The sequence below is a fragment of the Salvia splendens genome, chromosome 9, assembly GCF_004379255.2.
Source record: "Salvia splendens isolate huo1 chromosome 9, SspV2, whole genome shotgun sequence".
In the NCBI taxonomy this organism is placed as follows: Eukaryota; Viridiplantae; Streptophyta; class Magnoliopsida; order Lamiales; family Lamiaceae; genus Salvia; species Salvia splendens.
The window spans coordinates 27,595,584-27,662,825 of NC_056040.1; the positions used below are offsets into that span (position 1 = coordinate 27,595,584).

Sequence of the window (67,242 nt, forward strand, 5' to 3'; positions counted from 1 at the left end):
TTCTGTTAAGGTGGGTAGAATGTAACGACCCGTTAAATCGTTACCTACACGAAAGAATAAACCACGTATCAAATACACTTTCGACAACAAATCGAGACGAAAAGTTGGATAAGAATCGCGTCACATCAGGCACATTTTCCAAGTGGATAAGAACCACGTCACATCAGGCACGTTTTTCAACGCCGCATTAATTACTCGTCACATCAAAACGAAAAGACGTGAATTTTTGTCTTTTATGAAATTTTTTTCTATAAATATGACCTCCCTCCTCTTTCATTTCTTTAACTTCTAAGAACGAATCGAGAACCCGAGAGAGAGAAGAGAGAGGGAGGAGCCGATGGTGGCGGATCCGCGATGGCGGATTCGTGGCAGCGGTGAAGGGAGAGGGACGAATCGTGTCAACGTTTGTTCTACCGATTCGTTTTGTGTCAAAGAAGGTATATTGTTCACTTTCTATCATCCTACCCGTTTTGACCATGTTCTTGAGTCCTACATGCATGTAGAGGGTGTAGGTTTGATAGATCGCAAGTTTAACGGGAGGGAAAGTGTGTTTCGTAAGAACTTGTTTGATTTTGCGCTGTTGATTGAAATCATGTGTGTTGGATTGAAATATTTGGTGAATAATATGAGTTTATGTGCAAATATGTGTATGAGGAACGTGTAAGCATGATTATGTGTTATCGAGCATGAAAAATCGGTGTTTGTGTTGTGGAAGTTTTAAAAACCCTATTTTCGAACTTGAACCAGAAATCTGTGATGCACGACCAGTGACTTATGATCTGTATTTGACCCATCAAACGAACGAATTTTTCTATGAAATTTTTACTGAGTAAACTTCATGTTGTTTTCTATCTCTCGTATAAATTTCAGCCCTTTTTGTCAAAAAATGAATTTTTGAAAAATGTTTGAACTTGACTGCGCAATTCTGCCAGTAACGTGTGTTCTCGGCCAGAATGTTTCGAAATCTGTTTGACCGACCAAATGACCTACGATCGATGTGATTCTTGAACTAGATGAAAATTTGAAGTGTCTTCTGAGTCTTGTGAAAATTTCAGCCTTATTGGACATCGTATGAATTTACGGTGAATTTTTAAAATGAACTGCGCAGTGCTGCTAGAATTTTAAGTTTCGATCAGAGAGTTGCATAAATGTTTTGACTGACCAAATGATATGATTTCAGTGTGAAATTTTAACTGGGTGAACTTGAATGTGTCTAATATGTTGTGACCAAATTTTAGCATCATATAAGGAAGGATGAATATTTGGTGAATTTTTGAAGTTTACTGCGCAATACTGTCAGAAATTATATGTTCTGACCAGAGAGTTCAATATGTGAAATGACTGACTAAATGGCGTGATTTCGATATGAAAATTTTCATGGATGAACTTGAATGTGTCCTCTGTATTGTGACCAAAATTTAGCATCTTTTGAGGTTGGGTGATTTTATAGTAATTTTTACAAAACGGTCGCGCAATTCTGTCAGTTTTCTGCCTTATTAAAATGACACCTAGTTTCAAGATTTAAAAGTGTTATATGATGCATGTATGTCCAAGAAACGTGTTTAAATGTTGAAATCACTTGTGATCAGTTGAAATGTGTTACGCGTGTCTTACACCTATGTGACGTATGCTGGGTTTGGGAAATTGAGGAAAACGACGAGAGAGAAGCGATAGGACATGCATAGTAAGATGATGTTGTGTGAGGCTGACTTGTGTTGTCATTGACAAGGGTGTTGTGTACTCGTGAACTCGAGGATCGAGAGTTGCTAAGTTGGGGTGTGAATTGCTAAGAGAACGAGGTGGGCTTTCTTTTACTAAACTCTTTTACAACTTTCAAAAGTATGATTATGGTGTAATAAGGGTGGTTTAAAGTGTTATGTCATGTCATGTTTGTTTTGATGATGAGATTGTGCCTGATGCCTAGTTTGTGAGTGCGCTCCATTAGGCTATAGGGCTATGTTAAACGAATTCGGGTCTGAGTAGGGTCGCAAACCCTATCAGGCTAGTGTACACAGGTGGGATCGTGAGCCGTCCTTGCTAGTCGGCCGGTCTCGTGGGCGAATAGTGTGGCCACACTTTCGTCGCACTATGGAAAGAGAATGTGATTGAATGATTGAAGAGAAAGTGGGGAGATTGATTGTCTGGCCAGACTTTGAAATATTTTTGTGTTCTCGTGATATTTCTTAACTACATAAAACTCGAGATCACTGGTATGGATGACATAACTGTTTTTATGAAAATATTTTCGGCATGAGCCCATTGAGTACAACAAGTACTCAGCCCTGCATGTGTTTTCCCTATGTGCAGGTTGAGCGGGATGTTGCGGTGGATGTTGAGTCGGCATAGGGAATTTGGATGCGTTGTGTCTTCATACATAGGCATCATCCTTGACTCTCTTTGAAACCTTATTTCCGCTGCTATATATATATTTTTGAACTAAAATACTATTCTTTTAAGCTAATTGAGCATTTCTTATGAACTGTTATCCTTAAATGCTATACTTAAATGTTTGACCCTGGGTCACGATCGCCTCGTTTGTAACACCCCTAGTATGGGCGGTCGTGACATATATTTTTTTTAAAAATAAACTCCTATAAAAAGGAGGAAATTATTACAAATAAACTCCTATAGAAAGGAGGAAATTAGCTTATGTCAAGAGGGCTCGAACTCGGCACCTCATACAATAATGTCTAAGCTCCTTGCCGCTAGGACAAAGGCTCTGGACCCATGGTATATCATGGTGATATAATTGCTAAAGAGATTTGTCCGATGTAAATTAGGACATATTGAATGCTTGAGGATCCAGGATATGAATTTCGTGGGATCGAATATAACAAAGTATTAATAATATATATAATATTGTATTTTAAAAACTATTAAAATATTAAAATTTAACTAGTTCTATTTTTATGGTACATTTCTAGGAGTTTTCATATCTAAAAATTACTCCTATAAAATTGTTGAAGTAAAATCATGGTTTCAATAATTTAAATATTTATTTATAAATTTATATTTAAATAATAATTTCTTTGTTATTTATCAATAATATGAGTAAAATAGAATTTAAGTAAAATTATGTGTTTTAAAATATTTTTTATAAATTTATATTTAGATATTTTTAAATAATATTTTCTTGGTTATTGTCAATAATTTGAATGAAATAGAATTACAATGGATTGGCAAATAAAAAAAATGAAAATTGTATAGAATTAGAAGGGGAATGACCATTAAATAACAATAACAGTCAAACCAATTGACTTATTCAATTAAATCAGTCATTAACTTTTTAAGTGAGCCCTCGATTTGAAAAATAAGGGAAGAAACGGTTGTCTTCCTCGACTCATTTAGTGAGCCCTCGATTTGAAAAAAAGGAAGAACTCTGAACTTTTCTGCCTCCGGACTTCCCCATATTCCTCCTCTAGTCTTCACAACAAGTTTTCTTATTCCCCTCTTGTTTACCTTCAAATACTGAAGGATTCGGAGGAGGTGGACCTTCCGTGGGGTCGGAGGTCAAAGGTCGATTATTCAAGTTTTCCGGCAATGCTCGGTGGCTGGCGGTGGGGTCGGCCGACCCCACCTGGGTCCGTCAGTGATTATAGTCCGAGTAGAATGGAGAGTCAAGCCGCACCGAGAAGCCTCTCGCTAAACCTCCGCCGCCGTTCCTCTCAACAGCCACCGCGTCTTCAGGTAATCAGTTTGTATTTTCTTTTTTTTTCTTTGTATAGTTTAGATCAATTTGTTCATCATTTTGGGGTTTGTGTTTTAAAAGGATTGATTATGTTTTTGCTTAGATTACATGGTTGAGGTCAGTGTGGCTGAGGGCTGCTGAATCCATAGTAGCATCACCTAATTTAGTATTGTTACATTGTGCATTTAGAGTTGATTTTGAGAAGAAGAAAGGTTGAGTTTGACCAATGAACACAACAAGATCCCCTCTTCTACTTGAAATTACTAAAATAAGGGGAGCATCTTTATCTAGATGAGTAGGGTTGTACCTAGTAGTGTTGCCTTGAGCATTTTCTCTGTGTTGGATAAAGTCCGTCCAATTTTGAGAAGTAAATGATTTTGTGCACTAATTTGTTAATCCTTGTTCGAATGAGTGTGGCTACTGGCTAAATTTTCCTAGTTTCTTTCTCAGCTCTCAGAGTGTGATCTGTTCGATTAGAAAATGGTTAGAAAATGGTATGTGCTTCTCCTTGGTGAAATCTGATTTTTTTCACCATCTTTCTGCATCGATAGATGTTTAGGCCAATCTGATCAAATTCTGGAATGCTTAATTACATAGCTAGTGAAATAACCACACCAGCCGTTGAATATGGATTACAAGACCTATTAATACACCAGTCAGTGAAAAGGTTGGGAAAATGAATTTATGCTGCTTCTAAACAAGACCAAGTGCATTTCTTATATTTCCGTCTTTTACTCTCTCTTTGATCTGTTTCTGGAAGAAAAGTTAATTAAGGCTTTCTTGTGACTTTTGTTTCACTGGTCGGTTTCATGATTTAGTTTAAATAAATTTGGAAGCCTTTATCAAGATTAAAGAAATACATAGGCCATGCATGTTTCCGTGTCATGTAATCATTGATTTATATCATGTCTGAAAAACATACGCACTTTTAACCAACTGGATGATGAAGTTCCTTCCAGTGTATACTAAGTAGGTCCTAAATGGTAAGGCCACATGATTTACAGTGTGGAGAGTTACAATGGTCTCTTGATATTTTCTCTGTGCTAAATGTGGATTTTGTTGATGTTTTTTCGGTTGAGTGGGATTTACTTATTAGAGCAATAATACTAGCAAATAACTGATAAAAATTTGTTTAAAGTGTTGTGTTAATTTAGTCCATTGTGTATGGGTTTGGAATTCATATTGTTTGGATTTTGTCCTTGTTGCATTGTAACTTTGTTTACATGCAGTCCAAACAATTGATGGGGAAATAGATAAACAAATTTCTGTTTGGAGAAAGCACAGAGCAGTGCTGTGCCACTTTTTCTTATGCTAGCCTTTATGCGCAAGGTCAAATGAGCTCTTTGTGCTAAGCCAGGCCACTTATCACATTCACAACGAGTTTATGAGGTGATTCTTTGACAAATTCTAGGACATCTAGTTGATTCACGTGGCCAGATATATAGTCTCTAGTTCATCTTTGTGATCTTTATTTGTATCTCATTTAATTTTGTCATTTTATTTGCAATATTTTGTGTTTTCTAGGCCAGAATCGGTCCACCCACCCAGAGCTCAAATGCATTTCCACTTCTCCCCCCCCCCTCTTAGTCAGGAGGTGGATTTTCCAGGATATTTGCATCTCTACTTCTGACCAAATAAGTGGTAGCATTTACTCATCTGGCCTTGTTAGCATTGGAATTGGTGCTATGCCCCAGACACTGGAAATTGGCTCTGACGATATAGAACTTGTTGGATCCCAGATTCCCATACAAGGTTTGTTTAGTTTATGGTTTCTTTTGATTTTCGTATCATTTATTAATTATTAGTTGTTGTTTTCCTATGAGTAAACCCTGCGAGCAACAAAAACAAAAAGTAATCAAATTAGTAAAATTATGGTAATCGTTTTCAGTTCCTTCATCTCACATTTCTATTGGTGATGGTCCACAAACTCCGAAAACGACATCATTCCTTCAGTCTCTCATGCTTTGGCCAGCTACTGATGGAACCTTCCAGTTACGCAAAAGTGAGTACATTCTGTTACATATCAGCCATTATTTGCTTGTGCACTTTTTTACCTGTGCATTTTATTCATGTAGGAACCTGGAAATGCTGCACATCCGGGGACAAAAGCCACTTATAACCTTTGGTGATGCATTAGATATGTACCATACCATCTCAGAGAAGGTATATATACTATGTGCCATAACTCTTTAAATGTCAGCTTCTTAAATCTAGTGCCCAAAAAATTGCCTCGCTTATGGTTGGACGGAGGGAGTACAAAATTACAAACTATAGTTATAGGTTTATTTTACTATTATCTAAGTTGGTATCCTCCAATATGTTGATGTCAACTGATTATGTGGTATTTTTTTTCTAAAATGACATGGTGGATTGAGCCTAAAACTTTTAGAATGCTCACTTTTCCAACTCTTGATATGATTATGCGTTTTACCTAGACTTTAATTGAAGAATCCACATCAACATGGTATGAATGTTAGATAATGAGCTAATTACTTGTCTAAAGCTGCATTAGTTTGCATCATGGGCATTAGATTCCAATGTAGGTGAATTACTACTTATATAACTGGTTGCAAAGAACTGAGCTTAAGCAGATTGTTCTTGCTTTGCTCAAAGTACGCACTAATTCTCCAATGATGCATTGTATAATTTCATATGCTGGCCTTGGTTTAGATGTGGGAATGATGTCAATCCTACATTGTATGTAAAATTAATGTTCAAAATGTATTTATTATTTTGTTAAGATTTATATGTTTTTCCTTGTTATTAGAATGAGTTGTTTGGATGATAAAACCTCATTTTCATATATTTCTACATATGTGTGCATGCATTAGATAATGAAGCACTAGTATGAAAAGGTTACAAATTCTGTTGGATTCTTTATCTAGAACTTGTTGTCCAACATATTAGGTTGTATTTAGGTTGATACTTTTGAATATGCACTTACTTGTTACTTATGTTGTACTTCATTTCTTTATTTTTATTTATAAGCTGATTTATATAATTGAATTTGTTTGTTTTGTATTTGTTGTGTAGGAGTTGAGGAGGAGCTAACTTCTAAAGGGGTTATTAGTGTAGACTTCATTTTTCTCAAGGGTTGATCTGCAAACTTAGTTGTTGCTTACTAACTTCTGGAGTCCTAGGTTTCCCATGCTTCAAATAAGTGATAACAGTGTTCTTTGTTGTCCGATTTCTTGAGCTAAGGAGAGAGAACTATTCCGGTTTTGAAAAATTAATTGAAAAAGTCATAGGGCCGATCGACTGAACGAGAGCTTTATGAGTTGCAATCTTGTTGATATTGGTGCATAAAAATGATTTAGGCAATAGGAATAAAAGCCTCATATCCAAATTATCACATGCCTGACCCTGCATAAACCCCTAGTGAGCCAGTTTGAGCCCAAAAGCCTAATTTCTTTGTTGAAAATTTTGAAGTCACTATATCAGCTTACCTATTATATCCTTTTGTTGGCCTATATTTTCTTCCCTAGTCACCAAAATTAAAGTACTAGCACATCGTTGGGAGGGTATTATGGTGGCAACATAAAGATGGAAGTTTTGGACCATTCATTAGGTGGTATTCATTTGTACTGAGATACAAAGTGAGTGAAAAACTGATACTTCAAATGAAAATAGAATAAAAAGGCAGCCTTTCATGTGTAAAAAAGCCAAGGCTAGGAAAAAAAAGAAAAAGGGCAGCCTTTCATGAGTAAAAAAAAAGCCAAGGCTAGAAAAAAAATATATAAAAAGGCAGCCTTTCATGTGTAAAAAAAAGCCAAGGCTAGAAAAAAATAAATAAAAAGGCAGCCTTTCTTGAGTGAAAAAAAGCCAAGGCTAGAAAAAAAAATAGATAAAAGGCAGCCTTCTTGAGTAAAAAAAAGCCAAGGCTAGAAAAAATTAAATAAAAAGGCAGCCTTCTTGAGTAAAAAAAAAAGCCAAGGCTTGAAAAAAAATATTGAGCGAAAAATAGAAATGATAAAAGAATGCTCAAAAGAATAAGTTGACTTGGTTAGATGGTCGAAAAATCTCATGTTTGGGGTGTTGAGCTGTGAGAAATTTGTAAGCATTGACTGATATGTGAAAGATGTTGTGATGGATGTGCTAGTATTTTAAGAATGGTGGTAAGCTACTTTACCATATATTATCCCACCTTTACCAAAAGCCCCATTACAACCCAATGAATAAGACCTTTTCATTTATGCATCATATTGACTTGTGAGCGATGAATTTTGCTTGAATTTGGGAGAAAGATCTTATGTGCTTAAAATAAAGAATAGCCGGAAGAACTTCTCTTTAGGAATTAGTAACGATGGTTTGAGACTCCCAAGACACAACTCGAACTTATATTGAAGCATGGGATGCCTAGGTCTTAGGGAATTAGTTCGTGTACAATTCTTGTTCGAAAGTTTTACCCGCGAGTGAATTCACGGTCGACCTAATTTCCCTACTGATTCGTTGGCGTGACTTGAATGAGAGGATTATCTAATATCTTCTGACTGTGCTTTATTGTCTAAGCTCGAGGGCTAGCAAGACTTAAGTTATGGGGGTGTTTGATGTGAGTGGGTAATTGTGTAACTTGTTCCTTGGAGTATACAATGGAATGGAGGGTAGCGTATTACTGCTCCAAGTCAGTTGTGACCACTTCGATATTAAGCTGGTCTTGCTGTGTCCAAAATCTGAAGATCACGATACCAGGATGTGTGGTTAGTCATTCTCTTCGTTGTACATACATTTAGATATAATTTTTTGTTTAGTTGTAGGAAGTGGAATGCATACAACAATTTATTTATTTTTATTTCCTTGGATTCTTTCTACATGTTCTACTAAACCTGTAACCCTTTTCTTGTCTGTATGTAGGAAAGAATTTCAATTTGAGTCAGATTAAAGAGCTGTGTGCCAATCCTATTGTATTTGAGACGACTGAGATAATTTCTAGAGCAGTCATTTCAGCTGGTAACTAATGATAATATCCTTTGCATCAATGTCTTGATTTCCATAATAACTCTTAAAACAAAAGAAGTGAGGCGATAAAGGCTTGTTTGCATCAACGAAATTAATTGGTTTTAATTAGAAATAACATGTGACCTTGCAGGAATCACAAACAGAGTTGACACCGATGAATAGAATCCATCCACTGATACACATCTTCCTCGATTGATAACCTCTCTGGAAATGTTGTGATACACCCAAAATTTTAATTATTATTCCAGCAGTTGTGTTTGTCTACGACAGTTTGATCAACTAGCACGGGACCAAGTTTTCTATAGATTGCAAACTTGAGTTTGCTCGTACTGCTTGCTCATCTAAATTCTGCTGCTGGGCTGCGCTGCAAGCAAAACTCGTTCCTTTGTTGAGAGCTCTACTTTACTGTTGATCAAGTTCCAGAGATGTCCACTGTTCTTCAATAACCATGTTCGAGCCTTGTTTCCATTCAATATACATCCAAAACATGTTATCCCAGCTAGCCATATTCTTTCCAAGTCTCTTTTCTCAGCCCTCTTACAATCACTGCTCTTGAGGTAGCACTACAACTCCATCGTTTTGTAATCACAGTTTTCTTAGTGTGAAAAGCAATGGCTCGTTGAACACGATAATCCCTAATTTGAATAATTTTTATGTTTAGGGCAAATAAAATCAAACTCAGGGGAGAAAGCTTTGGTTCTGCTTTCGGATAGAAGTGTTAGTTCATCCTATTTTCCTCCTCTTCACATCTTTTGTTGCATTCTACAAGAACTTTGCACTTACTGTAAATTATCATTACAGGTAGTGACAGTTCCCACAGAAGACCTTCTACCAACCAATCCTCGGATACTTGACTAAGTTGATGATCTTCCACAACTAAGTTATTTGAGCGTTTAGTTCTGCACAATCTTCAATGTAGATATTTACAAGATAATTTAAATGTAATTCTCTATTTTTTAGAACCTTTACATTTTGTTTGTTTTTACTGATTGCCTCTAATCTGAAATCATTTTCTTGTATTTGCTTTGGATAGAGAATGGCAGGCTCTGGATTTTTGTCCGTCAATCCATTTAAAAATGTCTAGCTATATGGGGATGATAAAGAAAGAAGCTTTTGGACACTCCTCATGTTTATGTTGTAGCTGATGCGGCATACAATGCAATGATAGCAGGTGCTATATAATACCTTAATTACCCGGAGAAATGATTGCCTTGTTAGCATATTGGTTTAGCAAGTTGCTAATTTTCACTTTTCGTTTTGCTATTTTTGATATTTGCAGATGAAGTAAGCCTGGCTATAATTATCAGGTTAGCTGCAGTTTTTGTTATGATATTCTTCCTTACAACATGATGTAGTTTTCTTTGTAATAAATAGTGTTTGCGTGATTAACTTTATGTACCACTATTTGTTTGGTTCCTGGTTTGAAGTTTAAGCTGAAAAGGTTAAGAGAGTGGACGGAAGGGGCACAAAATGAGGAAATTGACTGATAAGAAAGGAGGGAGGTGCAAAAAAAAAGTAAAAAAAGAAAGAAAAAAAGAAAAAAAAGAAAGGAGGTGCAAAAAAGAAAAAGAAAAAAAAGTAAGATGGAGATGCATGCAAAAATATAAGATAAAGCGTTGTTGGTGGAGATGGAATCAAGAACTGTTACAAGGGAGAAAAGGAGTTGATATAGGAGAGGAATGAGGCTGACATAGGGGGGGACAAGATGAGGAAGTTGCCTGATAAGAAAGAAGGAGATGCAAAAAATAAGAAAGAAAGAAAGAAAGAAGGAGATGCACGCAAAGAAAGAAGATAAAGATCTGTTGGAGAGATGAAATCAACAACCTCATGAACTATTACAAGGGAGAAAAGGAGTTGAAGTAGGAGAGGAATAGGATGACACAGTTCTGAACATTCAAGGGAAGAAGAGAAAACTGCCCAGTCTAGGACATGCTCCAGATCCCATGACGTGCAGAAGCTGACCAACACAAGGTGACCCCCTTTCTTTTCTTTTATTCTTCTTTTTATTGGTTGGTCAGTGTTTTTAGTCTTCTTCCACACTAAGCCCAACTTGCAAGTATGTCCTTAGTGGGAGGAGGTGTTCATTATTGTCTTGCTTTTGTTTGTATTTTTGTGTATATGTTTTAGTAGCAAGTCGGACCTAGTGTACATTCAAAGATGATTATTCGTGCTTTTGTTTGATGAGTTCAGTTTTTAACTACATGACTCCAGTTGAGTGATTTAAGAATGATGGAATATTGAGTTTAAGTTGGATGAAAGCTACATTACGTGAAATTTGAGCCTTGATGTAAAACACTCTACTTTATTCTGAGTGACTTTATTTTGCATGTATTCTTCATGAGGTATGGTCAATATGCAATAGGCATCGAGGGCAACTAGGATAACCATGTTTGAGCCTTGTTTCCATTCAATGTACATCCAACACATGTTATCCCAGCTAGCCGTATTCTTGCCAAGTTTCTTTTCTCAGCCCTCTTACAATCACTGCTCTTGAGGTAGCACTACAACTCCATCGTTTCGTAATCATAGTTTTCTTAGTGTGAAAAGCAATGGCTCGTTGAACACGATAATCCCTAATTTGAATATTTTTTATGTTTAGGGCAAATAAAATCAAACTCAGGGGAGAAAGCTTTGGTTCTAGTTTCGGATAGAAGTGTTAGTTCATCTGATTTTCCACCTCTTCACATCTTTTGTTGCATTCTACAAGAACTTTGCACTTACAGCATTATCATTACAGGTAGTGACAGTTCCCACACAAGACCTTCTACCAACCAATCCTCGGATACTTTACTAAGTTGATGATCTTCCACAACTAAGTTATTTGAGCGAGCCTTTTGTTCTTCACAATCTTCAGTATAGATATTTACAAGATAATTTAAATGTAATTCTCTATTCGAGAACCTTTTCATTTTGTTTGTTTATACTGATTGCCTCTAATCTTAAACAATTTTATTGTCTTTTCCATTTAAAATATCCAGCTATATGGGGATGATATAGCAAGTAGCTTGCTGATGCAACATGCAATGCAACGATAATAGGTACTATATAATACCTTAAATACCTGGAGAAATGCTTGTCTTTTTAACATATTGGTTCGGCGACTTCCTAATTTTCTCATTCCATTTTGCTAACTTTTGATATTTACAGATGAAGTAAGCCAAGCTATAATTATCAGGTTAGCTGCAGTTTTTGTAATTATATTCTTCCTTTCTCTTTGCTGTAGCTTTGTTTATAATAAATAGTGTTTGTGTGATTAGATTTATTTGCTACCACTTGGTTTGGTACTCTGTTTAAGTTAAAGGTGAAATGGAAAGAGAGTGAATGGAGGGACAAAATGAGGATGTTGGCTGATAGAAAAGAAAGAGATGCAAGCAAAGAAAGAAGAAAAAGAGCTGTTGGAGAAGATGAAATCAGTAACCTCAAAAACCGTTACAGAGGATAAAAGGGTTGAAATAGGAGAGGAATGAGGCTGACACAGTTTTGGAGATGCAAGGGAAGAAGAGAAATCAAGACATGCAAATGAGAATGCATACTTGACAAGGGAAAACTAGTGCCTGCATTGTGGAGTACCACTAGCTGACATCACATGATCTCTCATCTACTTATGAGGGCTTGCGATAGAGAATGCAGCTGATTTTTTGTCTCTAAAAAAAGGCGATGAAGATGGGACTTTCAACAGAGTCAACAACACCCCTAGCAGATATTTTGGGATTCTCTAAATCCTTGGATGAGTGCTTTGATGAAGAACAGAAGTAGGCTTAGTTTGCCCTTAATTTGTTTGGTATGATTGCTTTCATTTCATTATTTATTTTGAATTTTGAGCTCAAATGCTAAATGCTTATTGCCCTTTTAAAATAACCACGGGGTGTGGAAAGGTGTTCAGAATTTGTTGTAAGACGACTAAGATGTATGTTACCCTAAGTTATTGACCTTGCTTCCTCAGATGCTAAAATGAGTAAATGGGTATGTTATTTGTTATCATGGTAGGTGAATACTAAAATAATAGGGAGATGCAGGCTTGTGTATGAAAAGATATACTCCCTCCATCCCACTCTAAGTGACACTTTTCTTTTGTGGGATGTTCCCACTCTAACTAATACAATTCAAAAAATAGAAATATCACTCTCTACATTTTCCCTCTCTTTTCACTTTACTCAAAAAACAACACTACATGAAATCCCATGCCGAATACGACATGCTCCACTCAGAGTGGGACGGAGGGAGTAATACAATGTCTTTCTGGACCGGTGGGCTAAATAGAAGACCAAATCAAGCATAGTTTCAATAGAACGTTCTAATTTTTTTAGTATATTTCTTATATGTGCACAATTTATTAATTCATGCATATTTTTGTCTCCTTAGGGAACCTTAGATTCTATCAGAATTTGAAAAGAAGTCTAGAAACATGCCTTCGAGAAGCTTGCTGCCGTTTTGTGACTGGGAACATATCATTTCTTGTAACTGATAATCAAAAGCACATCAAGATTGTTTCTGATGAAGGTATCTGCATGTTCTAATTCATTAATGCATTAATCAACTTAATGTTGATTGTTTTGATTTCAAATTGTGCATTAAATATTTTAGCATAACCCTTATGATATATGAATTATGTTATTGGTTCAGATGAAACATATTTACAATCAAAGGAGTATGAGTTGGATGAAATTGACTGGAAAAGGATTTTGAAGACAACCAAGATTTTGTAGGTCCTTTTGAGAAGGTAATCAGGGTTCTTATTTTTGTATAGTAGGGTTTTCCTTTATCACGCAGCATTTTGATTGACATAGTTCTATTTATGTCTATGGGTGGGATGAGGAGAAGGCCACTAAAGCCATTTTCTGTCAATCAGTAACACATTATCAACTAATTGTTATTTTATTTTTGTCTGACTTTTACTTGCATTAGTTGAATAGATATGTTTTTAGTATCGAACAAATTATGTCTCTTAACTTATGGTGTGCTTGATCAGACATGTATTGGATTCATACTTAACATTTGCTTGTAAACTTAAACATCACTTCAGTACTAACCGTTGGTTTATGGAACACTTTATCTTGGGTTATTTTTGAGCTTTAATTGTACAATGCCAATTTTGGCCCACATCTGTAGAGGAGAGACTATCTACAGAATCAGCCCTACCTCAATTCCTTGGAGAGGAAGTTTTCAATCCCCAAGTATAAAAGCAATGCTCTGCCCTAATTGAAGGGGACGAGCAACCGGTAAGGAAAACAAAAATCCTCCTTTTCCCTTTGAATCTGTGACAGTTACAATTAGTTATATTGAATTCATTTTCCACTTTTAAATACTTGCTAGCTAGTAGACAACAGAACAAAGCTTTGTCGATGTTAGCTTTTCTTTTCTCTACCAAAGAATGGTTGAGTTATTTTGTCGCCATGTTGCTAAGATTCTGTTGTGATTGCTCCAATTTGTTAGTTTAGAATTTCTGTAAGTTTGTTGAGGAGATCTATTGAATTTCCATGTTTCTGTATATTTTTATCAGCCTACCTATGATCTACTTGCATTACTCTCTATTTTAAGCACATTAGTTTAGAATTTTGCTAAGTTTCCTCTGCATTTTTTTACCCCTTTATATAATGTTTACTACATGAGTTCTTTTGGAAGATTTTAAAGAGTTTGTATGCTCTTAGATTAAGTTGACTGATCTCCATTTTCTAGCCATGTTTGTGAAGTTTCCAGCCCATTGTCTTTCATGCTTCAACTTTTGTTTAATGTCCACAGTTTCCTAAAATATGATTTCCACTCTCTTTTGAATCCAAGTTTATTTAATTTAGGTTATATTCTGTCTTTCAGTGTTCTCTTTCAAGCTTCCCAAAAGCAGGATGGAAGTCTCGATTTCCCACACTTAGTTAGATTCAGTTTACGCTCTTATTCCTAGTTCTCATATTTAAAATTCTAGTTTTCCACATTAGTGTTTCGGTCCACTTTAATCCTTAAGGAAGTGGTGGCTTACACCAAACCTCGTGTAAGCAACTTCATTGTTGTTGGGAATATGTAAGGTGCTAAAATATAGACCTGTAAGCATTCTTTTTAATGGTCAAGTTGAACCTTGAAAAGATATTATTTTTGTCTATTCTTAGTCATATTTTTCTGACATGGCTTTGCTATTTTGCGCACATCCAATGTTAAGTTCTTCAATTATAAGCAATCCTTGAAAAGATGAGTATGCATTTCAATATCAGTGAGTTTGTTCCCTAGTCTGCATATTTATGATTAACTGGAATTGACATTATTCCATATTTGACCGGTAAAGAATTGTTCAGTTGTTCCAAGGAGAGTGGCACTACCTCATTTTCCATAAGCTCTGCTCTGTTGTCCATTCTGGTCCCCAAGGTTTGTACTCAGCTTTTCCCCAATTATTTAGTTTTCGACCTGTATCCAAGGAGAGTGGTCCTATCACATTTTCTGTAAGCGAATAAATTGCATATCCAAAGTAAGAGCGATCCCCATATGTGTAGGAAGTAGAAAGTTAGGGTTGCACCTGGATACAAAAGGTATTATACTACATCAAGATTATGTTTATGCTTACCTTTTTATTTATCAATCTAAGTTAATTTCCCTATCTACTGGTGTTACAAATGCTACTTGCTTGACAGCCTTATAGTGAGCAAGACCTGATGCTTACAATGTCAGCACAGAAGGTACGAGCGGGAAATGATGAGGTCACCAAATCTCTGACACTTGAACAAGTTCATAATTTCAAAGATCAATATTACTTGCATAATGCTTATTTTCAGGATGTTTTGATTGCTAAACCGTCACACTTATGGTATGTTGATTTTCCCTCATATTTAGGTAATTGACATAAGATATGCTCTACCATTGTTTATTTGTGTGAGCTTGTCCCACTGGCTTGTGGTGCAGATCAACATGTCAATTCTACGGGGAAAGATAACACGGAGTTAAGGTATACAATGATTGATATTTTCCTCAATATATATATAGTATGGTGTGATTTATCCCATTGTAAATAGTCTTTCTTTACCAACCCACTTTAATCAATCTTACTTGTAGTCTTTGATTGCTTTTTACCACCAGAAGAACATCATTTTTTACATTTGTTACGCTGACGAGCGGCTCCAGAACCATTTCAATCAACATCTCATGAAAACTTAAGCAAGAACCAAGCATCACATATAAAAGTCTTTACAATTTATTTCCTTCTGTCTTCCTTCTCAAAATAGCGCCTGCAAGGATTACAATTTGTGAATTCATAAGTAAATTCTTCTGCCTTTATTATCTAAATGATTAATAAACTTAATGCTTACTTCTTTCCTTGCAAATTATGCATCAAATATTTTAGCATAAACATTCTAATATTGGAATTTTGCTATTGGTCCTGGTGAAACATATTTACAATCACAAGAGTATAAGTTATATAGAATAGACCGGAAAGGGTAGATTTTGAAGACAACCAGGATTGTGTGTGGGATCTGTGTTCTTATTGTGGTATAGTAGGATTGTCCTTTTCCGAGCAGCATTTTGCCTAGAATTTTGCTCTCAGCAACTCATTGTTAGTGTTGACATATGGTTTTAGAGTGGGCGCTCTAGGAATCTGAGTAAATAAAATCAAGCTCAGGGGGAGAAAGCTTTGGTTCTGTTCTTGGACAGAAGTGTTAGTTCATTTATTTTTTTCATCACTTCACTGGTTTTGTTGTATTCTACAAGAATTTTGCACTTACTGCATTAATACTATTGGTTGTGACAGTTCCCACAGAAGACCTTCTACCAGCCATTGAGAAGATACTTGACGAAGTTGATGATCATGCACAAGCTAAGTTATTTGAACAAGCCTTCAGTTCTTCACAGTCTTCAGCATAGATGTTTACAATTACTTGCATATACCTTAGTTTGTTCTCTTTGTTTGAGGGAAAGCATACTTCCAGTGTGAGGAGGTTTGGTGAGCCATATTTGTAACACTTTATCTTGGGTTATTTTGAGCTTTAATTGTACAAATACCAACATAATTCTCTGAAACTTGTGTAGCAAATGGAGGAAAATGAATTCACGGGAAAATGGAGTTTGGAAATAACAGAAAAATGCTGCAAAAATGAGCTAAAAGGGAAAAAATGGGAGTGCTAATAGAAGAATGGTTGAATTCTATCGTTGCTTGTTGCTAAGATTCTGTTGTGATTGCTCCAATTAGTTAGTTTAGAATTTCTGAAAGTTTGTTGAGAAGCTCTATTGAATTCCATGTTACTGTATATTTTTCTAGCCTACCTATGATCTACTTGCATTGCTCTCTGTTTTAACCACATTAGTTTAGAATTTGCTAAGTTTCCTGTGAATGTATTTACCCCTTCATATGATGTTTATTACATACTTCTTTTCGAAGTTAATGAAATCAATTTCTATGCTCTTAGATTAAGTTGACTGGTCTCCATTTTCTAGCAATTTCATTGCCGCTGGGAATATGTGTGGTGCTAAAATATAGACATGTAATCATTCTTTTTATGGTCAAATTGAACCTTGAAAAGATATTATTTTTGTCTATTCTTAGTTATATTTTTTTGACATGGCTTTGCCATTTTGCACACATCCACTGTCAAATTCATCAATTATGAGCAGTCCTTCAAAAGGTCAGTATGCTTATCAAAATCAGTGAGTTTGTTCCCTAGTCTTTATGATTGACTGGAATTGATATTATTTCATATTTGACCTGTAAAGAATTGTACAGGTTCCATGAAGTGTGGTCCTATCACATTTTCTATAAGCTCTACTTTGTGTCCCTTTTGGTCTCCAAGGTTTGTACTAAGCTTTTCCCCAATTATTTAGTTTTCGACATGTAAATGTACCTTTTTCTCCTACATAAATGAAGATTATGGGAATAGTTCAAATACTTTTGGACGTGGATTACTCTGATATACTTTTTTCTATTACTATATCTGTGGCATACAAAAATCTTTTTTATCAGCTTGTATCATTTTTACTTAATAGTTGTTGGTGTTTCATTGTTAAGAACCTATTTTCTTTAAAACATACCAAAGCATGAATGTAACATATATTGTTGATGATGCATAAGTCATTGCACTTTTATCTTAATAAAAAAATCATTTATTGCCTAAAACACATGTATAGCTTTTCTGGAAAAGATTATAACCGAAAGCCCATGATTATATTTTTCAGGTAGGCTGAGGTTAAGAAGTGCTTCTGAACGCAACTATCTCAATCCGAGTGAATATTTTCAGATCCCAAACATTGATAATGAACAAAAGCTTCACAATCTTATGGTCAATGACAGGCCTTGAATATGCACTGTATGGTTAGCTACACTCATTTGTGTTTGTCGTACTCAGTCATTATTCAAGCACCCAACCACTTTTGTGTCTGGAGAGGTTTGAATCTTTAGTGAAGAAACTGATCTTTTTACTGAACTTTCTAATCTTTTTTAGCATATTTATTAATTATAGCATATGTTTCCACCCCTTAAGTAGCCTTAGATTCTATAAAGATGACCAGGAACGCCTCAAAATGCTTGCTACAGTTTTGTGGCTGGGAAACAAAAGCACATCGAGGTTTTTCCTGATGAAGGTAAATGCAATTCTTTTTCCCAATCCTTTGTAATTAGTCCTCATCTTTTCAAAACTTCAGTTTTTGTTGTGTATTATATGGGAGATAATTAGTTACATTGAAGGGAAATTCTCATTGGGGGTCTACTATGGGAAGTTGTAATTGTACTAGAGGATTTGCTAGCATTTCTAATTTTTCTTTTATATAAAGTCGCGTAACAGAATAAGGCAGTGCAGCTGCAACATATCAGATTAGGTTAGATAGCGTATTAGGGCAGCGGTGGTGCGACAACGACATAGCAAATTCAAATTAGGAGAAGCGAATAAATTGCATAACCAAAGTAAGACAGATTCCCATATGTGTAGGGGGAGTAGAAAGCTAGGGCAACACCTAGATACAAAAGATATTCTACAACATTAAGATTATGTTTATGCTTACCTTTTTTATTTAACAATCTAAATTAATTCTGTGTTACAAATGCAGCTTGCTTGACGGGCTGTAATGAGCAAGATCTAGTGCTTACAATGTGAAAGTACGAGCGGGATCCGTGCCATTTGAACAAGTTAATTTTTTGTGTGTGCGCGCAGTGTAAATTTTGTGTATGAGTATTTAGTGTGTGTATTTCGTGTGTATAGCTCATGTATATTGTGTATAGTGTGTGGAGTTTGTTTGTCTTGTGTATAGTGTGTGTTCAGTGTATGTATTATGTGTATTTTGTGTATAGTGTGGCTAGTACAGTGTTTGTATTTTGTGTATATGTCACTGCAGCGTGTGTATTTTGTTTGTGTGTGTTGTATGTTTATAAGGTGTGCAGTATATTGTGTGTGTGTGTTTATAAGGGGTGGAATATGTATGTTCTGTATGTGTATTTTGTGTATAGTGTCTTTTTTATTATGTTTATAGTGTGTGTAGTACATAGTGGATTTATTTGTGTGTTTTATGCGTAATGTGTTCGGGGTGTGTTTAAATTGTGTATATTTTATGTATAGTGTAGTGTGTGTATAATGTGGAATGTGTGAATTTGTTGTGTGTGTATAAAGTGTGTGTGAAAAATGTGTTTATTTTGTTATTAGTGTTTATTTTATGTATGGTGTGTATTGTGCATTGTGTATTGTGTATTGTGTATTGTGTATTTTGTATTTTGTGTAGTGTAAGTGTATCTTTTTTTTTATAGTCTTGTGTATTATGCGGATTTTATTTAGTGTTCTATAGTGCGTGTGTATTGTGTATTTTATACAGTAGTAGTAGTGTTTATGTGTCTGTTCAGTGCATGTATATCGTGTATAGTTGGTGTATTTGTGTGTTTTATGTGTAATGTAATTTATATGTGGTGTAGTGTGTGTATAATGTGCAATATGTGAATTTGTAGTGTGCGTATAAAGTGTGTGTGTGTAAAATGGTGTTTATTTTTTGTATTGGTGTTTATTTATGTATGGGGTGTGTTATGCATCGTGTATTGTGTATTGTGAATTGTGTAGTGTATCTTTTTTATGTGGATTTTATGTAGTTTTTTATAGTGTGTGCATTGTGTATTTTGTATAGCAGTGTTTATGTGCCTGTAAAGTGAGTGTATATTGTGTATACTCAGTGTATTTGTGTGTTTTGTGTAATGCATCCAGTGTGTGTTTAAAATGTGTGTATATTTTATGTATAGTGTAGTGTGTGTATAATGTGCAATATTTGTATGTAAAGTGGGTGTGCAAAATATGTTTTTGTATTGGTTTTATTTTTTGTATGGTATGTATTGTGCATTTTGTATTTTGTATTTTGTGTAGTGTAAGTGTATGCGTGTGTATTATGTGGATTTGGATTTTATGTAGAGTTCTATAGTGCTTGTGCATTGTGTATTTTGTATAGTAGTGTTTCAGTGCATATATATTGGGTATAGTGGGTGTATTTGTGAGTTTTATGTGCAATGCATCCGGCGTGTGTGTTTTATGTAGGGTGTATGCAGGATGGGTATTTTTGTGCATAGTATATGTAAAGTGTGCTAGCACACTATTTGAACTTTGTGTATATAGTGGGTATCATGTGCAATGTTACATACATAGTGTATGAAGTGTGTATTTTATGCCGTGTGTAGATGTGAAGTATGTGTATGCGTTTGAAATATATTTATTTTGTGTACAGTGTATGTTTTGTTTAGTGTGTGCAGTGTGAGTATTGTGTGTATTTTTTGTGAATAGTACTCCCTCCGTCCCATGCTACTCACACTTTTCATTTTAGGCCGTAAATTTGGGATTGATTTTTGTGTAATTAAAAAAGAATTTTAGGTGTAATGAGACATCACTTAATAAATAAGCTCTTAACTTAAACTAACATATTAATTAAATGCATTAATTCGAACTTAAATTATAAATAGTGTAAGGACTTTGTGACGAGCCGAAAAGCAAACGTGCGAGTAGCACGGGACGGAGGGAGTATGTATTTAGTGTGGTGTATGTGGTTATATTTTTTGTATGTGTGTTCAGTGTGTATTTTATTTAGTAGTTCATGTATTTTGTGTATAATGTGTGTTTTGTTTAGTGTATGCAGTGTGTTTATATTTTTTGTATATAGTATGTGTTTATATTTTTTGTGTAGTGTTGTGTGAATTTGTATTGTGTGTGTAAAATGTCATTATTTTTTGTATTGGTGTTTATTTTATGTATGTTGTGCATTGTGTATTTTGTATTTTGTATTTTGTATTGTGTAGTGTATGTGTATTTTTTTATAGTATGTGTATTATGTGGATTTTATGTAGTTTTCTATAGTGTATTTCTATGTGTAGAGCATGCATATTATGTTTAATGTGTTTGCATGTATCTTGTGCATAGTGTGTTTATAGTTTGTATGTATATCGTGTATAATGTTTAAATTGCATGCATTTTGTGTAGTGTGCAGAGTGGGTAGTTTGTGTTACTATGGTTATTTTGTGTTTGTTTTTGTTTTGTATATAGTGTATATTGTGTGTGACTAATACCCAGTTTGTATTTTTGTATTTTATGTACATGTGTGCAATTTATAAGGGATGTAGTATGTATTTTATCCGTGTTTATAAGGTATGCAGTATGTTTTCTTCATGTGTATGGCTGTTTTGTTTTGTATAGTGTGTGTAGTGCATTGTCCATATTTTGTGTATTGTGTGCAAATGTATTGTATACACTGTGGTGTGTAGTTGTGTTTGAAGTGTATGTATTTTGTTTCTATTCAGTGTTTAGCGTGTGAAATATGTATAGTGTGTATACTTTGTGCATAGTATGTGGGGTATGTGTAGACTTTATGTAGAGAGTGTGTAGCGTGTGTTGTGCATGTATAGTGTGTGTTTAAAGCATGTTTACTATTTCGGTTGATGTTGATTTTTACTGATGTTGATTTTATGTATAGTGTGTAATGTGTATTGTGTATTGTGTATTTTGTGTATTTTGTGCAATTTATGTAATGTTTTGTGTAGTGTGTATTTTGTGTATTATGTGTAATTTATGCAGTGTTACAGTATGTGTGTCCATTATATGTATTTTGTATAATATTTATGTGTGTACGGTGCGTTTATTCTATGTATAGTGCGTAGTGTGTTTAGCGTTTGTATTTTGTGTAGCGTGTGTGCGTTACAGTGTGTATGTGTTTTGTGTATAATTTGTGTATTAGGTGCAATTAATGTATAGTGTGAGTATTTTGTATAGTGTTTATATATGTTCACAATGTGTGTATTTTATGTATAGTGTGTGTTGTGTGTAGTGTGTCCAATGTGTGTATTTTGTGTAAAGTGTGTTAATACTTTGCGTATAGTCCGAGTATTATGTACAATATATATATTATGTGTTGAGTGTACCGCAATGCGTGTATTGTATAGTATGCATAGCGTGTATTTTATGTTTAGTTTGTTCGCCGTACGTGTATTTTGTTTCTAGTGTGTTTTTCTGTATATGAAGCTTGTAGCGCGTGAAGTGTGTATGCGTTTGAAATACATTTATTTTTTGATCTATGTGTGTAGTGTGAGTATGTTTGTAAGGTGTCGAGTATGCATTTTTTTGTATGTGTATTTATTCTGTGTATAGGGTGTGTTTTGTTTAGTGTGTGTAGTGTGGGTATTGTGTGTATTTTGTGCATAGTGTATATGTAGCGTAGTGTATGTGGTTGTATTTTTTGTATGTGTGTTCATTGTGTGTATTTTATGTATGTGTTTATACTGCATGTATTTTGTGTATAGTGTGTATTAGCGCATTTTTATATTATATGTAGTGTTTGTCAATGCGTGTATTTCATGTTTATATTGTGTCAATCAATGTGTGTAATATGTGCCATGTCTAATGTGTATTAGTTGTGCAGTGTGTGAATATAGTATGCATAGCGTGCAAATTATGTTTAGTGTGTTTGCAGTAGTTGTATTTGTACAGTGTGCAGTGTGTGTTTAAAGTGTGTATTTATGTGTGTGTGTAGTGCATGTATTTTATGTACTGTGTGTGTTTTATTTAGTGTGTCTAACTTGTATATTTTGTGTATAGTGTTTTCATATTTCGTGTATAGTTTGTCTATTATGTGCAATTTATGTACAGTGTATTGTGTATTTTGTGTATAGTGTGTGTTTATGTATGTAGGTATTATATGCAATTTATGTTTTTGTTTGTGTGAGTGTGCATTGTTTTGTGTTAGTGAATATAGTCAATATCTGTGTGCATAATGTGTATATTATATGTTTACTGTGTTTGTAGTGCATGTATTTTGTGCATAGTGTGTCTAGTGTGTTTGTAATGTGTATATTTTTTGTTCTTGTGTATTATGTGTATAATGTGTGAAGTGTGTTTTGTTAGTGTGTGTATTTTGTGTATAGTGTGTGTTTAAAGTGTGTGTATATAGTGTAGTATGGAGAGTGGGTATTTTGGGTATAATGTATGTTATGTGTGTGCGCGCATTGTGTGTATTTTGTATGCACACAACACATTGTGTGTGTAGTATGTTTACTTTGTATATTATGTGTGTATTGTGTAGTGTATATTGTGTATAGTATATAGTATATGTATTTTATGTATAGTGTGTGTCACTGTGTAGTGTGTATAATGCGTGCATAGCGTGTAAATTATGTCTAGTGTGTTTTGTGCTTGTGTATAGTGTGTGAAGCGTGTGTTTTGTGTATTATGTGTATGTTTTGTTTAGAGTGTGCAGTGTGAGTATTGTGTGCATTTTGTGCATTTTGTGTAATATGGTCATGTGTATTTTTTGTATTGTCTGCAATGTATCTTATGTATTGTGTTTAATGTATTGTGTAGTGTGTAAATGTCTTTGAAGTGCATGTATATTCTTTATCGTGTGTTTTGTATATAGAGTGTGTAGTGAGTGTTTTGTGCGTATAGTGTTGTGTAATGTATAGTTTGTGCACTTTGTACGTGTATTTTGTATAGTGTGTATTTTATGTGTGCAATGCATGAATATTATGCATAGTGCGTGTGCAATGCGTGTATTTTGTGCGTAATTCGTCTTGTATGTTTATATTTTGTGTGTATACTTTTTTGTATTTATGTATTTTTGTGTATAGTGTGTGAAGTGTAAGTATTTTGTGTAGTGTGGGTTTAAAGTGTGTGCATTTTGTGTAGTGTGCAGATTATGTATTTTTGTGTATGTGTAAAGTACGGGTATAGTGTGTGTAGTACGTTTGTTTGGTGTATAGTATGTGTAGTGTGGGTATTGTTTGAGACTAGCACACTGTTTGTATATTATTTATATACTGAGTGCAGTGCAATTTTGTATATGTATGTAGTTTGTATGTTTATAAGGTGTTCAGTGTGTGTATTTTCAATGTGTATGTATTTTGTGTATAGTTTGTCTATTTTGTATATGTATGTAGCGTATATTCTTTATGTAGCGTAGTGTCTCACCATATTATGTTTATAGTGTGCGTAGCGCATTTTTGTATTGTGTGTAGTACGTGGCAATGCTTGTATTTTGTGTTTATAGTATATCAATCAATGTGTGTAATGTGTGCTGTGATTGTTGTGCAGTGTGTGTATATAGTGTGCATAGTGTGTATATTATGTTAAGTGTGTTCGCAATAGGTGTATTTTGTTCATAGTGTGTCTAGTGTGTTTATAGTGTGTATATTTTTTGTACTTGTGTATTTTGTGTATAATTTGCAAAGCGTGTGTTTTGTGTAGTGTAAGTATTTCGTGTATAGTGTGTGAATTTTATAAAGTGTGCAGCGTAGTTGTTTTGGGTGACAAATTTTGTGGGATATAAGAAAATGGAAAAATGCGGCAAATTATCTCAAACGAAGGGAGTATTTAATTAAGTCTTTTCCATTTGAAATGGTTTTTATAGTTGAAAAACGGTATTATTGAATAAATACCTTTGAATGGTAACAATTTACACAGATTGTTAAAACTTCTGGTGGTTTAATATGTGCATAAATGTATAATCATAATTAATATGGATGAGAAAAATGCACGATCTATTTGTTGGAATTCTTGAAAATTGGTTAAGCCATGCGTTATATTTAAATATGAAACGATGGTTGAAACGTTGATACACAATAATAATAATGGGAGTTTATTTTTATAATGTCATTAAATGTATTTAAGATTGATGAAATAATATAAGTGGCTTTTAAGATATACTAATTCTTACTATAACTAATGATTCAAAAGTAACTATATTTGTGAGGAAAAACATTTTTAGTAAGTTTGGCACGCCTCGTGCACTTTAGCGATGAAGGTTCTCACTTCAACTCATTTTTTCAATCATTTGATTTTCTTTCTTTTCTACACAAATTTTTTGTCTTTTTTTCTTCTTTCTCATTTTTTTTCTACAGGCCTCCTTTCTTTTCTCCGGGCCTTCTTTCTAGATCAAGCACATTTCGAAATTTCTTCTATTTCACAACATGCACTTCGAACTAAATTCCAACTGAAAAGGCAAATGGCATGATTTTCCAAAAACTAATTGATATGGAGATATACCTATTGGGGATTTTTTGCATACAATGCGGTATGCTTCGGCCTAAATTTCAACTCAAAAGGCAAATGACATGACTTTCCAAAAACTAATTGGTATAGAGATATACCTATTGGAGATTTGTATGCAGATATGTCCACAAATATCGTCCAAAGGTTGTGCCCAATCCTTTCAATTTGTGCCCACAAAGCATCAAAGCTCCGCTCAGAGAATTTAAATTCTTACAGAAAACTGTGAGCATAAATCAGAAGGATTGGGCACTACATTTGGATGATATTTGTGGACATATCGCACATACCAATTAGTTTTTGGAAAGTCATGTCATTTTCCTTTTGAGTTGGAATTTAGGTCGAAGTACATGTTGTGAAATAGAAGAAATTCGAAGTGTGTTTGATCTAGAAAGGATGCTTATACAAAAGACAAAAAAAGAGTAAAGGAAAGGAATGTTGTGTAGAAAAGAAAGAAAATCAAAGGTTAGAGAAAGTGAGTTGAAGTTAGACAAAATGTCTAGAATAAATGTCAAAAGTGTCTTGGGTTCGAAGGAAAAAGTGAGGTCTATTTTACTCTACTTGGAATTTTATTTTTTTGTCACTTTTAGCCAAATATTCACCATTTTTTAGAGGAGGGAACAAGTCTGTAGTAAACTTTGCATTTTTTTAGAGGAGGGAACAAATCTGTAGTAAACTTTGCATGATGTATGATTTGAGTGTTTGACTACAAGATTCATCCTTTGTGTTTTATCTGCATAGTTTTTATGTTTTCTGTGTTTTCCCTACAAACTATGGGTTTAGTTTATTTAACTATGAGTAGCTAAATTTTTTGAATTCTAGGAATGTGTTGGTAATGACTTTAGTTTATATAGTTCCTATTTATTTAATATTCATCTAAGTAGTGGAAAATATTTCATGTCCAAATGGCACATTCTATGATGAATTTTTGGCTTGCAAAGTAATCGAGAGAGGATTTGCACATTAGAAGCACTTAGCTAACACTACAATTAATTCCCTTTAAATCGATACTTTTAATTGAGAGAGAGAACAACTTGAGAGTATAGTCGATCTTTTTGGAGTTGCTGTAATGACCGCCCTTTTGGCATCCGAAAGACGACGATAAAGTCAAACAAATAAATTCTAATACCTAATTTTGGACTTCGGAATGGAAGTACTTATTTTCTTTTCGTAAACGAGTAGTGTTGTTAATTCACAAAAGAAAGAAAATCTAAAGTGATACACGAGCAAACTAAAACAAATTCGCTGTTTTTTTATTTCTCCAATTGAACAATACACACTCATACAAGAAAAATACTAAGAACTTGATTTTTTCTAAAAGAATCTATTACATATACTTAAACATTTGTGCCTACAAAAGGAAGATGTACACATGGGAAAGACAAAGGGGGGCTCGCTCTCCCTTCGAGCCAGGTCACGCACCACGTCGAGTCCGGAGCGACCTTTGGACCGAGAGATTTTAAACCATGAGATAGGCTATTGCCTCTAAAACCTACATTATGGAAACCTGAGTTAAAGCAAGACCAATAGGACAACTAGCAGACTAAGTTAAAAGGGAAAAACCTACTGCATAACAGAAGAAAACAAATGGAAATGGACAGCGAGACCTTTTCAGAGAGAGAAGGAGGGACTCACCCAAATGGGGCAGCCGCAGTAGTGCAGCACCCTGCATCCCAGCCTTTGTCCAGCCGGCCTTTCCACCCCAACGGCTGCAGGTACTCTACAAGGCTGCATTTGACCAACTCGTACCCTCATTTTGCACCTGCCACTGCCGAGAATATCAACTACAAATCCCTGCCATTCTTAAGCACCTGCCACAAGGAACAAACTCCATAAATAAACCAGAGTACTAAGCACCCACAAGGTGCCGAAAGCGGTTAAAGTTGCAGCAAGATAAGAGCAAAGATACAACAGCCCCGTTAAGAGCACCAAGTACATCAAGACTTGTCTATAAAAACCCTTCACATTCATGGGATTTTCCTCCCACTCAGCTTGACATTTCAGCCACATAACCAACTCAAAGTGTAGGAGTCGAGTGAGTGAAGGAGAGTGTCCAGCAAGAGTATTCTTGCACCGAAGCAGCCACATAGGGAGGAAACAACAAACAAGCGAAAGGGGCTGCGAGCCTAGGCTCAGAGGGATTTTTCACCAACCGTTTCAAGAGGTAATACACCTCCATGTCTCTACCAAGTTGATCTCATATCATCATATAGGGGCCCTAGAATTAGAAACAATAAACCACTGCCTTTACATCAAGATCATCATCTTAGGTAGTACTCACAGTATAAGAATGCTCAAATTTATACAAGTTCCATTTTAATGACCAAAACCCCAAACAGGCTGCCTCGAAAACTCAAGTAGAGTATTAGCCAAATTCAGACCACTCTCCAAGATAGCATAACTAGTCGGCCTTGCTACCAAATCCGAGAATGAATGGAACTTTAGATTCAAGTCATAAAATAACTATTCAGCAAAAACGGCCTAAAATCGAACAAGACCCATTTAACTACTCCATGTTAACCCCGGTGCTCAAGCAAGTAAGACGAGAGGGAAATGATGGAGACTTAGCTCTGGCCGACGAAGGCGACAACGAGCCAGACGTCGGCGGGCTGAGGCGGCGCTGGGTACCGAAAAGGGGAGGGAATGACTTGGGTTGGCATCGACCGAATGCCGTAAATCATTACCGAACGGACGATGCGGCTGCAGAGCCGGCAACAGAGGACGACGCGGCGGAAGAGACTACCGCAGGCGGCAGGATCGCGACCTTCAAGGTGACGCCTCAGCCCATCGTTGACTCTGCCGCGAGGCAACAGAGGAGCGCCGCCTTTCTATCCCGAAGAGGAGAGGGCTAGAGATCGATACACATTTGGCATCGATTCATCGGACAAGGTGGGACGCCTCCGTGAGACGCAATGATGATGGCTGCCCGGGGTGTTGACGGGAGGAATGGGATAAGTAGGAGAGTTAGGGTTTGAGCTTGATTTTGGGGATTTTTGGGAATGGTAGGGAGAGAGAGACCGACGGACTTGGGGAGTATTTTGGGCCAATGCAATTTTAATTGGGCCACTACAAATAAATTCTTTTTGGGCCATGAATTAAATTTAGTTTCGGGCTTGCTTTTAACTCATCGGGCCGTCGAATTAAATGTTATTGGGCCATAGTCTCTCTAATTTGGATTGGGCAGTGATAAAAAAAAAGAAATAATAGTTAGTCACGTTAACACCATGTCTCCAATAAATGATTAAATTGGACTTATATTAATTATTAAGCAAAGTAAGTATTTTTAAATTAATTAAGGATTTAAATCCAAGAGGATTTAAATTTGAAAATGGACTTATGATAATCATGAGCCACTAATTAAAACATCAAATTTGATTTATAGACCCTCCTAATGTCATGCCAAAATTAAATAATGGATAGTCGCTATTTAATTTCGCGGATGTTTAGAATTTAACCAGTGCACGAATAATCCGACGAATGCCAAAATAATTAAATCATTTGATTTAATTAGTGATTAAAGATTTTATGGATTTAGGAAGAAAGGAAATAAAGATGATCACATGCTTAGGAATGCATGCATGCTAGAAATAATTACTTAGGTCTAATTTAAGTATTATTTGTTTATAAAGGGGCGTCGTCGCAAGACAAGCAAGTCGAGGAACGCTCGTTTGAGAATTTAAGCAAACAAGGTGGGATTTTCTTTCTAAATGTGATTTTATGTGCAAACGTGAATATATTTTTTTAAATGAGTGTCATGCCACGTTTATTTTGTGATTACCTATCTGTTGGCTATGCCAAACATGTTAAATCGAATTCGGGTCCCAGTAGGGCCGCAAACCCTACTCGTACTAGTGTACACATATGGGACTGTGTGCTAGCTTTCGAGTTGGCCGGTCCAGTGACCGTCGTGGAATGTGGCCACATTCTCGGTTCACATAAGATCAGATATGGTATGTTATGTTATGTGACTGCGCAGTCAAGTTTATAAAATGATAAAGGATTTGGTGACCCTGGGAATTATTTCAAATAAAAACCTCGTTCTCACTTAACTATGGCTGACAACTAAATGAGAACTGTTTTTGGCACTAAGTCCACTGGGTATATTACATACTCAGCCCTGCATGTTTATTTTTTCAACATGCAGGTTGATCGTGATCGAAGCGAGAAGGTGTTGGGAGAGACTTATAAATAAGTAGCTAGGTAGCTGATTTAATATGTCTCCATACATATTACTTTATCTTGGAACCTTCCGCTGCATATGAATGTTGTTTAAGGGAAACTATGTACCCATTCTGATACTCTGATTTTGACATAGCCTCATACCCTCTTGCCTTCGGGGATTAAATATTTCTTTTTATGAAGGGTTTATGATTATTCAAGTTATTATAGTTGCGAATTTAACTACGCTCACTAGCACTAGGGAGTTGTGGTCGTGACAGTTGCTAATATAAGATTGACGACCTTAGTATGTAATCTACTTTGTGCTGCATGAATAATATTTATGCGACTCGTTCTAGTTAAGCATGAACTGTGCTAGGGTGTTGTATTTGGAACTTGTAAAAACCGTAACTGTGAAAGCATGTCCATAAAATTCTCTTGTCTCATATGTTTTCCTCATGTGATAATATTGTTTTCTTTTAAATTGCTTATTTATTGTTTTTCAACATTCAAAACGTCTCTAAATAGTGAAAGAAGCGTAGTCTTAGATAGACAGTGACCATATTCCTTGTGTTTGATATCCATGTGCGTACCCTTAACTATACTATATTTGTCTTGTATACTTACAAGTAGTTGTAGTGTTAAAAAATAATGCATTAGCTCCCTTTTGACCGGTTGGTGAAGATTGAGGAGATCCTTGGCCCTGTTCAGTTGCATGTGCAACCTAGCCATATTCCAATCTTCTGAACTTCTCTTTTACTTGCTAGTTTTGTTACTGGTTCTTGCATTTACTAACGTGTATGCTTAAGTGTGCAGGGATCTAAGGTGGTGAACAACTTGGAGTCAGAACCGGTTATGGTGTTTGACTAAAGCTAGGGTTTTTTTTTCTTGTATCTTGTTTATATCTTTTGTCCTTCTTGGCCGGTTCAATTGTGAGATTGACTATCTCACTATTGCAGTGTAACAAAAGAGGTTTCGGTGATTAGTGAATCCCGACAATCTGGTTCCTATATTAATTAAATTAACTAGATAAGAGGAGTCCGAGGACTTAGCAGCCAGAAGGGTTGCCCAACGAGAACTCCTTGGCAGCGTGTCATTTGCCTGAGGACCAAGAACTCTCTTACTTTGCCAATTTTGTCTTAATTCTTGTGCCATATCCTTTACCCATATTTTTATGGGATGGTGGGAGTATAATAATCTGAATTATCTTAATTAATGTGATGGATTAGAAGTAGTGCACTTATACATACACATATATATAGCGTAGTGATAAAATGCAAACTCTATATATTGTACAGACTCCAAACTCTTTAACACAACGTCAACACAATGTCAACACAATATAAAATTTCAAGATTTTGATGCCAACACAATTTCAATACAATGTCAACACGACGTCAACCGTTGACACTGTGTTGATATTTTCTGTTGATGTTATTTTGTCATATATTGACATTTTCTAACGGTCCATATCATAGTTTGGAGTCTGTAGAATATTTAGAGATTGCGTTTGATTACATCCCTATGATATTGACTATTGTCTGATATATATGTGATATATCCGTTCAGTGTCTTATTCAGACTATCTGTTGCGCACCTAGTACAAGCCAGAAATGGGTCCGATCGACCTCCACATGGGAGAAACATGTAGTGCATCATGATGCAGGCTTGAGTTTTAAGCTCTAGTTCGATCGGTCCACACGCGGTGGAAATAAATGTGTAGCATGGTATGTTGGGATTTGCACAACAGAAATTGCAAATTAAATAAATTCACAAAAGAATCTATTTAGGAGATTATGTGAATCGATTCAATTTCATGCTTCAACTTGTAGAGACATATTATTGCAAATTAATCACATAATTTTAATATTAAATTAAGATATTGAATCTTACAATTTTGATTCTCCAAAGAATCGAAGTGGCGTGCTACTTCTCCACGTGTAGATCTTGAAGCTTTATTGCAAAACCAAAATCTTATAACCTATAACCCAACTCTAGATCTAACTTCCTTGTGGGAGGAATCTATTAGAAATTATAAGGATCTTGAAGGAGAAGACAAGGAAAATCAATTGCACAAACTTTGCAATTTTGAAATCTCCTTTTATTGAGGAGCTCCAAAATCTTGCAAGCTTGGAGGCTAGGTTTAGGTTTTGTGTGATGTGTGTTTTGTCACACCTCCTTCATTCCTATTTATAGAGTTTGTGATGGGCTAGGTTAGGGATCTATGGGGCTTAGATTAGGCCTCCCCATTTGGACTTTCTTTAATAATTAAATTATAATCCATAATTTAAAATAAATGATAAGGATCCATATAGATTATGATCCATTAACAAGATCCATTGAATCTAAGCTAAAGAAGAGGATCAACATAAGATAATGTGGATTAAGAGATGAAATGTCATTGATGAAATAAGTTAAGTCTTCCAGGAAAACCACAATCCTCAAAGCATAACTCTACTTGATCCATGATTCACTAAGAATTGATGGATTCAAGCAACTTATAACTAGGAATTGGATACAAAACCTCTTCAAGAGGAACAAATCTCTCAAGCATATAATTTTATCAAAAAAATAAGGAATAAAATGATAAAAGGTGCTATTTATAGTAAGGCCCAAAATCCAAGGAATAGGCCCACAAAATATAGTGCTTTGTTAACTCTATGGAATTCAGAAAAGACCTCCAGGGTCGAGCGAGGAAGATTATAGGATACGCGCGCTTCTTTTTGCGCTGAAGGGTGAAGCCAACACGTGGTTGTTGAGACTACTATCCAATTATATTCGTTCGTGGGCAGACCTTCTTAGACTATTTCTTCCCAGCGACCAAAACCAATGCTCTCAAGAAGGAAATCCAGGGGTGCACACAGGAGTAGGAGTATGATGAGACCCTGAGTCAATATTGGTCACGCTTCAAAGGGTTGTTGGATTCATGCCCGAACAACCACTTGGCTGATGCCAGAGTGTAAGGATTTGATGAACTCTTCGAGCGGAGGGGATTTCTCAAGGAAGCATGAGAGCGAGGCTAGAGAGATTTTAGGGAGAATTATTGATGCGAAGAAGGCGTATAATAATCCGCGCCCCACAATTCGCAAAAGGGGATCAGTTAATGTCGCAATACAGCAAGGAGAAGAAAACGTGGAGGCTCGGATCAACAAGCTCGAAAAGGCACTCTTGAGCGCTATAGAAAGGAGTAATCAACCTGCCCCACCAGTAAAGGTGAAAACGCTGGGTCTAGAGGAAGTATATCCGTATTATGGTCCGCTAGGGAAAGAAGATTACCGAGCCCAGGTAAATGCAGTGGGGAGCTGGAACCCAGGGAAGCAAAGGGATGCCCCGTGGAAGGACCACCCTAATTTCAGATGGACTGATGGTAACCATAATCCGCCACCCCAACCACAAAACACGAACTATTCCAACCCACCTGAGAATCAACCTAACTGGTCTAGCAGAAACCAGGAGGGACAGAACAACTGGGTAACCGGAATCAAAGCAACCAGTCTAACTGGCCCAACATAAACCAGAATAATCCAGCAAGTTCTTATGTTCCACCACACTAGAGAAGCTACACGGGCAGCAGCTCAAACCCTAAACCTAATCAACAAGGTAATCATGGATAGATCAATCATTACAGTACTAACCAGGGACCACCAGGGAACTTCCACCCCAATAAAGGACATGGATATAGCCACCACCAGGGGCCGAGCTCAGTCAGCAGAATCCTAGACAGTCGAAGGGTATCGACGAATTGGTGGGTGATTTGGTCAGCTCATGACTCAACTTTATTTTACCCAATCAATACACGCAAGTGTACGGGGTTATTGTAGCATTTAGCAAGCAAGAGTATATCGTATCTCACAGAGACAGTTAAGCCTAAACCTAAGTACCACGAACAAATTTCAACTACTATCCAGATAATCAGGAAATTTTTGGGTTTTGAAACTAGCAACTACCGAAAGCATGTAAATTCAGAGATTAAATTAAAGCACTTAAACAAGAAAGCAATTATGCAAGTTGTGTAAGATGATGGAGATATATGCATAATTCAGGGATCCGATGCATAACTCATAGTCTAACCCAATTGAAATAGATTTACCATTTAAAGTCTCCAGAATTGTTGAATTAATCACAATTTTAGATTAAACCCCCTCACAAGGTGATAAATCCGTAGATTATGTGTAATAATTGAAGTCCCCTTCTAATTCTTAGACCTAACTCCTAACAGTTTGATTAGATTAATGATCCCACTCATAATCTCAACTCTCCCGAGTTCTATTGAATTAAGGTGTGAAATATTCCTCTTTCAAGATTAATTATTTCATCTCCCGATTACTGAAAAAAAACCCTAACACTATCAATTGCTGATCAAGCAATTGATAGGAAAAAACACATGAATAATTCAAACAATCACAAGAGCAAGATAAAACGAAGTCAATTGGATTAAAACTATGAATCAATGCATCTTCACCAAGAATTCTACATGAAAAGATCAGCAATTGATAGGAAAAAACACATGAATAATTCAAACAATCACAAGAGCAAGATAAAACGAAGTCAATTGGATTAAAACTATGAATCAATGCATCTTCACCAAGAATTCTACATGAAAAGTTTAGCTACTCATGATCATGGAGAAAACCAAGTTTGACACAAAGTATTCCATAAAAAACATGAAATATAGATACTAAGAACTCTTTGAAGGGGTTGGCAGCGGAAGCGTGCATAAAAAAACCGATCACATGAATTTGATCTATTTAGCTGATTATTTAGACAAATTCTATTCGCATAATTTTCTCACGTATCATGCTCATAACTTGAATTATAATCATGCTTTAGATCAAACAATCCCTAAAACATGCATACTACTGAGTTAGCCAATTTACCCCGTTGATTCACTTAAGAATCGAAGATGGCTTGCGTCTTCTCCACGTGAAGATCTTCAGAACTCGACCTCGGATTTTCTGACTGGTGTCCCGGACTATAGACTGATATTTGTGTGGGCAAATCTCACCATGACTTAAATAACGAAGACAGAAATCTGCTCACGGAAGGAGAAGAATTTCGATCCTCTCTCAAATCTGAGGTGGACGAAATTTTGCTATAGAAAAAGTTGTATTTTCTGTCTCATTTATTCTCTTATTTATATTAAGTCACATATAGGGCCTAGTCAGGGATCTAAGGAAGAATTTGGACATGGCCTCACCCAATTAGTTTTTTACTAATTAAATTGAACCCACAATTTAATACAAGCTCATATTGGAATATTACAAGTAGCCACTACAGAAGTAATATTGCACTGCCTTTCCAAATCCGAAATTACAAGTATTCCGGGTTTCCTTTTATTTGTTTAATTCATTTCCCGCGCTTAAGATAGAAACATCAATTAATTAATTAATGTCTGCTATGGACTTAATTAATTAACATATTTTAATTAACAAGAGTGGACTTAGCAAGAAACTCTTATTTATTATTCATAGAGTAATCAAACTCCAACTAGCTAGGTTCTGAATAATAAAACCTTGTTTCGAGCTCCTCTTGTGGATGTTATCAAACGAGACTCTCCTCGTGCACGATTCAATATAATAGCAATCCTAGCACCGCCAGATAATGATCACCACTACACAATATACCTGGATCGTTGGGTGACGAAAAACCCACACCTTTGGTAAGTCAAAGTAGTAGATACTCAATATCGTATGCTCAATGCTAACGTACATTGATTAAGAAATTAATTATCAAGACCTCGTCTTTCAGTAGATAGCATAAAGACTTGTCTTGCTGTTAGATCCATTCAGTGCTATATCACACCAACGTCATCATATTTCAATAAGGCTTAGAAATAATCGGACAGACATTGCAACCTTTCACGATAGGTAGTCTACGCCTATCTAGGTTCTGAAATTCTTTTTTTTCTTTGTTCAGGACTGACCGCGTACCTTAAATTGAGCGCAGCCCACAATCGGTCTACTAAAACAAAGACTTAGACTTTGTTATGTTCACTTATACATTTAAATATGCAATAAACATCCATTAAATGTAAAACATAACAACATTACGACAAAAATAATCTGTTGCATTTATTGGAAAATAATAATTAGAGTTTTACAGTATTCAATCACTCGAAAGGTGATTTCTAGTATACAAACCCTAACACTCTTGTGGAACGAATCTATGGAATGAAACTTCAATCTTCCAATCTAGAGTCTTCAATCTTCAATTCTCTCTCAAAGGTGTTCTTGGGGTGTGTGTAGAGTGTGGTAGGCAGTATGTGTAGAATGAACCTTAACCCTAGCCTTTTTCTCCTTCAAAAATCGTGTTTTAGCAAAATTAATTCACCAAAATAGAGTACCCGGCCGGGTGCATTGATACACTGTAAATTCACCCGGCTGGGTGGTCATTTTCGACCCCTTTCTGACTCTCCAGCGCTGAATTTGAGACACCCGGCCGGGTGAATTTCCTGGACAGCGCAATGTTCATAAAACGACCATAACTTCTTCTACGGGACTCTGCTTGAGGCGTTAAAGATACCCACGCGAAGCTCTTTCGAAGAAGAAGAGAATGATATGCATTGGGGGCTGATTGGATTTCAAAATCTCCAGTAAAACTGTCTCAAACTAAGGCTGCTGCACATCGACATATTTTGTACCTTTTTTACACATTCTTAAAAAAATGATCAACATACCAATATAATAGAAAAGTAGATATAAACAAGCCTAATAATAGATGAAATATGATCAAATTCATACAAAACCACTCTCTAAAACCATGTAAATCCAAGTATGTCAACTCCCCCAAACTTACATAATTGCTAGTCCTCGAGCAAAGAGAAAAAGAACTAAAAGAAGACTTGGATTTAAAGGGGTCTAGACATCATCATCGTTTCATAGGGTATGAAATTAAAGAGCATATCAAAATACCAATTCTATCAAGTCAAGCTGTCGAGTGCGTTTCTACTACTAACTCGTATATCACCTTGGATTCATGCTCTCTCAAGATAGTGTATGTGTATCTCACTCTCAAAAGTGTATGTGTATGAAAATAATACTCTCAAATCAAACAAAAGTGAATAGTTTACCATATGCTTGCTCAACGTCTCACCTCTCATCTACTATGTTATGTTGTGACAATAAATCAAGGATCCGAAAGGTCTTTTCTTATGGTTGTAATGTGTCTCTTTAGACGGTAGGGAATATTAAGGCTAAAGTGGCTGAAAAGTATAAGAAGCACAAGTACCCACATATTAGAATTCCAACAAAAGATCATTTCCCAAAACAAATCTCAGATAAGTAAGACTTTGTCGAACTTCTTCCTCCCATCCGATCCCCACTTATTTAGAAACCAACCAATAACTTTTCTAGACTTCGTCTAGCTTATACCTCCAAATATTTTCTTGTTTTTTTCTCTAGACTTCGTCTAGCTTATACCTCCATTTTTTCCACATCTTAAAGATATCTTTTCTTACTATATTCTTCCAGCTCTCATTTTCCATAATTTATTACATGTAGAGTCTAGAATTCCCAACCTAATTGATTAGCTTGTCAAATATAAAGACTTAAGGCTAAAAATTGGCTAACAAAAGGTTATGAGTATGGTTAGTGTTTGGATAAAGATATGGCTAACAAAAATGGCCTAATGTCATCTCCTCTTCCTAAAATCACTTGTAGACTTAAGAAGACCAAGAGCAAGTTCTAGAAACATATAGCACGATTGATAATACATCACACATGAAAAGATTAAGGCATAATTCTCACTCGGGTAATAGCATGAATCAAGGCAAACAAGAAATTCGTTACTTATGCACCTATCACTCGGGTGGTCATTTTCAACCCCTTTCTAACTCTCCAACGGTGAATTTGAGACACACGGCCAGGTGAATTTACAGGGTAATAATTCACCCGGCCGCATGAGATTTCTGGACAGTGTAGTGTTCATAAAACTGCTATAACTTCTTCTACGGAACTCCAATTGGGACGTTTAAGATACCCACGTGAAGCTCTTTCGAAGACGAAGAGAATGATATGAATTGGGAGTTTATTGGACTTCAAAATCACCAGTAAAATTGTCTCAAACCAAGGCTGCTGCACATCAACATATTTTTTTACCTTTTTTCTACACATTCTTAACAAAATGGTCAACATACCAACATAATAGAGAAGTAGATATAAACACGCCTAATAATAGATGAAATATGATCAAATTCATACAAAAACACCTTCTAAAACCATGTAAAATCCAAGTATGTCAGCTCACAACAACACCTTCAGAACAACATGCAAACGAATAACGACGGGGTGCATAAGCTACAGGACGCCCAACAGGGACAAAAGGCGGCCATGGATATGTTTGCAAAACAACTTTCTTAGATAGCTACTTCCTTAAGTGAGATGCGTGGGAACGAAGGAAGAATCCCAGCTACTGTCAAGCCACCGAACAGGACAAACATCAACCAAATCCCAGCTACAGTCAAGCCACCGAACAGGACAAACAAGAACCAAATCACCTTGAGCTAGGACGAGAATACAAGGGACCAACAATGAAGATTAATGAAGGAGTACCTACTGTGGTAAGCGAGGAATGAGATAACCCGGTCTTGCAGAATGAAGATACTGAAACAGGGGAAGCGGAAACAGGGGATGGCATCTAGATCGATGACTTGAGGAAGCCACTACCCCAGATGGCTGAACCGTTCCCCCTAAGTCCATGAACTGAAGTGGAGAGTGAAAAAATAAGGATGGAAATTGAAGAGTCTTCCAAGGGAAATTCCAGCAACACGGTCAAGCAAGTTAAACCATTCCCTTATCGAGGGGAGGTCACGAAGAAGAAAAAAGATCCCGAGGATTTCATGGAAAATTTTGGCAAACTGGAGATCAAGCCACCATTCCTACAAGCTCTGAAATTACCTCTTTTCAGCAAGTTCATCAAGGAACTTTTGCTGGGAAGACCAAATCCGATGGGAAGATAGTGATCGGAGAGAGCGTTTTAGCGGTAATCCAAAAGAGGAGGATGCCATCAAAGCGGACCGACCCAGGCATGTTTACCTTGCCTATTACAATTGGAGATGTGAAAGTCGAGCATGTATGTGTGATCTAGGTACGTCTATCAATGTGTTGCCGCTTTCAATTTACCTTGCTCTGGCCGCCGTTCTCAAACCAGCAACACTCATCCATCTTCTCCCTCTCTCTCGACCAATTCCTTCCATCTCGTTTGTGTCCACCACCCGTATCAAAATGTCTAGGTAAGGAAGTCTAGAATTTTGTTCATCTGTTGAATTTCCTTTGTATTTAAAGTTGGTTCCATCGCTAAAGCAAATGAAAAGATACTTTTCTTTAATTTGTTGTGTTAATTAATTGATTTTCAGAGAAAAACTGTGAAGTGATTTTTTCCATGGTATATTTTTTTAAAAAAATAAACTTCTATAAAAATGAGGAAATTATTACAAATAAACTCCTCTAGAAAGGAGGAAATTAGCTTATGTCAAGAGGGCTCGAACTCAGCACCTCATACAATAATGTCTAAGCTCCTTGCCGCTAGGACAAAGGCTCTGGACCCATGGTATATCATGGTGATATAATTGCTAAAGACATTTGTCCGATGTAAATTAGGACATATTGAATGCTTGAGGATCTAGGATATGAATTTCGTGGGATCAAATATAACAAAGTATTAATAATATATATAATATTGTATTTTTAAAACTATTAAAATAATAAAATTTAACTAGTTCTATTTTTTATGGTACATTTCTAAGAGTTTTCATATCTAAAATTTACTCCTATAAAATTATTGAAGTAAAATCATGGTTTCAATAATTTAAATATTTATTTATAAATTTAAATTTAAATAATAATTTCTATGTTATTCATCAATAATATGAATAAAATAGAATTTAAGTAAAATTATGTGTTTTAAAATATTTTTTATAAATTTATATTTAGATATTTTTAAATAATATTTTCTTGGTTATTGTCAATAATTTGAATGAAATAGAATTACAATGGATTGGCCAATAAAAAAATTGAAAATTACGTATAGAATTAGAAGGGGAATGACCATTAAATAACAATAACAGTCAAACCAATTTACTTATTCAATTAAATCAGTCATTAACTTTTTAAGTGAGCCCTCGATTTGAAAAATAAGGGAAGAAACGGTTGTCTTCCTCGACTCATTTAGTGAGCCCTCGATTTGAAAAAAAGGAAGAACTCTGAACTTTTCTGCCTCCGGACTTCCCCATATTCCTCCTCTAGTCTTCACAACAAGTTTTCTTATTCCCCTCTTGTTTACCTTCAAATACTGAAGGATTCGGAGGAGGTGGACCTTCCGTGGGGTCGGAGGTCAAAGGTCGATTATTCAAGTTTTCCGGCAATGCTCGGTGGCTGGCGGTGGGGTCGGCTGACCCCACCTGGGTCCGTCAGTGATTATAGTCCGAGTAGAATGGAGAGTCAAGCCGCACCGAGAAGCCTCTCGCTAAACCTCCGCCGCCGTTCCTCTCAACAGCCACCGCGTCTTCAGGTAATCAGTTTGTATTTTCTTTTTTTTTCTTTGTATAGTTTAGATCAATTTGTTCATCATTTTGGGGTTTGTGTTTTAAATGGATTGATTACGTTTTTGCTTAGATTACATGGTTGAGGTCAGTGTGGCTGAGGGCTGCTGAATCCATAGTAGCATCACCTAATTTAGTATTGTTACATTGTGCATTTAGAGTTGATTTTGAGAAGAAGAAAGGTTGAGTTTGACCAATGAACACAACAAGATCCCCTCTTCTACTTGAAATTACTAAAATAAGGGGAGCATCTTTATCTAGATGAGTAGGGCTGTACCTAGTAGTGTTGCCTTGAGCATTTTCTCTGTGTTGGATAAAGTCCGTCCAATTTTGAGAAGTAAATGATTTTGTGCACTAATTTGTTAATCCTTGTTCGAATGAGTGTGGCTACTGGCTAAATTTTCCTAGTTTCTTTCTAAGCTCTCAGAGTGTGATCTGTTCGATTAGAAAATGGTTAGAAAATGGTATGTGCTTCTCCTTGGTGAAATCTGATTTTTTTCACCATCTTTCTGCATCGATAGATGTTTAGGCCAATCTGATCAAATTCTGGAATGCTTAATTACATAGCTAGTGAAATAACCACACCAGCCGGTGAATATGGATTACAAGACCTATTAATACACCAGTCAGTGAAAAGGTTGGGAAAATGAATTTATGCTGCTTCTAAACAAGACCAAGTGCATTTCTTATATTTCTGTCTTTTACTCTCTCTTTGATCTGTTTCTGGAAGAAAAGTTAATTAAGGCTTTCTTGTGACTTTTGTTTCACTGGTAGGTTTCATGATTTAGTTTAATTAAATTTGGAAGCCTTTATCAAGATTAAAGAAATACATAGGCCATGCATGTTTCCGTGTCATGTAATCATTGATGCATATCATGTCTGAAAAACATACGCACTTTTAACCAACTGGATGATGAAGTTCCTTCCAGTGTATACTAAGTAGGTCCTAAATGGTAAGGCCACATGATTTACAGTGTGGAGAGTTACAATGGTCTCTTGATATTTTCTCTGTGCTAAATGTGGATTTTGTTGATGTTTTTTTGGTTGAGTGGGATTTACTTATTAGAGCAATAATACTAGCAAATAACTGATAAAAATTTGTTCAAAGTGTTGTGTTAATTTAGTCCATTGTGTATGGGTTTGGAATTCATATTGTTTGGATTTTGTCCTTGTTGCATTGTAACTTTGTTTACATGCAGTCCAAACGATTGATGGGGAAATAGATAAACAAATTTCTGTTTGGAGAAAGCACAGAGCAGTGCTGTGCCACTTTTTCTTATGCTAGCCTTTATGCGCAAGGTCAAATGAGCTCTTTGTGCTAAGCCAGGCCACTTATCACATTCACAACGAGTTTATGAGGTGATTCTTTGACAAATTCTAGGACATCTAGTTGATTCACGTGGCCAGATATATAGTCTCTAGTTCATCTTTGTGATCTTTATTTGTATCTCATTTAATTTTGTCATTTTATTTGCAATATTTTCTATTTTCTAGGCCAGAATCGGTCCACCCACCCAGAGCTCAAATGCATTTCCACTTCTCCCCCCCCCCCCCCGCTTAGTCAGGAGGTGGATTTTCCAGGATATTTGCATCTCTACTTCTGACCAAATAGGTGGTAGCATTTACTCATCTGGCCTTGTTAGCATTGGAATTGGTGCTATGCCCCAGACACTGGAAATTGGCTCTGACGATATAGAACCTGTTGGATCCCAGATTCCCATACAAGGTTTGTTTAGTTTATGGTTTCTTTTGATTTTCGTATCATTTATTAATTATTAGTTGTTGTTTTCCTATGAGTAAACCCTGCGAGCAACAAAAACAAAAAGTAATCAAATTAGTAAAATTATGGTAATCGTTTTCAGTTCCTTCATCTCACAATTTCTATTGGTGATGGTCCACAAACTCTGAAAACAACATCATTCCTTCAGTCTCTCATGCTTTGGCCAGCTACTGATGGAACCTTCCAGTTACGCAAAAGTGAGTACATTCTGTTACATATCAGCCATTATTTGCTTGTGCACTTTTTTACCTGTGCATTTTATTCATGTAGGAACCTGGAAATGCTGCACATCCTGGGACAAAAGCCACTTATAACCTTTGGTGATGCATTAGATATGTACCATACCATCTCAGAGAAGGTATATATACTATGTGCCATAACTCTTTAAATGTCAGTTTCTTAAATCTAGTGCCCAAAAAATTGCCTCGCTTATGGTTGGACGGAGGGAGTACAAAATTACAAACTATAGTTATAGGTTTATTTTACTATTATCTAAGTTGGTATCCTCCAATATGTTGATGTCAACTGATTATGTGGTATTTTTTTTTCTAAAATGACATGGTGGATTGAGCCTAAAACTTTTAGAATGCTCACTTTTCCAACTCTTGATATGATTATGCGTTTTACCTAGACTTCAATTGAAGAATCCACATCAACATGGTATGAATGTTAGATAATGAGCTAATTACTTGTCTAAAGCTGCATTAGTTTGCATCATGGGCATTAGATTCCAATGTAGGTGAATTACTACTTATATAACTTGTTGCAAGCTTAAGCAGATTGTTCTTGCTTTGCTCAAAGTACGCACTAATTCTCCAATGATGCATTGTATAATTTCATATGCTGGCCTTGGTTTAGATGTGGGAATGATGTCAATCCTACATTGTATGTAAAATTAATGTTCAAAATGTATTTATTATTTTGTTAAGATTTATATGTTTTTCCTTGTTATTAGAATGAGTTGTTTGGATGATAAAACCTCATTTTCATATATTTCTACATATGTGTGCCTGCATTAGATAATGAAGCACTAGTATGAAAAGGTTACAAATTCTGTTGGATTCTTTATCTAGAACTTGTTGTCCAACATATTAGGTTGTATTTAAGTTGATACTTTTGAATATGCACTTACTTGTTACTTATGTTGTACTTCATTTCTTTATTTTTATTTATCAGCTGATTTATATAATTGAAATTGTTTGTTTTGTATTTGTTGTGTAGGAGTTGAGGAGCTAACTTCTAAAGGGGTTATTAGAGTAGACTTCATTTTTCTCAAGGGTTGATCTGCAAACTTAGTTGTTGCTTACTAACTTCTGGAGTCCTAGGTTTCCCATGCTTCAAATAAGTGATAACAGTGTTCTTTGTTGTCCGATTTCTTGAGCTAAGGAGAGAGAACTATTCCGGTTTTGAAAAATTAATTGAAAAAGTCATAGGGCCGATCGACTGAACGAGAGCTTTATGAGTTGCAATCTTGTTGATATTGGTGCATAAAAATGATTTAGGCAATAGGAATAAAAGCCTCATATCCAAATTATCACATGCCTGACCTTGCATAAACCCCTAGTGAGCCAGTTTGAGCCCAAAAGCCTAATTTCTTTGTTGAAAATTTTGAAGTCACTATATCAGCTTACCTATTATATCCATTTGTTGGCCTATATTTTCTTCCCTAGTCACCAAAATTAAAGTACTAGCACATCCTTGGGAGGGTATTATGGTGGTAACATAAAGATGGAAGTTTTGGACCATTCATTAGGTGGTATTCATTTGTACTGAGATACAAAGTGAGTGAAAAGCTGTCACTTCAAACGAAAATAGAATAAAAAGGCAGCCTTTCATGTGTAAAAAAAGCCAAGGCTAGGAAAAAAAAGAAAAAAGGCAGCCTTTCATGAGTAAAAAAAAAGCCAAGGCTAGAAAAAAAATATATAAAAAGGCAGCCTTTCATGTGTAAAAAAAAGCCAAGGCTAGAAAAAAATAAATAAAAAGGTAGCCTTTCTTGAGTAAAAAAAATCCAAGGCTAGAAAAAAAAATAAATAAAAGGCAGCCTTCTTGAGTAAAAAAAGGCAAGGCTAGAAAAAAATAAATAAAAAGGCAGCCTTCTTGTGTAAAAAAAAAAGCCAAGGCTAGAAAAAAATATCGAGCGAAAAATAGAAATGATAAAAGAATGCTCAAAAGAATAAGTTGACTTGGTTAGATGGTCACTTGGTTAGATGGTCGAAAAATCTCATGTTTGGAGTGTTGAGCTGTGAGAAATTTGTAAGCATTGACTGAGATGTGAAATATGTTGTGATGGATGTGCTAGTATTTTAAGAATGGTGGTAAGCTACTTAACCATATATTATCCCACCTTTACCAAAAGCCCCATTACAACCCAATGAATAAGACCTTTTCATTTATGCATCATATTGACTTGTGAGCGATGAATTTTGCTTGAATTTAGGAGAAAGATCTTATGTGCTTAAAATAAAGAATAGCCGGAAGAACTTCTCTTTAGGAATTAGTAACGATGGTTTGAGACTCCCAAGACACAACTCAAACTTATATTGAAGCATGGGATGCCTAGGTCTTAGGGAATTAGTTCGTGTACAATTCTTGTTCGAAAGTTTTACCCGCGAGTGAATTCACGGTCGACCTAATTTCCCTACTGATTCGTTGGCGTGACTTGAAGGAAAGGATTATCTAATATCTTCTGACTGTGCTTTATTGTCTAACTTGCTCGAGGGCTAGCAAGACTTAAGTTATGGGGGTGTTTGATGTGAGTGGGTAATTGTGTAACTTGTTCCTTGGAGTATACAATGGAATGGAGGGTAGCATATTACTGCTCCAAGTCAGTTTTGACCACTTCGATATTAAGTTGGTCTTGCTGTGTCCAAAATCTGAAGATCACGATACCAGGATGTGTGGTTAGTCATTCTCTTCGTTGTACATACATATAGATATAATTTTTTGTTTAGTTGTAGGAAGTGGAATGCATACAACAATTTATTATTTTTATTTCCTTGGATTCTTTCTACATGTTCTACTAAACCTGTAACCCTTTTCTTGTCTGTGTGTAGGAAAGAATTTCAATTTGAGTCAGATTAAAGAGCTGTGTGCCAATCCTATTGTATTTGAGAGGACTGAGATAATTTCTAGAGCAGTCATTTCAGCTGGTAACTAATGATAATATCCTTTGCATCAATGTCTTGATTTCCATAATAACTATTAAAACAAAAGAAGTGAGGCGATAAAGGCTTGTTTGCATCAACGAAATTAATTGGTTTTAATTAGAAATAACATGTGACCTTGCAGGAATCACAAACAGAGTTGACACCGATGAATGGAATCAATCCACTGATACACATCTTCCTCGATTGATAACCTCTCTGGAAATGTTGTGATACACCCAAAATTTTAATTATTATTCCAGCAGTTGTGTTTGTCTACGACAGTTTGATCAACCAGCAAGGGACCAAGTTTTCTATAGATTGCAAACTTGAGTTTGCTCGTACTGCTTGCTCATCTAAATTCTGCTGCTGGGCTGCAAGCAAAACTCGTTCCTTTGTTGAGAGCTCTACTTTACTGTTGATCAAGTTCCAGAGATGTCCACTGTTCTTCAATAACCATGTTCGAGCCTTGTTTCCATTCAATATACATCCAAAACATGTTATCCCAGCTAGCCATATTCTTTCCAAGTCTCTTTTCTCAGCCATCTTACAATCACTGCTCTTGAGGTAGCACTACAACTCCATCGTTTTGTAATCACAGTTTTCTTAGTGTGAAAAGCAATGGCTCGTTGAACACGATAATCCCTAATTTGAATAATTTTTATGTTTAGGGCAAATAAAATCAAACTCAGGGGAGAAAGCTTTGGTTCTGCTTTCGGATAGAAGTGTTAGTTCATCCTATTTTCCTCCTCTTCACATCTTTTGTTGCATTCTACAAGAACTTTGCACTTACTGTAAATTATCATTACAGGTAGTGACAGTTCCCACAGAAGACCTTCTACCAACTAATCCTCGGATACTTGACTAAGTTGATGATCTTCCACAACTAAGTTATTTGAGAGTTTAGTTCTGCACAATCTTCAATATAGATATTTACAAGATAATTTAAATGTAATTCTCTATTTTTTAGAACCTTTACATTTTGTTTGTTTTTACTGATTGCCTCTAATCTGAAATCATTTTCTTGTATTTGCTTTGGATAGAGAATGGCAGGCTCTGGATTTTTGTCCGTCAATCCATTTAAAAATGTCTAGCTATATGGGGATGATAAAGAAAGAAGCTTTTGGACACTCCTCATGCTTATGTTGTAGCTGATGCGGCATACAATGCAATGATAGCAGGTGCTATATAATACCTTAATTACCCGGAGAAATGATTGCCTTGTTAGCATATTGGTTTAGCAAGTTGCTAATTTTCACTTTTCGTTTTGCTATTTTTGATATTTGCAGATGAAGTAAGCCTGGCTATAATTATCAGGTTAGCTGCAGTTTTTGTTATGATATTCTTCCTTACAACATGCTGTAGTTTTCTTTGTAATAAATAGTGTTTGCGTGATTAACTTTATGTACCACTATTTGTTTGGTTCCTGGTTTGAAGTTTAAGCTGAAAAGGTTAAGAGAGTGGACGGAAGGGGCACAAAATGAGGAAATTGACTGATAAGAAAGGAGGGAGGTGCAAAAAAAAAGTAAAAAAAGAAAGAAAAAAAGAAAAAAAAGAAAGGAGGTGCAAAAAAGAAAAAAAAAGTAAGATGGAGATGCATGCAAAAATATAAGATAAAGCGTTGTTGGTGGAGATGGAATCAAGAACTGTTACAAGGGAGAAAAGGAGTTGATATAGGAGAGGAATGAGGCTGACATAGGGGGGAACAAGATGAGGAAGTTGCCTGATAAGAAAGAAGGAGATGCTAAAAATAAGAAAGAAAGAAAGAAGGAGGTGCACGCAAAGAAAGAAGATAAAGATCTGTTGGAGAGATGAAATCAACAACCTCATGAACTATTACAAGGGAGAAAAGGAGTTGAAGTAGGAGAGGAATAGGCTGACACAGTTCTGAACAGGCAAGGGAAGAAGAGAAAACTGCCCAGTCTAGGACATGCTCCAGATCCCATGACGTGCAGAAGCTGACCAACACAAGGTGACTCCCTTTCTTTTCTTTTATTCTTCTTTTTATTGGTTGGTCAGTGTTTTTAGTCTTCTTCCACACTAAGCCCAACTTGCAAGTACGTCCTTAGTGGGAGGAAGTGTTCATTATTGTCTTGCTTTTGTTTGTGTTTTTGTGTACATGTTTTAGTAGCAAGTCGGACATAGTGTACCTTCAAAGATGATTATTCGTGCTTTTGTTTGATGAGTTCAGTTTTTAACTACATGACTCCAGTTGAGTGATTTAAGGATGATGGAATATTGAGTTTAAGTTGGATGAAAGCTACATTACGTGAAATTTGAGCCTTGATGTAAAACACTCTACTTTATTCTGAGTGACTTTATTTTGCATGTATTCTTCATGAGGTATGGTCAATATGCAATAGGCATCGAGGGCAACTAGGATAACCATGTTTGAGCCTTGTTTCCATCCAATGTACATCCAACACATGTTATCCCAGCTAGCCATATTCTTGCCAAGTTTCTTTTCTCAGCCCTCTTACAATCACTGCTCTTGAGGTAGCACTACAACTCCATCGTTTTGTAATCATAGTTTTCTTAGTGTGAAAAGCAATGGCTCGTTGAACACGATAATCCCTAATTTGAATATTTTTTATGTTTAGGGCAAATAAAATCAAACTCAGGGGAGAAAGCTTTGGTTCTAGTTTCGGATAGAAGTGTTAGTTCATCTGATTTTCCACCTCTTCACATCTTTTGTTGCATTCTACAAGAACTTTGCACTTACAGCATTATCATTACAGGTAGTGACAGTTCCCACACAAGACCTTCTACCAACCAATCCTCGGATACTTTACTAAGTTGATGATCTTCCACAACTAAGTTATTTGAGCGAGCCTTTTGTTCTTCACAATCTTCAATATAGATATTTACAAGATAATTTAAATGTAATTCTCTATTCGAGAACCTTTTCATTTTGTTTGTTTGTACTGATTGCCTCTAATCTTAAACAATTTATTGTCTTTGCTATGCATAGAGAATGGCAGGCCCTATATTATTGTCAGTCAATCCATTTAAAATATCCAGTTATATGGGGATGATATAGCAAGTAGCTTGCTGATGCAACATGCAATGCAACGATAGCAGGTACTATATAATACCTTAAATACCTGGAGAAATGCTTGTCTTTTTAACATATTGGTTCGGCGACTTCCTAATTTTCTCATTCCATTTTGCTAACTTTTGATATTTACAGATGAAGTAAGCCAAGCTATAATTATCAGGTTAGCTGCAGTTTTTGTAATTATATTCTTCCTTTCTCTTTGCTGTAGCTTTGTTTATAATAAATAGTGTTTGTGTGATTAGATTTATTTGCTACCACTTGGTTTGGTACTCTGTTTAAGTTAAAGGTGAAATGGAAAGAGAGTGAATGGAGGGACAAAATGAGGATGTTGGCTGATAGAAAAGAAAGAGATGCAAGCAAAGAAAGAAGAAAAAGAGCTGTTGGAGAAGATGAAATCAGTAACCTCAAAAACCGTTACAGAGGATAAAAGGGTTGAAATAGGAGAGGAATGAGGCTGACACAGTTTTGGAGTTGCAAGGTAAGAAGAGAAATCAAGACATGCAAATGAGAATGTATACTTGACAAGGGAAAACTAGTGCCAGCATTGTGGAGTACCACTAGCTGACATCACATGATCTCTCATCTACTTATGAGGGCTTGCGATAGAGAATGCAGCTTGATTTTTTGGTATGATTGCTTTCATTTCATTATTTATTTTGAATTTTGAGCTCAAATGCTAAATGCTTATTGCCCTTTTAAAATAACCACGGGGTGTGGAAAGGTGTTCAGAATTTGTTGTAAGACGACTAAGATGTATGTTACCCTAAGTTATTGACCTTGCTTCCTCACATGCTAAAATGAGTATATGGGTATGTTATTTGTTATCATGGTAGGTGAATACTAAAATAATAGGGAGATGCAGGCTTGTGTATGAAAAGATATACTCCCTCCATCCCACTCTAAGTGACACTTTTCTTTTGTGGGATGTTCCCACTCTAACTAATACAATTCAAAAAATAGAAACATCACTCTCTACATTTTCCCTCTCTTTTCACTTTACTCAAAAAACAACACTACATGAAATCCCATGCCGAATACGACATGCTCCACTCAGAGTGGGACCGAGGGAGTAATACAATGTCTTTCTGGACCGGTGGGCTAAATAGAAGACCAAATCAAGCATAGTTTCTATAGAACGTTCTAATTTTTTTAGTATATTTCTTATATGTGCACAATTTATTAATTCCTGCATATTTTTGTCTCCTTAGGGAACCTTAGATTCTATCAGAATTTGAAAAGAAGACTAGAAACATGCCTTCGAGAAGCTTGCTGCCGTTTTGTGACTGAGAACATATCATTTCTTGTAACTGATAATCAAAAGCACATCAAGGTTGTTTCTGATGAAGGTATCTGCATGTTCTAATTCATTAATGCATTAATCAACTTAATGTTGATTGTTTTGATTTCAAATTGTGCATTAAATATTTTAGCATAACCCTTATGATATATGAATTTTGTTATTGGTTCTGATGAAACATATTTACAATCAAAAGAGTATGAGTTGGATGAAATTGACTGGAAAAGGATTTTGAAGACAACCAAGATTTTGTATGTCCTTTTGAGAAGGTAATCAGGGTTCTTATTTTTGTATAGTAGGGTTTTCCTTTATCACGCAGCATTTTGATTGACATAGTTCTATTTATGTCTATGGGTGGGATGAGGAGAAGGCCACTAAAGCCATTTTCTGTTAATCAGTAACACATTATCTACTAATTGTTATTTTATTTTTGTCTGACTTTTACTTGCATTAGTTGAATAGATATGTTTTTAGTATCGAACAAATTATGTCTCTTAACTTATGGTGTGCTTGATTAGACATGTATTGGATTCATACTTAACATTTGCTTGTAAACTTAAACATCACTTCAGTACTAACCGTTGGTTTATGGAACACTTTATCTTGGGTTATTTTTGAGCTTTAATTGTACAATGCCAATTTGGCCCACATCTGTAGAGGAGAGACTGTCTACAGAATCAGCCCTACCTCAATTCCTTGGAGAGGAAGTTTTCAATCCCCAAGTATAAAAGCAATGCTCTGCCCTAATTGAAGGGGACGAGCAACCGGTAAGGAAAATAAAAATCCTCCTTTTCCCTTTGAATCTGTGACAGTTACAATTAGTTATATTGAATTCATTTTCCACTTTTAAATACTTGCTAGCTAGTAGACAACAGAACAAAGCTTTGTCGATGTTTGCTTTTCTTTTCTCTACCAAAGAATGGTTGAGTTCTTTTGTCGCCATGTTGCTAAGATTCTGTTGTGATTGCTCCAATTTGTTAGTTTAGAATTTCTATAAGTTTGTTGAGAAGATCTATTGAATTTCCATGTTTCTGTATATTTTTATCAGCCTACCTATGATCTACTTGCATTACTCTCTATTTTAAGCACATTAGTTTAGAATTTTGCCAAGTTTCCTCTGCATTTTTTTACCCCTTTATATAATGTTTACTACATGAGTTCTTTTGGAAGTTTTTAAAGAGTTTGTATGCTCTTAGATTAAGTTGACTGATCTCCATTTTCTAGCCATGTTTGTGAAGTTTCCAGCCCATTGTCTTTCATGCTTCAACTTTTGTTTAATGTCCACAGTTTCCTAAATCATGATTTCCACTCTCTTTTGAATCCAAGTTTATTTAATTTAGGTTATATTCTGTCTTTCAGTGTTCTCTTTCAAGCTTTCCAAAAGCAGGATGGAAGTCTCGATTTCCCACACTTAGTTAGATTCAGTTTACGCTCTTATTCCTAGTTCTCATATTTAAAATTCTAGTTTCCCACATTAGTGTTTAGGTCCACTTTAATCCTTAAGGAAGTGGTGGCTTACACCAAACCTCGTGTAAGCAACTTCGTTGTTGTTGGGAATATGTAAGGTGCTAAAATATAGACCTGTAAGCATTCTTTTTAATGGTCAAGTTGAACCTTGAAAAGATATTATTTTTGTCTATTCTTAGTCATATTTTTCTGACATGGCTTTGCTATTTTGCGCACATCCAATGTTATGTTCTTCAATTATGAGCAATCCTTGAAAAGGTGAGTATGCATTTCAATATCAGTGAGTTTGTTCCCTAGTCTGCATATTTATGATTAACTGGAATTGACATTATTCCATATTTGACCGGTAAAGAATTGTTCAGTTGTTCCAAGGAGAGTGGCACTACCTCATTTTCCATAAGCTCTGCTCTGTTGTCCCTTCTGGTCCCCAAGGTTTGTACTCAGCTTTTCCCCAATTATTTAGTTTTCGACCTGTATCCAAGGAGAGTGGTCCTATCACATTTTCTGTAAGCGAATAAATTGCATATCCAAAGTAAGAGCGATCCCCATATGTGAAGGAAGTAGAAAGTTAGGGTTGCACCTGGATACAAAAGGTATTATACTACATCAAGATTATGTTTATGCTTACCTATTTATTTATCAATCTAAGTTAATTTCCCTATCTACTGGTGTTACAAATGCTACTTGCTTGACAGCCTTATAGTGAGCAAGACCCGATGCTTACAATGTCAGCGCAGAAGGTACGAGCGGGAAATGATGAGGTCACCAAATCTCTGACACTTGAACAAGTTCATAATTTCAAAGATCAATATTACTTGCATAATGCTTATTTTCAGGATGTTTTGATTGCTAAACCGTCACACTTATGGTATCTTGATTTTCCCTCATATTTAGGTAATTGACATAAGATATGCTCTACCATTGTTTATTTGTGTGAGCTTGTCCTACTGGCTTGTGGTGCAGATCAACATGTCAATTCCACGGGGAAAGATAACACGGAGTTAAGGTATACAATGATTGATATTTTCCTCAATATATATATAGTATGGTGTGATTTATTCCATTGTAAATAGTCTTTCTTTACCAACCCACTTTAATCAATCTTACTTGTAGTCTTTGAGTGCTTTTTACCACCAGAAGAACATCATTTTTTACATTTGTTACGCTGACGAGCGGCTCCAGAACCATTTCAATCAACATCTCATGAAAACTTGAGCAAGAACCAAGCATCACACATAAAAGTCTTTACAATTTATTTCCTTCTGTCTTCCTTCTCAAAATAGCGCCTGCAAGGATTACAATTTGTGAATTCATAAGTAAATTCTTCTGCCTTTATTATCTAAATGATTAATAAACTTAATGCTTACTTCTTTCCTTGCAAATTATGCATCAAATATTTTAGCATAAACATTCTAATATTGGAATTTTGCTATTGGTCCTGGTGAAACATATTTACAATCACAAGAGTATAAGTTATATAGAATAGACCGGAAAGGGTAGATTTTGAAGACAACCAGGATTGTGTGTGGGATCTGTGTTCTTATTGTGGTATAGTAGGATTGTCCTTTTCCGAGCAGCATTTTGCCTAGAATTTTGCTCTCAGCAACTCATTGTTAGTGTTGACATATGGTTTTAGAGTGGGCGCTCTAGGAATCTGAGTAAATAAAATCAAGCTCAGGGGGAGAAAGCTTTGGTTCTGTTCTTGGACAGAAGTGTTAGTTCATTTATTTTTTTCATCACTTCACTGGTTTTGTTGTATTCTACAAGAATTTTGCACTTACTGCATTAATACTATTGGTTGAAACAGTTCCCACAGAAGACCTTCTACCAGCCATTCAGAAGATACTTGACGAAGTTGATGATCATGCACAAGCAAAGTTATTTGAACAAGCCTTCAGTTCTTCACAGTCTTCAGCATAGATGTTTACAATTACTTGCATATACCTTAGTTTGTTCTCTTTGTTTGAGGGAAAGCATACTTCCAGTGTGAGGAGGTTTGGTGAGCCATATTTGTGACACTTTATCTTGGGTTATTTTGAGCTTTAATTGTACAAATACCAACATAATTCTCTGAAACTTGTGTAGCAAATGGAGGAAAATGAATTCACGGGAAAATGGAGTTTGGAAATAACAGAAAAATGCTGCAAAAATGAGCTAAAAGGGAAAAAATGGGAGTGCTAATAGAAGAATGGTTGAATTCTATCGTTGCTTGTTGCTAAGATTCTGTTGTGATTGCTCCAATTAGTTAGTTTAGAATTTCTGAAAGTTTGTTGAGAAGCTCTATTGAATTCCATGTTACTGTATATTTTTCTAGCCTACCTATGATCTACTTGCATTGCTCTCTGTTTTAACCACATTAGTTTAGAATTTGCTAAGTTTCCTGTGAATGTATTTACCCCTTCATATGATGTTTATTACATACTTCTTTTCGAAGTTAATGAAATCAATTTCTATGCTCTTAGATTAAGTTGACTGGTCTCTATTTTCTAGCAATTTCATTGCCGCTGGGAATATGTGTGGTGCTAAAATATAGACATGTAATCATTCTTTTTATGGTCAAATTGAACCTTGAAAAGATATTATTTTTGTCTATTCTTAGTTATAATTTTTTGACATGGCTTTGCCATTTTGCACACATCCAATGTCAAATTCATCAATTATGAGCAGTCCTTCAAAAGGTCAGTATGCTTATCAAAATCAGTGAGTTTTTTCCCTAGTCTTTATGATTGACTGGAATTGACATTATTTCATATTTGACCTGTAAAGAATTGTACAGGTTCCATGAAGTGTGGTCCTATCACATTTTCTATAAGCTCTACTTTGTGTCCTTTTTGGTCTCCAAGGTTTGTACTAAGCTTTTCCCCAATTATTTAGTTTTCGACATGTAAATGTACCTTTTTATCCTACATAAATGAAGATTATGGGAATAGTTCAAATACTTTTGGACGTGGATTACTCTGATATACTTTTTTCTATTATTATATCCGTGGCATACAAAAATCTTTTTTATCAGCTTGTATCATTTTTACTTAATAGTTGTTGGTGTTTCATTGTTAAGAACCTATTTTCTTTAAAACATACCAAAGCATGAATGTAACATATATTGTTGATGATGCATAAGTCATTGCACTTTTATCTTAATAAAAAAATCATTTATTGCCTAAAACACATGTATAGCTTTTCTGGAAAAGATTATAACCGGAAGCCCATGATTATATTTTTCAGGTAGGCTGAGGTTAAGAAGTGCTTCTGAACGCAACTATCTCAATCCGAGTGAATATTTTCAGATCCCAAACATTGATAATGAACAAAAGCTTCACAATCTTATGGTCAATGACAGGCCTTGAATATGCACTGTATGGTTAGCTACACTCATTTGTGTTTGTCGTACTCAGTCATTATTCAAGCACCCAACCACTTTTGTGTCTGGAGAGGTTTGAATCTTTAGTGAAGAAACTGATCTTTTTACTGAACTTTCTAATCTTTTTTAGCATATTTATTAATTATAGCATATGTTTCCACCCCTTAAGTAGCCTTAGATTCTATAAAGATGACCAGGAACGCCTCAAAATGCTTGCTACAGTTTTGTGGCTGGGAAACAAAAGCACATCGAGGTTTTTCCTGATGAAGGTAAATGCAATTCTTTTTCCCAATCCTTTGTAATTAGTCCTCATCTTTTCAAAACTTCAGTTTTTGTTGTGTATTATATGGGAGATAATTAGTTACATTGAAGGGAAATTCTCATTGGGGGTCTACTATGGGAAGTTGTAATTGTACTAGAGGATTTGCTAGCATATCTAATTTTTCTTTTATATAAAGTCGCGTAACAGAATAAGGCAGTGCAGCTGCGACAGCTGCAACATATCAGATTAGGTTAGATAGCGTATTAGGGCAGCGGTGGTGCGACAACGACATAGCAAATTCAAATTAGGAGAAGCGAATAAATTGCATAACCAAAGTAAGACAGATTCCCATATGTGTAGGGGGAGTAGAAAGCTAGGGCAACACCTAGATACAAAAGATATTCTATAACATTAAGATTATGTTTATGCTTACCTTTTTTATTTAACAATCTAAATTAATTCTGTGTTACAAATGCAGCTTGCTTGACGGGCTGTAATGAGCAAGATCTAGTGCTTACAATGTGAAAGTACGAGCGGGATCCGTGCCATTTGAACAAGTTAATTTTTTGTGTGTGCGTGCAGTGTAAATTTTGTGTATGAGTATTTAGTGTGTGTATTTCGTGTGTATAGCTCATGTATATTGTGTATAGTGTGTGGAGTTTGTTTGTCTTGTGTATAGTGTGTTTTCAGTGTACGTATTATGTGTATTTTGTGTATAGTGTGGCTAGTATAGTGTTTGTATTTTGTGTATATGTCACTGCAGCGTGTGTATTTTGTTTGTGTGTGTTGTATGTGTATAAGGTGTGCAGTATATTGTGTGTGTGTGTTTATAAGGTGTGGAATATGTATGTTCTTTATGTGTATTTTGTGTATAGTGTGTCTTTTTTATTATGTTTATAGTGTGTGTAGTACATAGTGGATGTATTTGTGTGTTTTATGTGTAATGTGTTCGGGGTGTGTTTAAATTGTGTATATTTTATGTATAGTGTAGTGTGTGTATAATGTGGAATGTGTGAATTTGTTGTGTGTGTATAAAGTGTGTGTGAAAAATGTGTTTATTTTGTTATTAGTGTTTATTTTATGTATGGTGTGTATTGTGCATTGTGCATTGTGTATTGTGTATTGTGTATTGTGTATTGTGTATTTTGTGTAGTGTAAGTGTATCTTTTTTTTATAGTCTGTGTATTATGCAGATTTTATTTAGTGTTCTATAGTGCGTGTGCATTGTGTATTTTATATAGTAGTGTTTATGTGTGTGTTCAGTGCGTGTATATCGTGTATAGTTGGTGTATTTGTGTGTTTTATGTGTAATGTAATTTATATGTGGTGTAGTGTGTGTATAATGTGCAATATGTGAATTTGTAGTGTGCGTATAAAGTGTGTGTGTGTAAAATGGTATTTATTTTTTGTATTGGTGTTTATTTATGTATGTTGTGTGTTATGCATCGTGCATTGTGTATTGTGCATTGTGTAGTGTATCTTTTTTATAGTATGTGTATTATGTGGATTTTATGTATTTTTTTATAGTGTGTGCATTGTGTATTATGTGTGTGTAAAGTGAGTGTATATTGTGTATAATCAGTGTATTTGTGTGTTTTATGTGTAATGCATCCAGTGTGTGTTTAAAATGTGTGTATATTTTATGTATAGTGTAGTGTGTGTATAATGTGCAATATTTGTATGTAAAGTGGGTGAGCAAAATATGTTTATTTTTGTATTGGTGTTTATTTTTTGTATGGTATGTATTGTGTATTGTGTATTGTGCATTGTGCATTTTGAATTTTGTATTTTGTATTTTGTGTAGTGTAAGTGTACGCGTGTGTATTATGTGGATTTTATGTAGAGTTCTATAGTGCTTGTGCATTGTGTATTTTGTATAGTAGTGTTTCTGTGTGTACAGTGCATGTATATTGGGTATAGTGGGTGTATTTGTGAGTTGTATGTGCAATGCATCCGGCGTGTGTGTTTTATGTAGGGTGTATGCAGGATGGGTATTTTTGTGCATAGTATATGTAAAGTGTGCTAGCACACTATTTGAACTTTGTGTATATAGTGGGTATCATGTGCAATGTTACATACATAGTGTATGAAGTGTGTATTTTATGCCGTGTGTAGATGTGAAGTGTGTGTATGCGTTTGAAATATATTTATTTTGTGTATAGTGTATGTTTTGTTTAGTGTGTGCAGTGTGAGTATTGTGTGTATTTTTGTGAATAGTATGTATTTAGCGTGGTGTATGTGGTTATATTTTTTGTATGTGTGTGCAGTGTGTATTTTATGTACGTGTGTTTGTAGTTCATGTATTTTGTGTATAGTGTGTGTTTTGTTTAGTGTATGCAGTGTGTTTATATTTTTTGTATATAGTATGTGTTTATATTTTTTGTGTAGTGTTGTGTGAATTTGTACTGTGTGTGTAAAATGTCATTATTTTTTGTATTGGTGTTTATTTTATGTATGTTGTGCATTGTGTATTTTATATTTTGTATTGTGTAGTGTATGTGTATTTTTTTATAGTATGTGTATTATGTGGATTTTATGTAGTTTTCTATAGTGTATTTCTATGTGTAGAGCATGCATATTATGTTTAATGTGCTTGCATGTATCTTGTGCATAGTGTGTTTATAGTTTGTATGTATATCGTGTATAATGTTTAAATTGCATGCATTTTGTGTAGTGTGCAGAGTGGGTAGTTTATGTTACTATGGTTATTTTGTGTTTGTTTTTGTTTTTGTTTTGTATATAGTGTATATTGTGTGTGACTAATACACGGTTTGTATTTTTGTATTTTATGTACACGTGTGCAATTTATAAGGGATGTAGTATGTATTTTATCCGTGTTTATAAGGTATGCAGTATGTTTCCTTCATGTGTATGTCTGTTTTGTATAGTGTGTGTAGTGCATTGTCCATATTTTGTGTATTGTGTGCAAATGTATTGTATACACTGTGGTGTGTAGTTGTGTTTGAAGTGTATGTATTTTGTTTCTATTCAGTGTTTAGCGTGTGAAATATGTATAATGTGTATACTTTGTGCATAGTATGTGGGGTATGTGTAGACTTTATGTAGACAGTGTGTAGCGTGTGTTGTGCATGTATAGTGTGTGTTTAAAGCATGTTTACTATTTCGGTTGATGTTGATTTGTACTGATGTTGATTTTATGTATAGTGTGTATTGTGTATTGAGTATTTTGTGTGTTATGTGCAATTTATGTAATGTTTTGTGTAGTGTGTATTGTGTATTTTGTGTATTATGTGTAATTTATGCAGTGTTATAGTATGTGTGTCCATTATATGTATTTTGTATAATATTTATGTGTGTACGGTGCGTTTATTCTATGTATAGTGCGTAGTGTGTTTAGCGTTTGTATTTTGTGTAGCGTGTGTGCGTTAGTGTATGTGTTTTGTGTATAATTTGTGTATTAGGTGCAATTAATGTATAGTGTGTGTATTTTGTATAGTGTTTATATATGTTCACAATGTGTGTATTTTATGTATAGTGTGTGTTTTGTGTAGTGTGTCCAATGTGTGTATTTTGTGTAAAGTGTGTTAATACTTTGCGTATAGTCCGAGTATTATGTACAATATATATATTATGTGTTGAGTGTACGCGCAATGCGTGTATTGTATAGTATGCATAGCGTGTATTTTATGTTTAGTTTGTTCGCCGTACGTGTATTTTGTTTCTAGTGTGTTTTTCTGTATATGAAGCTTGTAGCGTGTGAAGTGTGTGTATGCGTTTGAAATACATTTATTTTTTGATCTATGTGTGTAGTGTGAGTATGTTTGTAAGGTGTCGAGTATGCATTTTTTTGTATGTGTATTTATTCTGTGTATAGGATGTGTTTTGTTTAGTGTGTGTAGTGTGGGTATTGTGTGTATTTTGTGCATAGTGTATATGTAGCGTAGTGTATGTGGTTGTATTTTTTGTATGTGTGTTCATTGTGTATATTTTATGTATGTGTTTATAGTGCATGTATTTTGTGTATAGTGTGTATTAGCACATTTTTATATTATATGTAGTGTTTGTCAATGCGTGTATTTCATGTTTATATTGTGTCAATCAATGTGTGTAATGTGTGCCATGTCTAATGTGTATTAGTTGTGCAGTGTGTGAATATAGTATGCATAGCGTGTAAATTATGTTTAGTGTGTTTGCAGTAGTTGTATTTGTACAGTGTGCAGTGTGTGTTTAAAGTGTGTATTTATGTGTGTGTATAGTGCGTGTATTTTATGTACTGTGTGTGTTTTATTTAGTGTGTCTAACTTGTATATTTTGTGTATAGTGTTTTCATATTTTGTGTATAGTTTGTCTATTATGTGCAATTTATGTACCGTGTATTGTGTATTTTGTGTATAGTGTGTGTTTATGTATGTAGGTATTATATGCAATTTATGTTTTTGTTTGTGTGAGTGTGCATTGTTTTGTGTTAGTGAATATAGTCAATATCTGTGTGCATAATGTGTATATTATATGTATACTGTGTTTGCAGTGCGTGTATTTTGTGCATAGTGTGTCTAGTGTGTTTGTAATGTGTATATTTTTTGTTCTTGTGTATTATGTGTATAATGTGAAGTGTGTTTTGTTAGTGTGTGTATTTTGTGTATAGTGTGTGTTTAAAGTGTGTGCATATAGTGTAGTATGGAGAGTGGGTATTTTGTGTATAATGTATGTTGTGTGTGTGCGCGCATTGTGTGTATTTTGTATGCACACAACACATTGTGTGTGTAGTATGTTTACTTTGTATATTATGTGTGTATTGTGTAGTGTATATTGTGTATAGTATATAGTATATAGTATATGTATTTTATGTATAGTGTGTGTCACTGTGTAGTGTGTATAATGTGTGCATAGCGTGTAAATTATGTCTAGTGTGTTTTGTGCTTGTGTATAGTGTGTGAAGCGTGTGTTTTGTGTATTATGTGTGTGTTTTGTTTAGAGTGTGCAGTGTGGGTATTGTGTGCATTTTGTGTAATATGGTCATGTGTATTTTTTGTATTGTCTGCAATGTATCTTGTGTATTGTGTTTAATGTATTGTGTAGTGTGTAAATGTCTTTGAAGTGCATGTATATTCTTTATCGTGTGTTTTGTATAAAGAGTGTGTAGTGAGTGTTTTGTGCGTATAGTGTTGTGTAATGTATAGTTTGTGCACTATGTACGTGTATTTTGTATAGCGTGTATTTTATGTGTGCAATGCATGAATATTATGCATAGTGCGTGTGCAATGCGTGTATTTTGTGCGTAATTCGTCTTGTATGTTTATATTTTGTGTGTATACTTTTTTGTATTTATGTATTTTTGTGTATAGTGTGTGAAGTGTAAGTATTTTGTGTATAGTGTGGGTTTAAAGTGTGTGCATTTTGTGTAGTGTGCAGATTATGTATTTTTGTGTATGTGAAAGTACGGGTATAGTGTGTGTAGTACGTTTGTTTGGTGTATAGTATGTGCAGTGTGGGTATTGTCTGAGACTAGCACACTGTTTGTATATTATTTATATACTGAGTGCAGTGCAATTTTGTATATGTATGTAGTTTGTATGTTTATAAGGTGTTCAGTGTGTGTATTTTCAATATGTGTATGTATTTTGTGTATAGTTTGTCTATTTTGTAAATGTATGTAGCGTATATTCTTTATGTAGCGTAGTGTCTCACCATATTATGTTTATAGTGTGCGTAGCGCATTTTTGTATTGTGTGTAGTACGTGGCAATGCTTGTATTTTGTGTTTATAGTATATCAATCAATGTGTGTAATGTGAGCTGTGATTGTTGTGCAGTTGTGTATATAGTGTGCATAGTGTGTATATTATGTTAAGTGTGTTCGCAATAGGTGTATTTTGTTCATAGTGTGTCTAGTGTGTTTATAGTGTGTATATTTTTTGTACTTGTGTATTCTGTGTATAATTTGCAAAGCGTGTGTTTTGTGTAGTGTAAGTATTTCGTGTATAGTGTGTGAATTTTATAAAGTGTGCAGCGTAGTTGTTTTGGGTGACAAATTTTGTGGGATATAAGAAAACGGAAAAATGCGGCAAATTATCTCAGACGGAGGGAGTATTTAATTAAGTCTTTTCCATTTGAAATGGTTTTTATAGTTGAAAAACGGTATTATTGAATAAATACCTTTGAATGGTAACAATTTACACATTGTTAAAACTTCTGGTGGTTTAATATGTGCATAAATGTATAATCATAATTAATATGGATGAGAAAAATGCACGATCTATTTGTTGGAATTCTTGAAAATTGGTTAAGCCATGAGTTAATTCTTACTATAACTAATGATTCAAAAGTAACTATATTTGTGAGGAAAAACATTTTTAGTAAGTTTGGCACGCCTCGTGCACTTTAGCGATGAAGGTTCTCACTTCAACTCATTTTCTCAATCATTTGATTTTCTTTCTTTTCTACACAAATTTTGTCTTTTTTCTTCTTTCTCATTTTTTTTCTATTGGCCTCCTTTCTTTTCTCCGGGCCTTCTTTCTAGATCAAGCACATTTCGAAATTTCTACTATTTCACAACATGCACTTCGAACTAAATTCCAACTGAAAAGGCAAATGGCATGATTTTCCAAAAACTAATTGATATGGAGATATACCTATTGGAGATTTTTTGCATACAATGCGGTATGCTTCGGCCTAAATTCCAACTCAAAAGGCAAATGACATGACTTTCCAAAAACTAATTGGTATAAAGATATACCTATTGGAGATTTGTATGCAGATATGTCCACAAATATCGTCCAAAGGTTGTGCCCAATCTTTCCAATTTGTGCCCACAAAGCATCAAAGCTCCGCTCAGAGAATTTAAATTCTTACAGAAAACTGTGAGCATAAATCAGAAGGATTAGGCACTACATTTGGATGATATTTGTGGACATAAAGTCATGTCATTTTCCTTTTGAGTTGGAATTTAGGTCGAAGTACTTGTTGTGAAATAGAAGAAATTCGAAGTGTGTTTGATCTAGAAAGGATGCTTATACAAAAGACAAAAAAAGAGTAAAGGAAAGGAATGTTGTGTAGAAAAGAAAGAAAATCAAAGGTTAGAGAAAGTGAGTTGAAGTTAGACAAAATGTCTAGAATAAATTTCAAAAGTGTCTTGGGTTCGAAGGAAAAAGTGAGGTCTATTTTACTCTACTTGGAATTTTATTTTTTTGTCACTTTTTAGCCAAATATTCACCATTTTTTAGAGGAGGGAACAAGTCTGTAGTAAACCTTGCATTTTTTAGAGGAGGGAACAAGTCTGTAGTAAACTTTGCATGATGTATGATTTGAGTGTTCGACTACAAGATTCATCCTTTGTGTTTTATCTGCATAGTTTTTATGTTTTCTATGTTTTCCCTACAAACTATGGGTTTAGTTTATTTATCTATGAGTAGCTATTTTTTTTGAATTCTAGGGATGTGTTGGTAATGACTTTGGTTTATATAGTCCCTATTTATTTAATATTCATCTAAGTAGTGGAAAATATTTCATGTTTGAATGGCACATTCTATGATGAATTTTTGGCTTGCAAAGTAATCGAGAGAGGATTTGCACATTAGAAGCACTTAGCTAACACTACAATTAATTCTCTTTAAACCGATATTTTTAATTGAGAGAGAGAACAACTTGAGAGTATAGTCGATCTTTTTGGAGTTGCTGTAATGACCGCCCTTTTGGCATCCGAAAGACGACGATGAAGTCAAACAAATAAATTCTAATACCTAATTTTGGACTTCGGAATGGAAGTACTTATTTTCTTTTCGTAAACGAGTAGTGTTGTTAATTCACAAAAGAAAGAAAATCTAAAGTGATACACGAGCAAACTAAAACAAATTCGCTGTCTTTTTATTTCTCCAATTGAACAATACACACTCATACAAGAAAAATACTAAGAACTTGATTTTTTCTAAAAGAATCTATTACATATGCTTAAACATTTGTGCCTACAAAAGGAAGATATACACATGGGAAAGACAAAGGGGGGCTCGCTCTCCCTTCGAGCCAGGTCACGCACCACGTCGAGTCCGGAGCGACCTTTGGACCGAGAGATTTTAAACCACGAGATAGGCTATTGCCTCTAAAACCTACAATATGGAAACCTGAGTTAAAGCAAGACCAATAGGACAACTAGCTGACTAAGTTAAAAGGGAAAAACCTGCTGCATAACAGGAGAAAACAAATGGAAATGGACAGCGAGACCTTTTCAGAGAGAGAAGGAGGGACTCACCAAAATGGGGCAGCCGCAGTAGTGCAGCAACCTGCATCCCAGCCTTTGTCCAGCCGGCCTTTCCACCCCAACGGCTGCATGTACTCTACAAGGCTGCATTTGACCAACTCGTACCCTCATTTTGCACCTGCAACTGCCGAGAATATCAACTACAAATCCCTGCCATTCTTATGCACCTGCCACAAGGAACAAACTCCATAAATAAACCAGAGTACTAAGCACCCACAAGGTGCCGAAAGCGGTTAAAGTTGCAGCAAGATAAGAGCAAAGATACAACAACCATGTTAAGAGCACCAAGTACATCAAGACTTCTCTATAAAAACCCTTCACATTCATGGGATTTTCCTCCCACTCGGCTTGACATTTCAGCCACATAACCAACTCAAAGTGTAGGAGTCGAGTGAGTGAAGGAGAGTGTCCAGCAAGAGTATTCTTGCACTGAGGCAGCCACATAGGGAGGAAACAACAAACAAGCGAAAGGGGCTGCGAGCCAAGGGTCAGAGGGATTTTTCACCAACCGTTTCAAGAGGTAATACACCTCCATGTCTCTACCAAGTTGATCTCATATCATCATATAGGGGCCCTAGAACTAGAAACAATAAACTACTGCCTTTACATCAAGATCATCATCTTAGGTAGTACTCACGGTATAAGAATTCTCAAATTTATATAAGTTCCATTTTAATGACCAAAACCCCAAACATGATGCCTCGAAAACTCAAGTAGAGTATTAGCCAAATTCAGACCACTCTCCAAGATAGCGTAACTAGTCGGCCTTGCTACCAAATCTGAGAATGAATGGAACTTTAGATTCAAGTCACATACAAGCTAAGCATAATACTCTAACATCATAATATAACTATTCAGCAAAAACGGCCTAAAATCGAACAAGACCCATTTAACTACTCCAAGTTAACCCCGGTGCTCAAGCAAGTAAGACGAGAGGGAAATGATGGAGACTTAGCTCTGGCCGACGAAGGTGACAATGAGCCAGACGTTGGCGGGCTGAGGCGACGCTGAGTACCGAAAAGGGGGGAATGACTTGGGTCGGCGTCGACCGAACGCCGTAAATCATTACCGAACGGATGATGCGGCTGCAGAGCCGGCAACAGAGGACGACGCAGCGGAAGAGACTACCGCAGGCGGCAGGATCGCGACCTTCGAGGTGACGCCTCAGCCTATCGTTGACTCTGCCGCGAGGCAACAGAGGAGCACCGCCTTTCTGTCCCGAAGAGGAGAGGGCGAGAGATCGATGCACGTTTGGCATCGATTCGTCGGAGAAGGTGGGACGCCTCCGTGAGACGCAACGATGATGGCTGCCCGGGGTGTCGACGGGAGGAAAGGGATAAGTAGGAGAGTTAGGGTTTGAGCTTGATTTTGGGGATTTTGGGAATGGTAGGGAGAGAGAGACCGACGGACTTGGGGAGTATTTTGGGCCAATGTAATTTTAATTGGGCCACTACAAATATATTCCTTTTGGGCCATGAATTAAATTTAGTTTCGAGCCTGCTTTTAATTCATCGAGCCGCCGAATTAAATGTTATTGGGCCGTAGTCTCTCTAATTTGGATTGGGCCGTGATAAAAAAAAAGAAATAATAGTTAGTCACGTTAACACCATGTCCAATAAATGATTAAATTGGACTTATATTAATTATTAAGCAAAGTAAGTATTTTTAAGTTAATTAAGTATTTAAATCCAAGAGGATTTAAATTTGAAAATGGACTTATGATAATCATGAGCCACTAATTAAAACATCAAATTCGGTTTATAGACCATCCTAATGTCTTGCCAAAATTAAATAATGGATAGCCGCTATTTAATTTCGCGGAGATAAGGTTAAGATGTTTAGAATTTAACCAGTGCACGAATAATCCGGTGAATGCCCAAATAATTAAATCATTTGATTTAATTAGTGAGTAAAGATTTTATGGATTTAGGAAGAAAGGAAATAAAGATGATCACATGCTTAGGAATGCATACATGCTAGAAATAATTACTTAGGTCTAATTTAAGTATTATTTGTTTATAAAGGGGCGTCGTCGCAAGACAAGCAAGTCGAGGAACGCTCGTTTGAGAATTTAAGCAAACGAGGTGGGCTTTTCTTTCAAAATGTGATTTTATGTGCAAACGTGAATATATTTTTTTTAATGAGTGTCATGCCACGTTTATTTTGTGATTACCTATCTGTTGGCTATGCCAAACATGTTAAATCGAATTCGGGTCCCAGTAGGGCCGCAAACCCTACTCGTACTAGTGTACACATATGGGATTGTGTGCTAGCTTTCGAGTTGGCCGGTCCAGTGACCGTCGTGGAATGTGGCCACATTCTTGGTTCACATAAGATCAAATATGGTATGTTATGTTATGTGAGTGCGCAGTCAAGTTTATAAAATGATAAAGGATTTGGTGACCCAGGGAATTATTTCAAATAAAAACCCCGTGCTCACTTAACTATGGCTGACAACTAAATGAGAATTGTTTTTGGCACTAAGTCCACTGGGTATATCACATACTCAGCCCTGCATGTTTATTTTTCCAACGTGTAGGTTGATCGTGATCGAAGCGAGAAGGTGTTGGGAGAGACTTTTAAATAAGTAGCTAGGTAGCTGATTTAATATGTCTCCATATATATTACTTTGTCTTGGAACCTTCCGCTGTATATGAATGTTGTTTAAGGGAAACTATGTACCCATTCTGATACTCTGATTTTGACATAGCCTCATACCCTCTTGCCTTCGGGGATTAAATATTTCTTTTTATGAAGGGTTTATGATTATTCAAGTTATTATAGTTGCGAATATAACTACGCTCACTAGCACTAGGGAGTTGTGGTCGTGACAGTTGCTAATATAATATTGACGACCTTAGTATGTAATCTACTTTGTGCTGCATGGATAATATTTATGTGACTCGTTCTAGTTAAGCATGAACTGTGCTAGGGTGTTGTATTTGGAACTTGCATGTCCATAGAATTCTCTTGTCTCATATGTTTTCCTCATGTGATAATATTGTTTTCTTTTAAATTGCTTATTTATTGTTTTTCAACATTCAAAACGTCTTGTTTTTCAACATTCAAAACGTCTCTAAATAGAGAAAGAAGCATAGTCTTAGATAGACAGTGACCATATTCCTTGTGTTTGATATCCATGTGCATACCCTTAGCTATACTATATTTGTCTTGTATACTTACAAGTAGTTGTAGTGCTAAAAAATAGTGCATTAGCTCCCTTTTGACCGGTTGGTGAAGATTGAGGAGATCCTTGGCCCTGTTCAGTTGCAAGTGCAACCTAGCCATATTCCAATCTTCTGAACTTCTCTTTTACTTGCTAGTTTTGTTACTGGTTCTTGCATTTACTAACGTGTATGCTTAAGTGTGCAGGGATCTAAGGTGGTGAACAACTTGGAGTCAGAACCGGCTATGGTGTTTGACTAAAGCTAGGGTTTTTTTTCTTGTATCTACATCTTGTATCTTTTGTCTTGTTTATATCTTTTGTCCTTGGTCGGTTCAATTGTGAGATTGACCATCTCACTATTGCGGTGTAACAAAAGAGGTTTCGGTGATTAGTGAATCCCATCAATCTGGTTCCTATATTAATTAAATTAACTAGATAAGAGGAGTCCGAGGACTTAGCGGCCAGAAGGGTTGCCCAACGAGAACTCCTTGGCAGCGTGTCATTTGCCTAAGGACCAAGGACTCTCTTACTTTGGCAATTTTGTCTTAATTCTTGTGTCATATCCTTTACCCATATTTTTATGGGACGGTGGGAGTATAATAATCTGAATTATCTTACTTAATGTGATGGATTAGAAGTAGTGCACTTATACATACACATATATATAATGTAGTGATAAAATACAAACTCTATATATTGTACAGACTCCAATCTCTTCAACACAACGTCAACACAATGTCAACACAATGTAAAATTTCAAGATTTTGATGCCAACACAATTTCAATACAATGTCAACACGACGTCAACCGTTGACACTGTGTTGATATTTTCTGTTGATGTTATTTTGTCATCTATTAACATTTTCTAACGGTCCATATCATAGTTTGAAGTCTGTAGAATATTTAGAGATTGTGTTTGATTACATCCCTATGATATTGACTATTGTCTGATATATATGTGATATATCCGTTGAGTGTCTTATTCAGACTATCTGTTGCGCACCTAGGGCAGGCCAGAAATGGGTCCGATCGACCTCCACATGGGAGAAACATGTAGTGCATCATGATGCAGGCTTGAGTTTTAAGCTCGAGTTCGATCGGTCCACACGCGGTGGAAATAAATGTGTAGCATGGTATGTTGGGATTTGCACAACAGAAATTGTAAATTAAATAAGTTCACAAAAGAATCTATTTAGGAGATTATGTGAATCGATTCAATTTCATGCTTCAACATGTAGAGACATATTATTGCAAATTAATCACATAATTTTAATATTAAATTATGATATTGAATCTTACAATATTGATTCTCCAAAGAATCGAAGTGGCGTGCTACTTCTCCACATGTAGATCTTGAAGCTTTATTGCAAAACTAAAGATCTTATAACCTATGACCCAACTCTAGATCTAACTTCCTTGTGGGAGGAATCTATTAGAAAATATAAGGATCATGAAGGAGAAGACAAGGAAAATCAATTGCACAAACTTTGCAATTTCGAAATCTCCTATTAGTGAGGAGCTCGAAAATCTTGCAAGCTTGGAGGCTAGGTTTAGGTTTTGTGTGATGTGTGTTTTGTCACACAATATACCTGGATCGTTGGGTGAAGAAAAACCCGCACCTTTGGTAAGTCAAAGTAGTAGATACTCAATATCGTATGCTCAATGCTAACGTACATTGATTAAGAAATTAATTATCAAG

The 67,242-nt window shown here is 35.5% G+C and overlaps 1 protein-coding gene and 2 long non-coding RNA genes across 10 annotated transcripts; all 3 read left to right on the forward strand.

Moving 5' to 3' along the window:
- The first annotated feature begins 3,303 nt into the window (after positions 1 to 3,303).
- LOC121747702 lies at positions 3,304 to 7,383 on the forward strand. Of its 2 annotated transcripts, none has more exons than XR_006039309.1 (6): positions 3,304 to 3,687; positions 4,918 to 5,077; positions 5,213 to 5,440; positions 5,577 to 5,690; positions 5,764 to 5,851; positions 6,722 to 7,383. It is a non-coding gene; the product is annotated as an uncharacterized LOC121747702 (long non-coding RNA). The 2 variants fall into 2 exon arrangements; XR_006039310.1 differs by having other exon boundaries at positions 5,642 to 5,690.
- A 167-nt stretch (positions 7,384 to 7,550) lies between these two features.
- LOC121747695 lies at positions 7,551 to 54,744 on the forward strand. 7 transcript variants are annotated; one of them, XR_006039296.1, is made up of 24 exons: positions 7,551 to 8,385; positions 8,540 to 8,635; positions 8,775 to 9,201; positions 9,306 to 9,361; positions 9,446 to 9,585; positions 9,678 to 9,815; positions 9,924 to 9,951; positions 10,072 to 11,139; positions 45,391 to 45,446; positions 45,531 to 45,670; positions 45,763 to 45,900; positions 46,009 to 46,036; positions 46,157 to 46,691; positions 47,320 to 47,375; positions 47,458 to 47,601; positions 47,691 to 47,800; positions 47,910 to 47,937; positions 48,020 to 48,404; positions 48,986 to 51,302; positions 51,436 to 51,547; positions 52,349 to 53,384; positions 53,767 to 53,975; positions 54,075 to 54,171; positions 54,643 to 54,744. It is a non-coding gene; the product is annotated as an uncharacterized LOC121747695 (long non-coding RNA). The 7 variants fall into 7 exon arrangements; XR_006039295.1 differs by having other exon boundaries at positions 53,767 to 54,171; XR_006039298.1 differs by lacking the exon at positions 54,643 to 54,744 and having other exon boundaries at positions 48,986 to 50,973; positions 51,237 to 51,302; positions 53,767 to 54,309.
- Positions 39,382 to 43,584, forward strand: LOC121747690. The gene is made up of 5 exons (XM_042141793.1): positions 39,382 to 39,765; positions 41,291 to 41,522; positions 41,744 to 41,773; positions 41,847 to 41,934; positions 42,798 to 43,584. The coding sequence occupies exons 1-4, from the start codon at positions 39,619 to 39,621 to the stop codon at positions 41,888 to 41,890; spliced, it is 453 nt and encodes a 150-aa protein (XP_041997727.1). The 5' UTR covers positions 39,382 to 39,618; the 3' UTR covers positions 41,891 to 41,934; positions 42,798 to 43,584.
- Positions 54,745 to 67,242: the final 12,498 nt, after the last annotated feature.

Bases quoted from the DNA above. Each gene is read 5' to 3' on its own strand.
- LOC121747690 (XM_042141793.1), top strand. From the start codon at position 39,619: ATGCTCGGTGGCTGGCGGTGGGGTCGGCTGACCCCACCTGGGTCCGTC. The intron at 41,523-41,743 runs GTTTGTTTAGTT...TGCTTTGGCCAG, and splicing joins ATCCCAGATTCCCATACAAG to CTACTGATGGAACCTTCCAG. The intron at 41,774-41,846 runs GTGAGTACATTC...TTATTCATGTAG, and splicing joins AACCTTCCAGTTACGCAAAA to GAACCTGGAAATGCTGCACA.